The sequence below is a fragment of the Xyrauchen texanus genome, chromosome 40 (genome assembly GCF_025860055.1).
Source record: "Xyrauchen texanus isolate HMW12.3.18 chromosome 40, RBS_HiC_50CHRs, whole genome shotgun sequence".
Classification (NCBI taxonomy): Eukaryota; Metazoa; Chordata; class Actinopteri; order Cypriniformes; family Catostomidae; genus Xyrauchen; species Xyrauchen texanus.
This window is the reverse complement of record NC_068315.1, coordinates 33429472-33501560: the sequence shown is the minus strand read 5'-3', so window position 1 is coordinate 33501560 and position 72089 is coordinate 33429472. Positions and strand designations below refer to the sequence as shown.

General features: G+C 39.3%; 2 protein-coding genes across 3 annotated transcripts; one reads left to right on the top strand and one right to left on the bottom strand.

Moving 5' to 3' along the window:
* Nucleotides 1–26462: 26462 nt before the first annotated feature.
* On the top strand, nt 26463–54041 carry si:ch211-207i20.3 (uncharacterized). Of its 2 annotated transcripts, none has more exons than XM_052113087.1 (3): nt 26463–26625; nt 26705–26867; nt 53601–54041. In XM_052113087.1, the coding sequence occupies exons 1-3, from the start codon at nt 26481–26483 to the stop codon at nt 54004–54006; spliced, it is 714 nt and encodes a 237-aa protein (XP_051969047.1). In that variant the 5' UTR covers nt 26463–26480; the 3' UTR covers nt 54007–54041. The 2 variants fall into 2 exon arrangements, with proteins under 2 accessions (XP_051969047.1, XP_051969046.1); XM_052113086.1 differs by having other exon boundaries at nt 53586–54041.
* A 158-nt stretch (nt 54042–54199) lies between these two features.
* Nucleotides 54200–64327, bottom strand: dnajc9 (DnaJ (Hsp40) homolog, subfamily C, member 9). Its single transcript, XM_052113085.1, has 6 exons — nt 64201–64327; nt 63821–63996; nt 63468–63608; nt 63119–63373; nt 55991–56074; nt 54200–55111 (listed from the first exon to the last, which is right to left on the bottom strand). Exons 2-6 carry the CDS (start codon nt 63992–63994, stop codon nt 55007–55009), a joined length of 759 nt encoding a protein of 252 aa, XP_051969045.1. The 5' UTR covers nt 63995–63996; nt 64201–64327; the 3' UTR covers nt 54200–55006.
* Between the last annotated feature and the right edge of the window lie 7762 nt (nt 64328–72089).

Below are 72089 nucleotides of genomic sequence, written 5' to 3'. Positions count from 1 at the left end.
GACCAGCAGAGGGCGCTCATCCTGTACCTTCCATGCCATGTTCCTCTCCCCTCCTGCAGATGGCACTAACACCCCTAACCCAGTTCAACAATCCACTAATTAACCCTCATTCCCTTCACCTGTGCTTAGCCCTATATAAGCCTGTTTGTTTTTCACCAATGTGTTCAGTCTTGAGCCTTTGTTACCCAGTTTCTCTTGTGACCAGCCTGCAGTTAAGTCTCAAGTTGTGTTGTTGATCCATGTGTCTCTTTGTTTCTCAGTTTTGTGGAAGCTCTGCTTACCGTGTTTATTTGTATTTTTTGACCCTCGTGTCTCTTTTTGTTTCTCTGTTTTTGTGGAAGCTCTGCTTACCCTGTTTATTTACACTTTGATAAACTCTACTATTAAAAGATTATATTTTTTGGAAGAAACGCTGGCTCTTGGGTTCAACAATCAGAGAGTTAGCTCAGTGGACGAACACCAAACACTTGAGCACCACAGACCCGGGTTCGATCCCCGCCTACGGCAGCCCTGTTACAAGCTGGCCTTGAGTGAAGCAATCATGTAATTTGAAAGCGAATAGCGCGAGATCTTGCTGAAGAGTCGGCTGTCATCACTGCCACTATCACCATTGAGAAAGAGATTAGAAGCCTTTATTATGGTCACACGTTATACATTAAAAAAAATTCCACATATCCCAGCTAAGCTGGTGTCAGAGTGTAGGGTCAGCCATAATACAGCACCCCTGGATTTGTTTTGATCCATGATGGCGGCGTGGTAGCATGCAGCGGCCACTCCGGATCCAAAATGGTGCTATTTTTGTCACTTAGCCCGACTTTTACGGCACAAGGACATCGGAGCAACCATCGCCAGACACTGTTAAAATATAAGATTCATGCAACAACCAAGCTGCATGATGATCTGCAGGAGTTGCTATGCGTACTCGGCTTGCTGTGGAGACCAGGCCTCCAGTGCCCGGGGGAGGGAACGTCGTAAGCGGTGTGCGAGGAAGCAAAAGCGCGGAAAGAGGGCGGCGGTCCATGCTAGGCTAAAAATAAACCCTAGCTGGCCGGCTCTCCCATCTATCCTGCTCTCAAATATTTGCTCCCTGGACAATAAACTGGACTACATCCGACTCCAGCAGACTACGCTGCGTGAGCTTAGAGACTGCTGCGTCTTTGTTTTCATGGAGACGTGGCTCAGCGACAGCGTTCCGGACGCCGGCATTCAGCTAGATGGGCTTGCCTTGTTTCGTACCAACAAAAATGCAGCTCTGTGCGGTAAGACTCGCGGTGGTGGCTTGTGTGTTTACATCAACACAGAATGGTGCAATAACTCTGCTAGTCTCTAGATACTGCTCATCTCTGGTGGAGCTTGTGACTGTTAGATGCAGACCTTTTAATTTACCATGGGAATTCACCACTGTTATCATAACCGGAGTTTACATTCCCCCCAGCGCTAACGCTAAGGAAGCGCTCTGTGAACTGTATGTGGCTATGAGCGAACTGCAGAACACTCACCCTGGCGGACTGTTTATTGTCGCCTGAGATTTCAACCATGCGAATCTCAAGACAGTACTCCCTAAATTCCATCAGTATTTGGACTTTGCAACAAGAGGGGCGAATATGCTTGATAATGTTTACACAAACATTCAAGGCACCTACCGGGCAGAGCCCTGCCCCCACCTCGGATACTCAGACCACATCTCTGTTATGCTAATTCCAGCATACAGACTGCTCATCAGACGCACAAAACAGAAACAGGTGAAAACCTGGCCAGCAGGAGCCATCTCTGCTCTTCAGGACTGTTTTGAGTTTACTGACTGGCACATGTTCAGGGAGGATGCAACATATGGTGACGCTACCAACTTGGAGGAATACACAGCATCAGTGAGCAGCTACATCAGCAAGTGCATTGATGTCACCTCCTCCAAGACCATCACCACACGCTCCAACCAGAAGCCGTGGATGACTGCGGAGGTGGGTGTGCTGCTGAGGACTCGAGACTCCGCCTTCAGAGCAGGTGACAAGGCTGCACTAAGAGCAGCGAGGGCCAAACTGTCCCGGGCCATCAGAGAGGCAAAGCGCGCACACGCCCAGAGAATCCACAGTCACTTCCAGGACAGCAGTGACACGCGCCTCATGTGGCAGGGCATCCAGGCAATCACCAACTACAGGAGAACATCAGTTGCTTGTGACAAAGATGCCTCCCTTCCAGATGTGCTGAACAACTTCTAAGCTAGGTTTGAAGCACAGAATGATGTGGTCGCAAGGAAGACCACCCCTCCTCCCAACGATCAGGTTCTCTGTCTTACCACGGCTGATGTGAGGAAAAGTATGTAGAGTCAACCCATGAAAGGCTGCTGGACCAGACAACATTCCTGGCAGAGTGCTCAGAGGATGTGCAGACCAGCTGGCAGATGTTCTTACCGACATCTTCAACATTTCTGAGCAGCGCCGTCGTTCCAATGTGCTTCAAGGCCACCACCATTTTCCCCATGCCAAAGAAGTCTTCAGTGTCCTGCCTCAACGACTACCATCCCGTCGCACTCACACCCATCATCATGAAGTGCTTCGAGAAGCTCGTCATGAGGCACATTAAGACCCAGCTGCCCCCTCACTAGACCCACTGCAGTTCGCGTATCGTCCAAACCATTCAACAGATGATGCCATCGCCACCACCCTCCATCTGGCCCTCACCCACCTAGATAAAAGACTTTTAGACTTTAGGAGAGTACAGAGTGATCGCTGTCTGTTGAACATCGACAGCTCCTCTGTGGAGATCGTCAAGAGCACCAAATTCCTTTGTGTTCACCTGTCGGAGAACCTCACCTGGTCCCTCAACACCAGCTCTATTACCAAGAAAGCCCAGCAGCGTCTCTACTTTCTTCGAAGGCTGAGGAAAGTACATCTCCCACCCCCCATCCTCACTACATTCTATAGAGGGACTATTGAGAGCATCCTGAGCAGCTGCATCACTGCCTGGTTTGGGACTTGCACCGTTTTGGACCGCAAAGCCCTGCAGAGGATAGGCAGGACAGCTAAGAAGATCATCTGGGTCTCTCTTCCCTCCATCAAAGATATTTACAAAAAACACTGCATCCACAAAGCAACCAGCATTGTGGATAACCCCACACACCCCTCACACAAACTCTTAACCCTCCTGCCGTCTGGCAAAAGGTACCGAAGCATTCGGGCCCTCACGGCCAGACTGTGTAACAGCTTCTTCCCCCAAGCCATCAGACTCCTCAATACTCAAAGACTGGACTGACACACACACACACGTGTCCTGAGTTGCACTTTAATTATTGTCAATTTATACCTGGCTGCTACCTCAATAACTGCTATGTGCATAGAACACTCTCATAGTATGTTATGTTTACATTTGGCATTTTTAGAAACTGTCATCTTTTTGCACTACTGTGTACTGGTCGGTGCTGCACTGTCTCTCACTGTGCCTATTGTCCTGTTCATTTTTAATAATTTATTGTACTGTCCCGTACTTTTTTCACGCGTTTGCACGTGCACTTTATATAGGTATGTTATTTAGTCTGTGTAGTCTGTGTTTGTCCTATGTTGTTCAATGTAGCACCATTGTCCTGGAGAAACATTGTCTCGTTTCACTGTGTACTGTACTAACTGTATATGGTTGAATGACAATAAAAACCACTTGACTTGACTTGGAGCAGATAGGGTCAAGGGCCGGCCCAACAGTGCCATCTTGGCAGTGCTGGGGCTTGAACCCCCGACTTTCTGGTCAGTGACCCAGAGCCACCACTACCCTTAGATCCTTATTGTAATGTATCTAGTTTAATACGTGATACATAAGATGTACGTAAGAGGAGTCACGTGAAAAGGGGGACCGGATAAAAGTATGTCAAATCAGTAACCACCTGTGTGTGTCGTCTGATTTATTATTAATAAAATAAAACACAGTAATACATGGTGTCAGAAGTTGTAATTGCATCGAATGAAGAATGGCACAGCTATAACCACCCTCGAGCTTATGTCTTCAAGGAAATCTTGCCGAAAACTGGAAGATTTGGATACAAAAACTCAACCTGTTCCTGACGGCAAGCGGCATTGCGGAGAAGTCAGAAAAAGTGTACTGTGCCACATTTCTACACGTCGCGGGTGAGGAGGCAATTAAAGTTTGCATTACTTTTGAATTTCGAGACGGTGAGAGAGACAAAATCAACGTTCTCAAACAAAAGTTCAAAGACTATTATGAACCGAGAAAAAAACCTACCTTACATCCATCACATATTCTTCACAAGGGCTCAAGGACCGTCAGAGAATATTGATGCCTACATCACGGACATAAAGAACAAGGCAAAAGACTGTGAGTTCGGAGAATTGCATGATTCATTAATCAGAGACAGAATTGTTTGTGGCATAAGAGATGACACGGTAAGAGCCAGATTACTTAGAGAGGCAGACCTCACATTAGCAAAAGCTGTGGACGTTTGTCGAGCTAACAAAATCACGTTTGTTAGATAAATTTGTCATCCAATGTATTTAATTTAATTTGTTGATCTGCAATCCCCGTCTCGATATGGCTCAGCTGAGGGAAGAAAGAAATGACACAGACACTCAATGGTATTAAATCCCTCTTCAACGTTTATTTGTTCAGCATTCTGTTATGGTCCAGAAAACCACATTCCACTGGACCCTCACCAATGAAATAGTTCTTTACCTTATATGGGGGTGACATACATGTTTGAGCTACATGTGAAACGTGAGAGTAGAGACAAGAAACAAATTCCTAAGAACATCTTTAGAACAGGGAGCAGCTGCAGCTACCCCAATAAAAGAAGTTTAAAAGAGGCCTTCATTATTCCACATTACATCACCAGAGAAGTTGATGAGAAGCATTAATTATTTCACAACGTTTAACGAAGAAAAAGTGCTAAATGAAGAAGTAGACATGCACAAGATCAAAACTGTAAAAATTAAGCAAAAAATCAACAGGAGAATGCCAAAAGAGGTGCAGTATGACTCGAATGACGACACAAAATGCAGAAGATGTGGTTATAAACATGAGCAGAGAAAATGTCCTGCCTACGGACAAACGTGCAGACTGTGCAGCAGTGGTAGTTCTAGACCACAATAACTGGGGGGGCCAGGCAGGAGCCACTTGTGCTTTTAGGGGGCACACTTTTAACATGCATTTTAACCTACTTTCAGGATTATTTCAAGTAATTTTTTACTGCAATCTCTAGAAGTAAGCTAATAAAACAATTTAAAATCAAATGAATGTTTCATGTTCATTTATTTCACAAGTAATTTTGTATTGCGATATCACATTTTTAGCATCTAAGCACATCTAGCCACTTTTCAGCATCTGAAAAATATATATGACAAATCTAACACATCTAGACACTTATATGACACAAACGTATATAACAAACCAAACATATCCACAAATCAAATTAGGCAGTCATCTGGAAATGTGTTTGATAATTTGCAATTTCTGTGGTTCCTTGCAAACACATCAAAAAATTCTTCAAGATTCAATTTATTTGCACTCTTGGATTCAATACTCAAAACACCCAAGTTGCTAACTCTCTCATCTGCCATAGTAGATCTCAGATGTGTCTTGACCAGTTTTACAGTGGAGAAGCTCCTATTATTTGTGTTCTAGCCATGTCTGCCAAACAACTCAAAACCTCATTCTGAATTGCTTTTCTGGTGTATTTGGCATTATGGATAGAAATAAACCTTTTTTTCAGAGTTTTGTCATGTTTGGTAATTGTTTCCAAGATTGCTATGAAGTTCCTGTTGTCTGACCCTGCTGACTCATTGTGTCCTCTTTGAGCAATGTTCTGTGTGACAGTTAGTAGATGTACTTCGCTATTGTTTTCAAATACTCCAGATTTTCATTAGTCTGCTTGTCATGTTCTTTGTTTAAGGCATTTAGCAAAGTTCTGTTGTTTTTCACTGCTGTCTCATAGTCTTTAAATGCAACCATGGCTTGCTTGTGGTGCTCTGATCTTGAATGAATTGCAAATCCCTCTTCCTTGTAGGTTGCCTTCTTCCAGTTTTTAAAACCACTCTCAAAAACTGACAATGGGCTGTTGGGAGGGCTAAAATGTCGACAGGCGTAACAATATGCAGAGTCTAATATTCTGGAGTACTCAAGCCAGGGATGAATCTTGTACCATTCTGCTTTGAAGCTCCTCTTCCTGTCCCCCATCAGTGTCTTTGGATATGTTGTTAAGAGTGGCTGCACAGGTGAATGATCTCTACTCTTGGAGATATCTGTGTAAGATGAAAGAGTCACAGTGAATAATTATTTAGCATTCCATAGGTATAAGTCAAGCTCAAATGATTAAAACATAAATGTTTTTGGAAAAACAAAAAGAGCTAAAGCGGAGTATTCTCATCTCAATCAGCCTAAACATGTCTATAGAAAACTGGCCTATAGCGACTGACAATTTAAGCTCCTTGACAAACCTGACGGTTCAGATGAAGTGCTTGTAGATGCACAGGGCTCATCTTGCTCACACTCTGCCTCAAAGTCGCACTCGGCAGCCTCATCTCTTTTCTCTTCTTGCTCTAGATGTTCAGTGCTCTCACTCTCTATACTCTTCAGTGTCTGTCTGCTCTCTGCCTCCAGACCTGCTGACTCTCTCCACAACTAAAATACCTTGCTGATGGGATCTCTGTTCTTCTGGACTTTCTTCTTTCTCTAAGCTTTCATGTATTTCTGACTCTTTTTCACAAGCATCTTCTCTCTTCAGTCTTGACTGACCATTATATAACATATATATAATAAAAGGAAATAGTGATTCTGACTGTGATGAACTGTCAGGCTCAAAAAGGGGGCAATAGAAAAAACTTACAAATAATCAATATACAGTATAGAATAAGTCATATTGTATTTTTGAGAAAATATCGTTTATGCATGTTTAAAAAAAATAATAAAAAAAAGATTTAAGTCAGTGAAATAACCCGCACACCTGAGGAGACAAATATTTTTTTTTATTAAAAGTAGAGATTTTAAGCTTTCTTTAGACATACCTTCAGAAAGATGCTCACAGAGACTGCTGAAAGCTCACCCTTTTTTCTTTATTTTACAAAAGCAAAAGTTTTTGTTGTTATTGTGAGTGTACACAAATAAAAGTAGAACCTTTATAGTCTCTAATGATGTCTTACAATTATTCGTGTGCACAAAGTGACGGAGAATTTTAAGTTGTTTACGCTGTTATGAGGAAAAAAATCAAGCCGGCGCGTGCGTCGACCCCTGATGGTTAAATCTAAATTCTGGACATCTAACATCTCATTCATTGAGTGATTGACAAATCCTTCATAATGAATAAAAGACTTACCAGATTTTATGTTCACACTTTCGTCTGCTTCACATCACCTTCTAAAAAGACAAAAAATTAATGTAGGCTTATATTTTCAAAAGCGGAAAATCTAAGTTAATAATTAAATTGTTATAAAAGCCTGACTGAAAATTGTATTTCTTTAAGGTGTTACATCTGTTCTCTGGTAGCTGCTGACTCTTTGCTAAATTTGCATAGTCATGATTGCTTCATATGTAGTTTTAAAAAGACTAATATAAGCAACAGCGGACAATTGGTAGTTTAATATTATTTCTCACTACGTGAACATGACTGAAATTAAATATTTTTGTTACCTGTATCTTTTTTGGGAAAAGATGTACAGCCTCTCTCTGAAATTTTTATTTTTTATTTTTTTATTTTTTATTGAATTGTATAATTTACAACAATATCTGGCTTAGTCAGAATACACAAGAATATCAGTGCTAACAGGAAACGGAGCACGTAAAATTACAAACAACTTTAGGAAAAGGATAGTAAATTAAAGTAAAATAATAATAATTAAAGTAATAATAAAAAAAAAAAAAAACATAAGATAAAGAAACAGTTATACAATAATATTTAAGGGGCTTCAATTAATTTTAAGGCATCAATAAAATTTCAAGAGTTTTTTTTTGCTGTTTTCTTCTTCATAAACCACAGGGACTTGTAGTACAATGCAAATTCTTTCTTGAAGACAGTAAATAAAGGCTGTGTTTTTATACATTTACATTTGTGGATGAAAAATTTACCCGAGATAATTAAAGTGTTTAAAAGCATTTCATAGTTTTTGTCTTTCATTGTCATTCCAAATGTGATGTTATCTCTAGTGAAACTGGAGAGAGACTGTAGATAAGGCTCCAGCCAATCATACAAGTCACACCAGAATATGTTACTGTAAGGGCAGAAGAAAAACAAATGATCCGTGGTCTCTATGTTCTCATCACAGAATATACAGTTAGTTAGCTCTAAGTTAAATCTATGTGAGAGGAGGTCTCTTGAAGGATATATATCATTAAATATTTTGAAATGGAGCTCTTTAGCTTTTGGTGGTAAAGGTAACTTTAAGAAATCTGTGCGTAGTTTCTTCAGAGAAGAATGACTGAAGATAAGAGAAACAGCATTTCGGCTGTATTGCATTGGGTATAAAGTCAGAGTAAAGAGATCACGGAACAATCTGTTCTGCAAAGTCTTACTACAGAACTGGTGACCAGCAATCATCAACGAAGGGAGAAGAGGGGGGTTGAACAAATGAGGTAGTGCATTTTTTGCCATCAAAAGGAAGGCAGAAGGGATGCTTTGGATAACCATATTATAATGTTTACGATTGCACTGAAAATTAAATTTTGTACCAAAATCTTCAGAAGATAAAACATTGCCATAATTGTCCAGTAAATGTGTGACAGACCAAATGTTGTTTTCCATCCATTCACTGAAATACAGGGACTTATTTCTAAAGAGAATTAATCTGCAATTCCAGATGGGTACATTCATGGGGAGTAAAATTGTGTTTGTACAATAGTTTCCAATATAACAGAACTTGTGAATGAAATGCAGATAATTTTACAGAAAGTTTTGGAACATCAAAATCACAGCGTAAAAGAAAATCAATACCTCCATTTTTTTTAAACAGTTCCCTGGAAACACAATACCAGAAGCTACCAGTTTGCTAGAAAGCATCTTAACTATTTAGTCTTTAAGGTTCCATTTATACAATCAAAGTCTATGGCTTGTAGCCCACCATCTTCATAGTCCTTCACTATAGTGGCTTTTTTGTAATCAGATGTAATCAAAATGTAATGTATTGATGGTTTTAGCTGCTTTGTTGGAGATAGACAGAGAAAAGGCTGGGTAAATGCACCTTGAAAGGCTTTCCATTTTGGTTATATAGATGCGACCAAACAGAGAAAGATCTCTATTTAATCATCTGTCTAATCTTGATTTACATTCATCCATTTTGTTCCATACATTTAATGTTTCACTCAACTTAGTATCTTTGGTTATATGTATACCTAAATATTTGACTGCAGTTTTAATAGGGATACCATATGCTGCCTGAAGGTGGCAGTCATGTATAGATTATAACTCAAATTTTTTCAGGTTCAGTTGTAACCCAGATGCTTTTGAGAATGAGTCTATAGTTTCAGTAGCCTTTGGGACCTGCTCAACATTTTTAAGAAATAGAGTGGTGTCATCAGCCAGCTGACTTATAACTATTTGGTTATCAAAGATATTTAACTGTTCAATATCTGAATTGTTGACGAGGATTGATAACATTTCAGCTGCAATTATGAAAAGTGAGGGTGAGATGGGACAGCCTTGTTTAATACCTCTGTTGATAGTGAAGCGAGGCGTAGTGCCACCTGAGAGAGATATTGAGCTGTTGGTGTCGTTATAAAAACATTTTATAGTGTTTCAAAATTTTTCCCCAAAACCACAGAGTTCCAGAGCCTTAAAGATAAAGGGGTGTTCTAGCATGTCAAACGCCTTATAAAAATCCAAAAAGAGAATAAAGCCATCGTCCTTTATATGCTCATTGTATTCAAGTAAATCAAGGACAAGGCGAACATTATTGTGTATTGATCTACCTCTCATAAATCCTGATTGAGTGTCACTAATTATTTGAAAATATGTGTGTTAGCAATTTATAATCATTGTTTAATAGTGTTATCGGTCTCCAATTGTCCAAAATTTTGGGATCTTTGTTTGGTTTTGGAATAAGAACAATTTCACCTTGCCTCAACGTCTGTTGAAGAGATCGGTTGTTTAAAGCTTCTTTAAGTGTTTCAAATAAAAGTGCTTTGATATGCTCCCAGAAATGTTTATAAAAGTTGGCTGTCAGGCCGTCTGGGCCAGGGGAGCGGTCAGAAGTCAGACATTGCAACGCCTTTTCTAGCTCATTATACATAATTTCTGCCTCACATGTATTTTGGAAGTCCTCATTTATTTCGGGAATAAAACCTCTGATTTTATTAAAGAAGGCCTCTGTTGCATCAGCTGAGAAACTAGAAGAATATAAGTTGCTGTAAAAGGAATAAACTTCATTGGTTATAGTTTTAGGATCAGAGCATTCATTTTCATTAATGACCAGTGTTCCTATGTTATTTCTTTCCTGGCGAGTTTTTTCAAATCTACAGGAATAAGAAGAGTTTCTTTCGCCTTCCTCGATCCATTTTGCTCTGGATCTGATGAAGGCTCCATTTGCTTTTCTTGTATAAATATTATCTAATTTGGTTTGTAGTGAAAGTAGTTTCCTTTTGTCCGTATCCGTAAGCATGGGTTTATTACAGAGACTTATCTCTCTTGTCAAATTGGTCTCCTCTAAAAGGGCAGATTGTTGCAATTGTTTGCTGAAAGAGATTGAAAAGTTTCTTATTCTAAATTTTAAAAATTCCCATTTGGAGCTATAAGACAGAAGGTTGGAGTCTTGAGTAATTTCATAAATTATGTCTTTAACCCCTTGGCTATACGTTTCGGATTGTAACAGGCTGGCATTGAGTTTCCAATAACCCTTGTTTTGTTTATGAATATTACTGGGTTTCATGGTGAGACTAATAAAGCAGTGGTCAGATAGGGGAGCAGAAGATATAGAGCAGTCAGATAAGTCTTTTACACTGTCAGAGGTTAACCAAAAGTCAATCCTTGATTTGATTGAACCATCTGGCTTAAACCAAGAGAAGTTTTTTAAGTTGGGGTGTGCAAAACGCCATGGGTCAGACAGATTATGAGTGCTACAGAAACTGACTAAATGAGGGTTATAGTGATGGTTATGAAACTTGTTGGGTGAGCGGTCTAACCATTCATTAAATACCATATTGAAGTTTCCTCCTAAAATAATATTAGTTTTTGGATAAAGTAATTTCAAATTTTTAACGAGATCATCAATTTCAGAGAGTAGAATTTTGTTTTGGTTTATGTTGTTATAACCATAGACATTTCCCAGGATAATAAAAGAGTCTTTGATTGAAAGAATGCATAGGATCCAGTGACCATCTGTGCTCTTTTTGGATGTCACAATTTTCCCAGGAAAGTTCTTCAGAAGGACAGCAGTACCTGCAGAACGATTAGTTCCGTGACAAAGTCAATATCAGTCGAATGAGTCTCTTGCAGCAGGACACAGTGTTGTTTCTTGCTTTTACAGAAAAGGAAAATTGCCTTTCGTTTGATGCTGTCTCTAAGGCCCCTTGCATTGAATGAAATGAAACAAAAATTTGAATCAACAGTGAACATTAAACAGTAACTTAGCACTTAGGAAAAACAACCCGAGGTATATCAGCAGGGGAAAACTGCTATGGAATGTGACCATAAGGCAACGTCCCCTTAAGAACAGTCAACTTAGATGTCCTTCATATAAATGTAAACAAATTTCTTCACACTAGACAGTGAGATGTAGGTAAACCGATGTGAGAGTGTGGTTAAGGAACCACAATTCTTTTCCCATTTATGTATCCAGTTGGGCCCCTGAAGTAGGCCCTCTGGCCTGCTTAATCTGAGGCCACACTGCTGCTCTCACCTCCCGGTCGGCTGGTAGGATGTGCTCTGCGAAACTTACATTCAGCTCCTTGCACAATGCAGATCTCTTGGTCAGACGCCAGAGCTCATCTCGGTAGTGCCTCACGGTGAACTGCATTATCACTTGCCGATGTTTAGCTTCCTCTCTTTTGCCCAGGCGGTGCACAGAGTCGACAACACTGTCCATCTTGTCAGCCCAATATGGAGCGATTTTGAGTAGGATCTGTAACACCCTCTCTCTCGTGTTTTCATTTTCTTGCTCTTTCATCCCATGCAGTTTCAGATTCCAGCGCCGTTTGTAACGCTCTAGTTCAAGGACTCTTTCTTGTAAAGCGATGTTCTCTGTCCCGATCCTTTTCGTCTCTTTTTCCAAAGTTTGAGTTTTGGATTGGCAGTCTTTTATTTCCTTGGCATTAAACTCCACACTTTTGGCCACTTGTTCAATCATGGCACTGTTGTTTTTCATTTGCACATTGAGCTCTTGTAACATGGTGGAGAGGTTGTTAACAGCTTCGAGTATTGTAGCATTGGATACTTCTGCTTCGTTTTTAGATTTCTTAAACGAGACAGGTATTTTAGTAGGGGAGTCGGAAAGAGGACGGCTCACCTTCGTGGAGGAGGTTTCCATGTTGTTACCATCGGCATCAGCACAGTAATCATGAGGGAGAAGTGCTGTTGCTGCATTAGCTTTCTTTATCTTGTTAGATAGCGGCATTTCAGAGTGTGGAACTCGCGCTGAGTAAGTCAAATGGGTCACGTATCCACGCCGTTGTGTTGGTGTATTTTTTTATATTAAAAGAAGGACTAGTCCTAGAGTTTTGGGGACAAACAAACGGAGCTCTGGGTTACCGTGTACTCAGTTCGCCATCTTCCCGCCAATCTTTTCCTCTCTCTGAAATGCGTGGTCTCTGCATACGGTTTCCTCTCGACATAAAAGTTATGGCACAATAAATAACTTTATTTCCATTACTGCCACCCACAGGAAAAACTGCGCATTGCACCCAAAATTGATTGGTGTGATCCCATTTCAAATTTAGGGGGGATTTTCATTACTGCCACCCACAGGACAAACTGCGCATTGCACCCAAAATTGTTTGGTGCGATACCATTCCAAATTTAGGGGGGCCAGAGGTGGGCCAAGCTTGTTGACAGGGGGGCACTGGCCCTCCCTGCCCCCCTAGAACCGCCACTGCTGTGCAGTAAAAAGAACCATTTTGCAAAAATGTGCAGAAATGAGAGAAAACATGCTTGTTTTATTAAACAGGAAAGGAGGACTGATTTTCACTTCAAGCTAATTGGTTAGTGCTTTTTGCTTTGTTATCAAATCAAATCAAATCAAATCACTTTATTGTCACACTACCATGTACACAAGTGCAACAGTAGGTGAAATTCTTGTGTGCAGGTCCGAGCAACATAGCAGTCATGACAGTGACGAGACATATATCAATTACAGTAAACAACATACTTACACAACATAATTTACATATCAGATGTACACATAATTACACAACACAATAATTATATACAATGTACAGTAAACAATACACACAATATAGAATACACAATATACAGTACAATAAGTAAAGATTATACATATATATATATATATATATATATATATATATATATATATATATATATATATATATATATATATATATAAGTAGCTGTATTGAGGAGAATATGCTGACAGTCCAGTGTGAGATTATAGATTAATTAAAGTGCAGTGCAAATTATTGATCGTGAGAGATCAATTGTTCAACAGTCTGACTGCTTGGGGGAAGAAGCTGTCATGTAGTCGGCTGGTGCGGGTCCTGATGCTGCGATACCGCCTGCCTGATGGTAGCAGTGAGAACAGACCATGACTCGGGTGGCTGGAGTCTCTGATGATCCTCCAAGCTTTTTTCACATACCGCCTGGTATATATGTCCTGGAGGGAGGGAAGCTCACCTCCGATGATGTTTCTGGCAGTTCGCACCACCCTTTGCAGGGTTTTGCAGTTGTGGCCGGTGCTATTGCCATATCAGGCGGTGATGCAGCCAGTCAGGATGCTCTCTACAGTACTGGTGTAGAACCGTGTGAGGATGTGGTGGTTCATTCCAAACTTCCTCAGCTGTTTCAGGAAGAAGAGGCGCTGGTGAGCCTTCTTCACAACGGCCTCAGTGTGGATGGACCATGTGAGTTCCTCAGTAATGTGGACACCGAGGAACTTGAAACTGCTGACTCTCTCTACCGGTGCTCCATTGATGGTGATGAGGCTGTGTTCTCCGTCTTTCTTCCTGAAGTCCACTACAAGCCCCTTGGTTTTACTGACATTGAGGGAGAGGTTGTGCTCCTGACACCAGCATGTCAGAGTGTGCACCTCCTCTCTGTAGGCTCTTTCATCATTGTCAGTGATCAGACCTACCACCGTCGTATCGTCAGCAAACTTAATGATGGCATTGGAGCTATGTGTTGCCACACAGTCATGTGTGTATAGTGAATACAGGAGTGGGCTGAGAACACAGCCCTGCGGGGCTCCAGTGTTGAGGGTCAGTGATGAGGAGATGTTGCTGCCCATTCTAACCACCTGACGTCTGCGTGACAGGAAATCCAGGATCCAGCTGCACAGCGAGCTGTTTAAGCCCAGAGCCTGGAGTTTCTCATCAAGCTTGGAGGGTACTATGGTGTTGAATGCTGAGCTGTAGTCTACAAACAGCATTCTCACATATGTGTTCCTTTTTTCCAGGTGGGAGAGAGCAGTGTGTAGTGTAGATGCAATGGCATCATCAGTGGAGCGGTTGTTGTGGTAGGCAAACTGCAATGGGTCCAAAGAGGTGGGCAGAACAGAGCAGATGTAATCTCTGATTAACCTCTCAAAGCATTTGCTGATGATGGGAGTCAGAGCAACAGGATGCCAGTCATTTAAGCAAGTGATTGTGGCTTGCTTCGGTACAGGCACAATGGTTGATGTTTTGAAGCATGTGGGGACTACAGACAGGGAGAGGGACAGATTAAAAATGTCCGTAAAAACACCTGCCAGTTGATTCGCGCAGACTCTGATGATGTGGCCCGGAATGCCGTCTGGACCCGCAGCTTTACGGATGTTCACCCGTCGGAAGGATCGGGTTACATCCACAACAGAGACGGAGAGTGAACCAACCTCTGAAGCGTCAGCCGCGAGGGCGGTGTTATTGTCCTCGAAACGAGCATAAAATGTATTAAGTTCATCCAGGAGAGATGCAGCGGTGTTCACGGCGGAGTCTTTATTCCGTTTGTAGTCCGTGATGATGTTAATTCCCTGCCACATACTTCTAGAGTCAGTGGTGTTGAACTGACCTTCAAGTTTGTGCCTGTACTGGCGTTTGGCTTCACTGATGGTGTTACGGAGGGCATTACTGGCTTGTTTACGCTCCTCCGTGTTAGAAGAATTAAAAGCGGAGGTCCGTGCATTGAGTGCCGCGCGAACATTGCCGTTAACCCATGGTTTCTGGTTGGGGTATATCCGTATTGTTTTGGTCGGAACAACATCCTCTATGCACTTCCTGATGAAACACGTTACGCTGTCAGCGTAAACCTCGATGTCGTCATCAGAGGCGGACCGGAACATCTCCCTGTCCGCGTGATCAAAACAGTCTTGTAGCGCAGAGTCTGATTGGTCCGACCAGCACTGGATCGTTCTGAGGGTGGGTGCTTCCCGTTTCAGTTTCTGCCTGTAAGCGGGCAAAAGCAGAATGGAGGAGTGGTCCGATTTGCCAAATGGGGGGCGGGGGAGGGATTTGTAGCCATACCGGAAAGGAGAGTAACAATGATCTAAAACCTGGTCCCCTCGTGTTTAGGTTTATGTGTTGGTGGTATTTTGGTGTTATTGTTTTAAAATTTGCTTTGTTGAAGTCCCCGGCAACAATGAATGCAGCCTCAGGGTGCGTGGTTTCCTGCTCACTTATGCTCCCATATATTTCCCTGAGTGCCCGGTCTGTGTCGGCTTGTGGGGGGATGTACACAGCTGTGATGATGACCGCTGTGAATTCCCTCGGTAGCCAGAATGGTCGACACAGAAGCATGAGATATTCCAGATCAGGAGAGCAGAAAGACTTGATGAAATGTACGTTCCTCTGATCACACCATGATTTGTTGATCATAAAACATACACCACCACCTCTGCTTTTACCAGAGAGGTCTTTCGCTCTGTCCGCTCGGTGCACGGAGAAGCCCGTGATTTCGATGGCCGAGTCTGAAATCTCCGTAGACATCCAGGTTTCTGTAAGGCATATAACACAGCAATCTCTCGTCTCTCGTTGGAAAGAGATCCGCGCTCTCAGCTCGCAGAGCTTGTTGTCCAGAGACTGAACATTTGCCAGTAGTATACTGGGTAGTGGGGGTCGATTTAAACGACGTCTTACTCTGATGAGAACGCCGGCTCTTTTTCCCCTATTCCTTCTGCGTTTCCGCGGCCGAGCAGCCCAGACAAAGGGCTCCGCCGGCGTGTTTGTAAACAGCGGGTCGGCGTTGAGAAATTTAAAGTCCGGTTTTCAATGTGTAATTGTAGAATCAATGTCCAAAAGCGTTTGTCTGTCATAAACAATAAGGCAGACAACATCCAAGACAAAAAAACAAAGAACTGTAAACAAAACAAACAATAAACTGCAGTGTTGTATCGGAGCTCGCAACGTAGCAGCCATACTCGGCGCCATCTTGAGTCCTAGATCATTTATAGCAACATCAGGAGTTTTCTAAGTGTAAATGATGCTGCTTCAGTGTCGGATCAAGTTTTGAAAAGTAGTGCTGCATTCCATTCAAATTCAAAATCAGATTTTACAACTTCCTGCTAGGAAAAGTGCAATGGAATGCATCTTTAAGTCAGAATTACAACAGCTCATGCAGATATTCTCAACTTCGATTTCACCAAGATAAAGGGGCATAATGTCACACAAACATGTCAGCATTCACTTTATTAAGTAATATCGATAAATGAGTTTGTTTCCTTAAACATCATCTTCCGAATATCGGGGAATGTAATGCATTTATGGCCGGAGATATCAAGTAGGAATATCCCACATCCAACTTGAATGGAATGCAGCATAACCATGTACCCTGACATTTATTGCAAGCAACATTTAAATCGCAAATATTTTTAGATGTTCGGGAGACGTTAATTTCACCAAACAGTCATGCTGCAGTTAAAATTAGGCTTGCTTGTGCATTAAGTGTTGTTTCAAGTTCTGTCTTTCGTGCGTGGATGTGTTTTTAAAATGTCAGTTGGTATTATTAGTTAGCTGTGACAATGTATAGGGTGTCTTATTCATTGTGAAACTGTGTTTTATTAATGGCATGAATCACACTCAAGGCCCGCCACTGCATTTAAACAATCATCAATTGTTCTATATTGTGCTGATGTCCTATTAGTGTGGTTTCTTAGGACTACTGGCCCACTTCCTTGAACAGATTCCGTCTGTTTCACCTTTTTTGCAGCCTCTGCATATGATATTCCCTCTTGCATCCTAATGTTCTGAACATTTACAGCATAACTATGCACCATGCATCCTCCAAATCCAGCACTGTGTTCACCTCCACAATTACAGCATTTCAACTGTGTCCCTTGCTCACATTTCCCATACTCATAATTACCACTACATCTAGCACATAGTTGTTTTCCCCTACAGACTGCAGCAACATGACCATATTTTGACATTTAAAACATCTGATTGGTGGTGGTACATATGCTCTTACCATATAACTGACATGCGCAATGTACACTCTCTCTGACATTCTTTCCTCATCAAATTGAAGCATTACAGAAAGACTATCTACTTTCTCTTTATTACATACACATTTCAATCTTTTCGCTTCAATCACCTTAGCCTCATTTATGTTGCTCTTTACTGTATCTGTAGCTACATCAATTGGAATTCTAGAGATTACTCCCCTTAACCAAGCTCTCTTAATCGAAACTGTGCAACTCCCTGATTGTCCGAGCATTTATTTTATGCCTTTTGCTACTTCCTGTTGTTTTTAAAAAAAATTACAGAAAATTAGAAGATTTTCATTTTTCAGGGTCTTAGCTCTCTCTATGTCACCTAGTGTTTCTTTTATTTAATGCTTAGGTAATTTTTACTGGATTGACCGTACTATTTTCTGCAAATTTCACCAGTACCTAAAATTCCTCCTTGTTTGTCCTGTCTGGTAGCCTTTCATTTTCACTATCAGTTCCTGATTCATGTCTACAAGTTTTGTACGTACTACAAGTCATTTTACGTTCGACAATTTTACTCCAATCACCTACTCCACTATTCCCGCTGATATTTTCTTCCTCCATCTCTGGATTACTTCCGGTACTACCGTCATTTCCTTCCATCAATGCTCAGTCCAGTCAGTGTTGCCAGCGACTTCGTCGCTAGATTTAGTGACTTTTCAGACCTCTTTGGCGACTTTTATAAAAAAAATGACTAGCGACAAATCTAGCGACTTTTTGGCCAAACCTTAGCTACTTCCGTAGAAGAAAGCTGCCAATACTGCGCCGCGAGCGTGTGGTCTTGCTTTCCTGCCTGGACTCGAAGGCACACCTCTCTCTGCGTCTGCTCTGTTAAGTGAGACATTTTGTGTAAGCATCAATCTGGGGAAGACTTTCTGCTGTACCTTGAACGCCCGGATACAGGCCTATCTTACCAACCACAATGTCTTGAGTAAGAGTCAGATTGGATTCCTACCAAACCATCGCACCACCGACCACATTCACACGCTACACATGATAGTCAACTAGCACGTTCATCAAAAAAGCAAAGGCAAAATGTATGCATGCTTTGTTGATTTAAAAAAAGCATTTGATTCCATTTGGCATGATGGTCTATATTATAAAATTCTACAATCCGGCATTGGGGGTAAAATGTACGACACTATCAAATCTATGTATTCAGACAACAGGTGCGCAGTTAAAATTGGCAAAAAAGAACAGAATTCTTCACTCAAGGTGAGGAGTGAGACAGGGCTGCAGTTTGAGTCCAACTCTGTTCAACATTTACATTAATTGTCATATTCCCTGTTGTCTTTTGTTTTTGTGCTTTTATGTTGAAGTTCTTGTTTAGTTCCTGTTTCCTGTTAGGTTTTTGTAGTTCTTTGTAGTTTCATCTTATGATTGGTTTTCCCCTGATTGTTTCTCATTCCCTGATTGTTTCCCCAGGTGTTCCTTGTTTTCCCTTGTGTATTTAAACCCTTGTTTCCCCCCGTTTATTTGTCAGTTCTTGCATGTTTTGTTATGCTCTGTGCTAGGGTCCCTGTGTTTTGATTTATTCTGTGTTTTCTTGTTTATTTAATAAAGCTGCACTTAGATCCTCATTCTTTGCCTGCCTCGTCACAGAAGAACTGACCTAAGATGGATCTAGCAGACATCAGAATTCTCCTCCTCAAGCAAGGGGACTGTCCAGTTGAGGATCATGTCTGTGAGTTTCTAGAGCTGGCTAGTGCACTACCCAAACTACTCTTTGGTGGTTTTCTTCAGGGTGGGTCTCAGTAGTGCACTAGGAGCTATTGCCTCCAGCGGATCCTCACTGGACACTCACCGAGTTCGTGAAGGGGGCTCTGCGAGTTAGCGGCTCGCCTTTCACTGTGGGCATAGTGGAAGAGTGCTTTAAATCTCCTCCCACAGTGGCCGCTCCCTAGCCTTCCATGCCTCAACCCTCCACGCCTGCCCACGCTCACGCCTGCCACGGCCAACGAGCCCACGCCCACGCCTGCCATGGCCAACGAGCCAACACCCACGCCCAGTGCCAGCGTTGCCAGCCTCGTCTGTCCGGAGGAGGAGGAAGAGGAGGAGAAGAAAGGCTTCTGTTCCCCAGTCTCCACCTTCCACAGCTCCGCCTTCCACGGCTCCGCCCCCTGAGCCTTCCACGGACCTGTCTCCTGAGCCTTCCACAGCTCCGCCTTCCACGGCCCATCTCCTGAGCCTTCCACGACCCCGCCCCCGTAGTCTTCCACTGCTCTGCCTTCCACGGCTCCGCCACCTGAGCCATCCCTGTCCTGTGGCCGCCTCCCAGGCCTCCTGCCCCAGTCCCCGTCCTGTGGCCGCCTCCCAGGCCTCCTGCCCCAGTCCCCATCCTGTGGCCGCCTCCCAGGCCTCCTGCCCCAGTCCCCGTCCTGTGGCCGCCTCCTGCCCCAGTCCCTGTCCTGTGGCCGCCTCCTGCCCCAGTCCCCGTCCTGTGGCCGCCTCCCAGGCCTCCTGCCCCAGTCCCCGTCCTGTGGCTTTTGGTTTTTGGGCTTTCTGGAATGTCTGGAATCTGCTCCTTAAAGCAGAGTCTCTGTCACATTCCCTGTTGTCTTTTGTTTTTGTGCTTTTATGTTGAAGTTCTTGTTTAGTTCCTGTTTCCTGTTAGGTTTTTGTAGTTCTTTGTAGTTTCATTTTATGATTGGTTTTCCCCTGATTGTTTCCCCAGGTGTTCCTTGTTTTCCCTTGTGTATTTAAGCCCTGGTTTCCCCCAGTTTATTTGTCAGTTATTGCATGTTTTGTTATGCTCTGTGCTAGGTTCCCTGTGTTTTGATTTATTCTGTTTTTTTTTTTTGTTTTTATAAAGCCGCACTTAGATCCTTATTCTTTGCCTGCCTCGTCACATTGAGTTAGCAGTGCTACTAGAACAATCTGCAACACCCTGTCTTCTCTATGCAGATGATCTGGTGCTGCTGTCAGCTACTGCACAAGGGCTACAGCAGCACCTGGACCTGCTGGAGAGCTACTATCAGAACTGGGCCCTGACAGTCAATCTGAAAAAAACTAAAATTAGGATTTTCCAGATAAAAGCCAGATTACAGGACACCAGATACACATCCACTCTGGGAAACACTGCAATAGAACACACCCTACACTATGACTACCTTGGTCTAAAAATCAGTGCTTCAGGGGGTTTTGGTCTGGCAGTGAATGCACTGAAAGAGAAAGCCAGAAGAGCATTCTGTGCTATTAAGGGCAAATTTACCCAAGTTGACATTCCTGTAACCAATCTGGTGTAAAGTCTTTGATAGTATTATAATGCCTATTGCTCTGAATGGATGTGAGGTTTGGGGTCCACTCTGTCTGGCAGATTACTTGAGATGGGACAAACACCCCATTGAATCTCTGCATGCAGAATTCTGTAGAAACATTCTAAGAGAGAATACCCACTAATGCATGCCGGGCCGAACTAGGCAGATACTTATTATACATATTGAAAAACGATCCCTCAAATTTTGGACACACCTAAATTCAAGTTCTCCTAACACACTGCAACATGAAGCCCTTAAAACCCAAGAGCTGAAGCCTAAAACCAGTCCCCTTTGTCAGCTGGCTCTGAAACTCACAAACCCACTAACAACAAACACCAGTTTCAAGCCAGCACTGCTGAACTAAACCAAATCAGTATAAACAAAATCATAAAAGAAAGCAAAATTTCATATTTGGACCATTGGAAAAATGAAAGTAAAAACCAAAGCAAATTGGAATGTTATCAGGCCCTAAACAGAACATATAATCTGGCAGAATATCTCCACACTGTTAGAGATCCAAAACAGAGACGGATCCTCACCAAATACAGACTCAGTGATCACAGTCTGGCCATAATAAAAGGCCGACACAGACAAAGGAAGAATGAGTCTGTGCTCACTGTGACACGGGTGAGGTCGAGACAGAGACACACTTTCTCCTTCACTGTGAGAAATTTACAGAGGTGAGAAAGAAATACTTCCACAAACTCTCAAACCTCATGCCACAGTTTGGCAGAAACAGATCAGATGCTGGTGTTACTGGGGGAGGACCATCATGCATCAGTTGCAGCAAAATTCATTTTTGAGATTCACACCCTCAGAAACCAATCACTGCCTTAATGTACTTCAGCCTCCCTTTTATTTTCATATGTTCATAATGTACTGTTAAATGCTTATTTTATTTTATTTTGTATAGTGTATATTGTTATTATAGTTTTTATTTTATTTGTTTCATTACCTGGCACCTTATTTTAATTCTATCTTTATTGTTATTTTTTTTACTATTTTATTATTATTATTATTTGTAGTAGTAGTAGTCCTTTATTGTCACATAGTAAACCAGTGAAATTGGCCATCGACCTGTCCATACAAACATACATATGACAAGGGGGTATACAGGACAGGAAGACAGGGAATTTAGAAAGAAATACAGCATGACATGAGGAGAGGAGAGGAGAAAAAAGGCAGCCCCCAGACTATGCTCCTTAAGAAGTACAGTGTGGGAACAAAAACAAAACACCTCAGCAACATTAGCACATAATCAGTACACTCTACAACATGAACAAGGCTTGCAACAGGGGAGGGGATTGGGGGGTGGAGGTGGCCCAGCACAGGCAAGCAGCCATCCGGACCTGCAGCCATGTTCGGCGCTGGTCACAGACCTGCCTGTCAGACTGGGGGTACAAAGCGGCGAAGGCGAGGGATAGGGTATCGGGCGGATGATTGCATATCTGTATATATGTGTAAGAGTTCATGTGTGTATAGGCCTGGAGAGTCGCTATGCCAGCATCTAATCTAGGTGCCTCAGTCCGCAGGGTTGTCATAGCGATACACAGCAAGTTGCCATGGAGACAACCTTGATCAGGTCCCAGACATAGTCAACAATCACCAGGTGTCTGGGGAGTCGGGGAAGGAACGCGAGAGTGGCTCACTGCAGTGCTCTTCCGGGGGAGTTGTTTTTTCAACAGCGGCTTTGGCCAAGGCCAGTGCTGGTTGAGGGCGCCCGAAACAGATAAGATTGGGATTGTTTGGTCTTAAGGAGAGTAGCCGCATTCTAATTTACGCGGCTATTCTCCTGGTCCATTTTGGTCTCTGAAACGATCCATTTGCCTTTGCAAAGCTGTGAGCTTCTCCATGATGTTATCCGTATTTTGGTTCATAGACCCAGTCTGAGTGCAGACAGCTCTGCCCACTGTTTCAATCATGACGGGCAGCCTTGTGGGGCTTTGGACAGCTGTCACCGTCTTCTTAACTCCTCGATAAACCAGGGAAATGCCTAATCCAATCAGCAGAAGACCTGTTATCATGGTACCGAGTAGGTAGATATCTTCAACGTCCTCCACGGAAAGAGCCGCCAGACACACGACCCGCCACCTCTCCCACGCGTCCATCGTGTAGCCAGCTGCGAATGTTCCGTCAGGGCAGACAGGTTCCCCCAAACCCAAGCTTCTCGTCGAGAAGATGGTGTCAATTGCGTTGAGAGACCAGTTGATCAAATCCATGATGTCTTAGTTCGAAGAGCAGTGCTGAGAGAGTCTCTCAAGTACAAGACAGTAGACTAGATATGACGAGAGGAGCAAAGCAGGGAAGATAAGGGTAGGGAGAGGGTGAGAAAATGTGACCGCCTTCGTTGAGAGCCAAAGAGAAGATGCATTCACTTAATCACAGGAGATTTTTAGACATTTGTTCAATCCTGTTTTTGAACTCTCTGAATTCAGACACTTACTTAGACAACTCTGTACTTTATTCAAACACGTAACAAATTTTACATTTGCATATAGGGAAATAAACATTTTACACATGTCTCAAAGTTCAGTTTATCTTTAAAGTTCAGTGTTTACATACTGCCATTACGTCGAATTGCCTGTGACTGTCCGCCATCTTTCTAAGTGGTGCCATGAGCGTGCGCTCACTGCACGTCCTTACGAACTTACGTGTAGCTCCTCCTCGCTGGACGTCTAGCAAGGGGCAAGGGGGAGCTAAACGTAAGCTCCACCCATTTGCTCTACAGTGAGCAGCCTCTCGAATTAACAGGGAATTCAATTCGATTCAAAGGGGCTTTATTGGCATGAATGTAAACAATACAGAATTGCCAAAGCAGAGGTTGCGTAAAAACAGAACTACATCTTAATCTATAATTAAATTTAGTTTAACAAATATAAAAAATAAATAATAAAAATAAATACAAAAACAAGTTCAGAACTGCTGAAGACCACAGTGTTTAAATAACTGAAGAGCACTTACACATAAATGAATATACCCACATAAACTGAGGGTCACTGTGGTAAAACACATAACACATATTCACCCACTGTCTCTCAGGCTGTGACACGTTAAAACGTATCTTACAGCCAGTGCTGCTGTGTGTCCCTCTCCAAGTATTATATTAATTTGTTCTTGTTCTGTCATGGTTATAAATGTATCTATGCTGTTTGTTAATTTATCTATATACATGTCCCTTGTATCTTATGGGCAGTGAAGGAGAAGTGCACCTCTGTCTCAACCTCACCTGTGGTACAGTCAGCACACACCCTTTCTTCTCTGGGTAGCCATGTTTTTCTGTGTCTGCCTCTCTTGATGGTGAGACTGTGCTCACTGAGCCTGTACTTGCTCAGGATCTGTCTCTGCTTTGTATCTCTGAAAGTCAGGAGATACTCTTCCAATTCATACTTTGATTTTAGAGTCTGATAGAATTGTAATTTGCTTTGTGTTTTAGTTTCTTGATCCCAATTTATTCTGATGTTTGGTTGTAAAGCAGTGCTGGTCTGAGGCTGGTTAATGTTAGTAGTGTTAACCGGGTTAGTGAGTCTCAGAGTCAGCTGACTGAGGGGACTTTTTTCAGGAATTACAGTATGTATGGTAAGCACAGAGAAGCAAACACATGTATAGGGCGGACACTATGCAAAATGCAAATGAGACGTGGTGACGTCATGCATATGTTAATTGGCTTATGACGTCATCTAGCTACATTTAGCGACTTTTCGAGCAGGCTTTAGCTACTTTCCGTTGAAACTAGTTGGCAACACTAAGTCCAGTCACAGCTCAGCCCTCCGTCCAGTTTCATTCATTATGCCTGTGCAACAGTGTGATTAAATGATGGAAAATGCAATAAACTGTTTGTGCTCAAAACCAATGAGTTTAAAGGGTATCTAAACCCTAAACCAACTTTTTTTAGTTAATGATCTGTAAGAATGGGGCTTTATTAGTACTGGTCATTGATTCAAGTAATTTTTTTGACATTTGTGTATAAAGTGTTTTAATTCTACAATATATGGTGTAAAAACATCTGAGTGCTGCCCTCTTCATGTTGAACGGTGGCTACTGCAGTTGAATTTTCCTATTGGCTGTTTGCGGTACTTCGTGATGTAAGCGGTGACAGCTGACGTAAGCAGGTTCCAGCTCACCACGCCCTTGGTACGAGCTACCACGCCCATGGCAGTATAAAAACCATCTCGTTTCGTCAAAACCACTGTAGCGAGTCAGGAGTTGGAATTGCGAGTATTGAAAACGATCAGGATAGAGTATTTTAGCATATATTTAGCATAGCATTTATATAGTTATTTAGATTATTTCGTGTAGCCTAGGTAGTTAATTAGCATATTTGTTAGTGTAGTATTGTTAGAAGCATAGTTAGTTAGTAGAAGTAGTATTGCGTCAGTTAGAATAGCTTCAAGTTAGCGTAGATTATCTGTATTTAGTACAGTGGTCAGGATGGTACATAGGTGTAATGTTGCTGGTTGCAACAGCACTGCTGGACTGTATTGCTTTCCATATAGACTTGGAAATTAGGCGCCAGGGGTTGCACGTCCTTGTTCTGGAAGACCGCGAGTTCCCGCCTAGAGCTGTAGGAGTGTGCAAACTGCATTTTACGCGGGATTGCTTCTCCAACGCAATGGAGGTGGAAATGGGCTTCTCCAAACAGCTCGCGCTGAAAAGCGACGCAGTGCCAAACGCTGCTCCTCCTGCATGGACTCTACCACCTCAGCGGCGTCTTGAGGTGAATGATCATATATATATTTGAATCACAATTTATGGTTAGGCTAAAGTTAATCCTCTGGGGCCGACAAACGCGCGTTCGCGATGCGGGAGTGTTAAACGTATTGCACCCTTATACATTGTATTACGGTATTGACTACCTGTATAGTTTTATTTGGAGGTATATGGTTTTGTACATGATGACGTTACGCTTTACGTCACATTCTTCTAAGTTGAGAGAACAGCTAACTGATGTTATGTTCAAGTGAAGCTTGCTAAATAAAAATCTTGCTAAAAGAATAAACATCACTGAACAGCGTTTCGTTTGTTTTTCCTGCACGCGAGTGAAGGTGAATGCGCACTCGGATGCTCAACAGGGAGTTAAAACCGCAGTTTGAGCCAGCGGCTCGAATTGATATGGCTCCGGCCCTGTGTCCACTGACAATTCACCCTCCTCCACTTAAGGTGAAGGTGGGGGAGAAAGGTCCTCGACTTCAAAAGACCGCTCCGTGGCAAAGCTACTTGCGTCACTCCAGTCACTCCATTTTAGAGTCTGACAGCAGCTGTCAATTAATCTGTCACTACGGGTCTCAGGTGCACGCGTCCGTCCCCTCTATCCCCGCTGGGGTCTGCCCACTTTTCGAGCATTTTTCAAATATTGCTAGTGGGTGGAGTCAGACTCTGAGCAGGGGTTTAGTTACCCTTTAAGAAAATAGTAATTAATGATAATAATATGCCGACATTGATTGCCAGCTTGTAATGTAAAGCAGCACAATCTAGTATTTTTGTATCGCTAATGTTGCTGAAGTGGCTTATACCGGAAGTGGTATACGTTCACGTTTGATCATGTTGGCGCCCTAGTTTCATTGAAAAATAAGGCGGATAGACAAGCCGAATCGAGGATCAAGAAATTACAAGCGCCCGGACTCCAGCACAATAGGTTGCGCTGTCGCACGAACTTTTGTTTGCTGGAAGAAGAAGAATGGTAGTCAACATGGACGCAGAGCTGTTGTTGTTTTTAGTCTCGGAAAACAAGGAATTATATGATAAAAACCACTATGATTACAAAAATACGAAGCGAAAAGAAATGCTCTGGCAAGGGATTGCAGACAAAATGGGAGTCGATGGTGAGTTTTACTGATGTTTTATGTTCTGTTCGCGAGCTTAACCATCTCCATTAACGTTTGTGTTTTTATGTTTGTGTAGTGGAGGAGGTTAAAGCAAAGTGGAAAAATCTCAGAGACACATACACAAGGAAGAAGCGAATGGAGCAGGATATGATGCGAAGTGGCCGGGCTGTTAAGAAAAAGAAGCAGTGGAAATATATGGGTGTGATGGACTTTCTCGATCCATCTACAGAACACAAAAGGTATTAAATATGTTTGATATACGTGTATGATGCATATCTTACACATCAGTTATCAAAGTGCTTGCAAGGCATTAAAATATCTCCTATTGACTTCACTTGTCAATGGAATGTTCGCTATCCAAAATGTAACTGACAGCGGTCATAGAGATATTTTATGCACAGAATTGTGATTGGACATTTGCTTTTGCCCATCATTTGCAGCTTTGCAGTAAAAGCCCAATGCTTGACTAGTCCTAATTCTGTTTTGACTAGTCAAAATTTCAAATCCAGATACATACAATGCAATCCTGACTAGTAATAATACACACAGAAAGTCATATATTTCCATTGGCTTACAATATTAAAATATTTTCTGATATCTAGAAATTAGTTTTTATTAGTATAAATTGTAATAAAAGAGATCTACAGTTGATTTTGTACTCTGGTAGAAATCTAATTCAGGATATCTTTAATTGTATTATTCCTAGGAAACATGTAATTCGAGAAATGTCTAATTTAATTCTCACTAGGAAAAAATTGTAATTCGAGACCTCTGTTTTTTTTTTTTGTTAGTCATAATTCAAATTTAAGGTATCTGTAATTCCTTATCATTAAAGATATCCAAAATAGATTTTATAGAAGATATTATTCAAAATACCATTGTAGATATCCTGAATTTCATTTATGACTAGCCAAACTTAATAGGAGTTAGAATTATTACTAGTCAAATCTTATTTAAAGATAACTTTAATGTATTTATTGATATCCCAATTTGATTACTGATCAGGAAGATCTTTCTTTGGAGATGTCTGCAATTCGCATTTGGACTGGGAAGAATTTCAATAGAAAATAAGTGCATTATTGAATGGTTTACTGCTTCAGAATCAAAGCACTCGCAGTTTAACCCTTTAAAATCTTTAATAGAGATATCCTTCTAAGATATATTCTTACTAGTGAAAATTCCTATACAGCAGTGGCATTTTCTCAGAGGAGGCAAGGAAGTGCCTATCGCAAGCCGTATTATAATTTAAAGCTTTTGTCTGACTATAAGGCTTGGGGTCAATGCCTTTTTTTCACTCATCAATAATCAGAAAGTTTCCACAATAATTATCAAATAAATATCTGCATTTTTTCAGATATGAACAGGGCTGCTTGTTGAACAATAGTCTTTGTTTCCAAACATATTTCTCAACACAACTTTGGGAAAGTGTATGTGGCAGAGTAAATTAAAGAGGGACACATCCGGACACATCTAGCGGATGACATGGTGCATTCTAAATTAGAAACATAAATTTTCTATGACGGTACAAACACACCGCTACCCTGAAGTGCAAATTAAAAAGAATGAAGAAATAAATGTTCAATCTATTCATTTGAAAATAAAAACACAAATAAAGCAATTTATAAATGGGCAAATAGACACATTTAAATTTAATTCATGTTTAAAAATGTAATTATATTTAACAATTAAATTGTGCATTAATAAATTGTGTATTTAGTTCATGCTTAAAGTGCAATTGAATGAAACAATAAAATGGCACATTAATAAGTCATTTTTAAATGCACCTTTTAAAAAAGTGTTTGCGTTTTAAACAAAGCATTTGGCAATTGCTTTCCTTCATCCATTTGCTAGTGGCTTTTCTTTTTCCATTTGCCGATTGCTTTTGTTTGTCCATTTGGCAATCTAATTAAAAATGCCATTGTACAGTTTGCTCGTAGGAGCAACCAATGAACTTTAGACTCAGTTTTAAGACACACCATCTCCCACGTGCTACTGAAAGGAGATGTAAGATCGCCTGTCTTTGGACGGTTATTGACAACTGTATGAGCAATTTACATGCTCTATGAAGGCCACGCAAATGAAACAGACGCAAAGAATTTAATGGTCGCTTATCATTGCTGCTGTTAAATGCAGAGTGTGGCCCTCCTCGAGTGTGCACAATGAAGCCAAGGGAGCCGTTAACCACAATGAAGTCAACAAAACAAGCCCCCCGATCCGTGACACTGACTAAACATGTGGCTGACATTTGCTTCCCTCTCCACCTTAATTTGAGGTTCTGAGCTGCTGAAGAAAGCTGCTGGACCTCCAGGCAGCAGCTGCCACCAGATCAAATGCTTCTGTGCACTGCCTGACCTTCCAGTTATTCACCTGTTTCATATGTCTTTACTGTATGGCTGCTCTCTCTGTCATATTTGTGAACAAACCCCATATACTGTACCTTCAGTGTGCTGCACTGTGGGATCATCCACAACTACTGGGATTCAAAACTTTACGAAACCATTTCTGTTTATATAGCTTGATAAAGTGATACTGCTGTTTGCTTGCACAACAAACTAATTCAAGCTGTAAAAGAGGAGAGCAGGGGTAAAATATTGGTAAATTTTTGCAAATGCTTTCCATAAAATGTTTAGCCTGAAGCTTTGACATTTTTGACATGTTAGTTGGTATTGTCTATGTCAATTAAATAATAATAAAAACAAAAATTATAATCCAGTCTGATGCATTTAACCTGTAAACAATTAAATTAATTAATGAATGTTAACTCCATTACACACAGACTTCATTTGTAAAAATATGGTATGTGATAAATGTAGCAATAATTCATAAAGCAATTTAATGCCAGTGTACAATGTGTTTAATGTGTGTATAGCTACTGTCAGTCAATAAACATCTTTATGAAGATGTGCACAACACAAGGTTAAGCAGATTTTATTTTACGCATTCATTATAAACATTCATGTATACAGAAGGTTGATGAGAAAAATACAGTATTTTTTTATTATCATTCAAAAGAGACCGTTTTAAATTCTTGTAGGCCCAACAGTAGGCCCTGTCCCAAATGGCACCCTAAGTGCCTAGATATACTTCTTACAAAATCGAAGAATGAATAGGTGTGATGTCATTTAGAACAAAATCTAGCCAAAAAGAAGTTGTTTTTGCATTCGTTTCGGTGGTTCATAACTTTGGGCGAACTTTTCAGAAAAATTCGGCTGCAACTAACAATATTTTTATAACCGTCTAATCGAACGATTATTCGACTATTCAGGCGATTATTGCAACGATTAATCATTAGCCCTTAACCGACTATTCAGCTTGTGCCTGACTTAAAAGGTTGTATAATATAACCTGCTTACTAACAATAAAGAGGATAAACTCATCTTTTAAAAATACCTCTAAATGACAGTCATTGTATTAAAGGGGAAAAACTACTTGGATTTTTATATAGTTAAAAATTTCACTGCAAAAATCATTTTGTTATCAAGTGTTTTTGTCTTGTTTTCCATTTAACATTGTCTAAAAATCCTTAAAAAAAGCTGCATTTACTTGAGAAGCAACATATAATATACATGTATGAATCTTGAATAAAAGTGTATTTTAACTCTTGTCCATACTTCTGCGAGAACAGTAAAAACAAAATATACTTATATTCAAGATATTTGCTCTACAAGCAAGTCTAAATATCTTACATGTTGCTTCTCAGGTAAATGTATCTTTTTTTAAGGATTTTTCAATATCTTTAAATATTAAAATGAATTATTATATTCAAAATTCTCAGATACAATTTTTTTCTTCTGCAATATAGCTGCTAAAGTAAATGTACATAAAGATTTTTCAATATTTATATTAGAAAACAAACCAAAAAAGACAAATAAAAAAAATTTTTTTTTGCATTGTATAATGGGCTAAGGCTACATCCTCATCTTTTTGTTCAATTGATTTCGATCCATCTTTAACTCACAAAAAACAAACTCTTTCTTTATAGAGCTGGGTATCGCCGATTTTCTTCAGCATAAGATACACACCGTGACACGCATATTATAATTCACTATGTTGCGAGCAATTGCTATAAACAAAATCTACCTGTAGCAAGGGTGCGCCAGTGATGAGCGTCTCTGCACGAGACAGTGTATCAGCTGGGAGATGTTTGAAACTTTCTTGCAATGTTTTTCATGCGACTCATATAAGCGGCTCTGACCGCACAGACAAATGCCAGTTTCAGTGTTTGTGCTCATTTATACAGCCGCTTCCTTATTATTTTAACTTTAATAAAGGATGCATTAAACACAGTATATAACGGTGCAGTGTTTCCTTTTTAGCCATTCTGAATCTTTTTAGCCATTTGCTCAAACAAAACACCAGGTACGGCTCCGCTTTATTACACGATGACACTGCTTCTTTTTTACTTATTTTGCACTTTTGCATTCTAATACTCTGCGATCTACATCACCTTAATCTGTTTGGAGTGCATATGGACTGTGAGCTGTTCTTTCTTCCTCTCCTCAATCAAGTGCGAGTTGCATCCTGCTCTCCTGCGTCATCATTAGAGTTTCAAAAGATCTCATGTTGTGTTAAATGAAATCAGACCACTATTCGACAACAGACATTTTTGTAGACAATTTTTTTTTTTTAATTGTCGATAATGTCGACTAATCGTTTCAGCCCTAGCTGCAAAGCACCTTCTTACTCTCAATTGTCCACGTGATTGGTAGGTGTGACCTAGAGCTCCACCTACCTTGAGGACAAATGCTCATTCTATCTGTTGTTCAGTCGGTCAAAATCAGTCAACGGGAACACATCGACATCAGCGTGTAGAGTTATTAGCGAGCTGGTGCAAATTTACCTACATCTGTATGATCATTCGCTTAAGAGACATTTTCCAAGACCATGTTATGTGATTTTTGTGTTTTGTTTTGTTTATTTAGTCTACTAAAGGAATCAAATCTTCTCAAGTGCCCATTGACTCTTGTGCAGTCAGCAGCAAAAGCCATTCACACATCTGTCTGAAGTATGATATGCCTCTATCATCATTCTTTTGTCATTATTCTGCACATTAACACTTTTATACACTCATATTTGCAGTTGTATCAGTGCCATCAGAAATCACAATAACAGAGTTTAACTGGCTCATATTATGGCCGTATGTAGCGATTGTGTCATGAATTCATAATGTAAATGAGATCAATTAAACATATTCTTCTGCATATATATATTACTTTAAATCATCATCAAGTGGTTACAAAATCTTCTTTACTAACCTCATTTGAATTCTACTCAAAGGATTAAGTCATTGATAACACATTTTAATGTCATATTAGTTAGGTTTTACTGAGCATCCTCATATTTAAATGTACTTGTAGCGCCTCCCACAGTGGTGTGTGCGGGTTTCTGAATGTTTGGAAACAGTATACTGTTGCTCTGCAATTTTGAACTTCTTTTTACTCCTAAACGAAGAAAGAATAAGAAATTCTCTGGAAGTAAATATGCCTTAAGCCCTTGCGAGTCCAGACTTTGGTGACATAAGCAAGTGCAGTCCGATGGGGTGCTAGTCAGTAAGTCAATGAGGGTGCATGTGTTAAATCATTTATTTCACCCCGGCCCGCCCTCCTCCGCTCTACAATATACATGCAGTATTACAAATTATTTGAAAAGTCATAATATTGATAGATATGGTAAAGCAATACACTTTAAACTCACTCTTGAATATTTATTTGTATTAAAAAATTCAAAGCAACACTCTGACATATAAATAAAGCATTAGACATTTTAATCCAGAAATGTTATTAAATCAAAGCGCACATACTATATAACAACAACAAAACCCTATCTTTTTAAATGTTTAGAGAACAAATAAACACGATTCAGACACATGGATGGTTGCAGTCAGGTGCTTAAAACATTCAAATATATAGAAAGTACATGCATCTCACACACCACCACAGATCGCAAAAATCATTATATAATACACACAGCCACACTTCTGCAGGTGTATATATATATATATATATATATATATATATATATCTCACTATTAGACCGACTGCTATTTAAAAAATATAATAAATCTTACAACCTATAGCTTTGTACAGGAACGTACACTCTTAATGTTTTAGAGACTCACAATAATTCTAAAATCTTCTTTAAAACAACGATAACAAAGGTTTAGTGTGAGGTTACTTTTATGAATGTAAAACTTCCTCATGAAAAAGTATTTAATAAAAAGCGTAATTCAATATCTCTGGAAAACTGTTTTGAACCAGTCATACAGATCAGTCTAAAAAGTGATATACACAAGAAAAGCAAGTGATCTGTCACTGACATTTACAGAACGACAAACGGAATATGGCGGATGATGCAATGTCACAAATATGGCGGATGATGCAATGTCAATTGCGGATTAATTTATTGATATTAAAATCAATAATTAATCCGCAATTGACATTGCATCATCCGCCATATTTGTTTTCTCCAGCTCGGTTACTCCATTCTGCTGTGATTGGTTGAGAAGATCAGCAGCAGGGACTGTTGGGTAGTAGTCTACTGTGGAGCCTGCACTGATGCAAGCTCAGCCAAAGGGCGCAATAAAGGATTAGGTCACCCGAAAATAAAAAAATTCTCTCATCATTTACTCACCCTCATGCCTCATCAGATGTTTATGACTGCAGAACACAACGTTTTTTAGAAGAATATTTCAGCTCTGTAGGTCCATAGGCAAGTGTAGGGCAAGTGAATGGGTGCCAAAATTGTGCTGCTTCAAAATTCACATAAATGCAGCATAAAGGTAATCCATACTACTCCAGTGGTTAAATCCATATCTTCTGATGCAATATGATGGGTGAGAAACAGTGCAATATTAAAGTCCTTTTTTTTACTATCACTCTCTTGTGAGCACCCTTCTGAGTGCTAAAATGTCAAATGGGACACCCTGTGGTCTCGTGGACTTCGCTGGAATGCGCAAATGAAGTTCACGAGACCGCAAGTCCACATCAAGTGTGCCATTTAGGACAGGGCCAGTAATTTAAGGTCTACCATTTGTTCCACAAATGTGCGCTAACTTGCCTTCTATGTATCCTCATCTGGTCTGCCTTTACCCGATCATACACAGGCTATTATTTTAATAAAAATGTGACATATTTAAAAGGTGGGCATAAAGTGTCTTAAAAGGAATGTTATATAACTGACAGTGGACATGGTGTCCCCGCTTGACAGGAGCAGCTGAGGGAAGGTCAGGCAGTGCAGAGAAGCGTTTGATCTGGCGGCCGCTGCAGCCTGGAGGTCTGGCGGCATTCTCCAGCAACTCAGTACTTCAATCAGTGGTGGAGAGAGGCCATCAATGACTGGCCATCTTACATCACCTACGAGTGGCATGTGGGAGATGGAGTGTGTCTTAAAAATGTGCCCAAAGTAGTAGTAGTAGTAGTAGTAGTCCTTTATTGTCACATAGTAAACCAGTGAAATTGGCCATCGACCTGTCCATACAAACATACATATGACAAGGGGATAGACAGGACAGGAAGACAGGGAATTAGAAGAAATACAGCATGACATGAGGAGAGGAGAGGAGAAAAAAAAGGCAGCCCCCAGACTATGCTCCTTAAGAAGTACAGTGTGGGAACAGGGAAAAAAACACCTCAGCAACATTAGCACATAATCAGTACACTCTACAACATGAACAAGACTTGCAACAGGGGAGGGATTGGGGGTGGAGGTGGCCCAGCACAGGCAAGCAGCCATCCGGACCTGCAGCCATGTTCGGCGCTGGTCACAGACCCGCCTGTCAGACTGGGGGTACAAAGCTGCTAAGGCTGAGGGATAGGGTATCGGGCGGATGATTGCATATCTGTATATATGTGTAAGAGTTCATGTGTGTGTAGGCCTGGAGAGTCGCTATGCCAGCATCTAATCTAGGTGCCTCAGTCCGCAGGGTTGTCATAGCGATACACAGCAAGTTGCCATGGAGACAACCTTGATCAGGTCCCAGACATAGTCAACAATCACCAGGTGTCTGGGGAGTCGGGAAGGAACGCGAGAGTGGCTCACTGCAGTGCTCTTCCGGGGAGTTGTTGTTCCAACAGCTGCCTTGGCCAAGGCCAGTGCTGGTTGAGGGTGGCCGAAACAGATAAGATTGGGATTGTTTGGTCTTAAGGAGAGTAGCCGCATTCTAATTTACACGGCTATTCTCCTGGTCCATTTTGGTCTCTGAAACGATCCATTTGCCTTTGCAAAGCTGTGAGCTTCTCCATGATGTTATCCGTGATTTTGGTTCATAGACCCAGTCTGAGTGCAGACAGCTCTGCCCACTGTTTCAATCATGACGGGCAGCCTTGTGAGGCTTTGGACAGCTGTCACCGCCTTCTTAACTCCTCGATAAACCAGGGCAATGCCTAATCCAATCAGCAGAAGACCTGTTATCATGGTACCGAATAGGTAGATATCTTCAACGCCCTCCACGGAAAGAGCCGCCAGACACACGACCCGCCACCTCTCCCACGCGCCCATCGGTAGCCAGCTGCGAACGCTCCGGCCAGGGCAGACAGGTTCCCCGAACCCAAGCTTCTCGCCGAGAAGATGGTGTCAATTGGCGTTGAGAGACCAGTTGATCAAATCCATGATGACTTAGTTTGAAGAGCAGTGCTGAGAGAGTCTCTCAAGTACAAGACAGTAGACTAGATATGACGAGAGGAGCAAAGCAGGGAAGATAAGGGTAGGGAGAGGGTGAGAAAATGCGACCGCCTTCGTTGAGAGCCAAGAGAGAAGTTAATCCGCAATAATAAAATCAATAATTAATCCGCAATTGACATTGCATCATCCGCCATATTTGTTTTCTCCAGCTCGGTTACTCCATTCTGCTTTGATTGGTTGAGAAGATCAGCAGCAGGGACTGTTGGGTAGTAGTCTACTGTGGAGCCTGCACTGATGCAAGCTCAGCCAAAGGGCGCAATAAAGGATTAGGTCACCCGAAAATAAAAAAATTCTCTCATCATTTACTCACCCTCATGCCTCATCAGATGTTTATGACTGCAGAACACAACGTTTTTAGAAGAATATTTCAGCTCTGTAGGTCCATAGGCAAGTGTAGGGCAAGTGAATGGGTGCCAAAATTGTGCTGCTTCAAAATTCACATAAATGCAGCATAAAGGTAATCCATACTACTCCAGTGGTTAAATCCATATCTTCTGATGCAATATGATGGGTGAGAAACAGTGCAATATTAAAGTCCTTTTTTTACTATCACTCTCTTGTGAGCACCCTTCTGAGTGCTAAAATGTCAAATGGGACACCCTGTGGTCTCGTGGACTTCAGCTGGAATGCGTAAATGAAGTTCACGAGACCGCAAGTCCACATCAAGTGTGCCATTTAGGACAGGGCCAGTAATTTAAGGTCTACCATTTGTTCCACAAATGTGCGCTAACTTGCCTTCTATGTATCCTCATCTGGTCTGCCTTTACCCGATCATACACAGGCTATTATTTTAATAAAAATGTGACATATTTAAAAGGTGGGCATAAAGTGTCTTAAAAGGAATGTTATATAACTGACAGTGGACATGGTGTCCCCGCTTGACAGGAGCAGCTGAGGGAAGGTCAGGCAGTGCAGAGAAGCGTTTGATCTGGCGGCCGCTGCAGCCTGGAGGTCTGGCGGCATTCTCCAGCAACTCAGTACTTCAATCAGTGGTGGAGAGAGGCCATCAATGACTGGCCATCTTACATCACCTACGAGTGGCATGTGGGAGATGGAGTGTGTCTTAAAAATGTGCCCAAAGTTAATTTGTTGCTTCCACGAGTCAACTGTACAAAAGGCATTTTTAAACTCAATTGTCAAATGGAGAAAGAAAAGGAATTGGCAAATCGAAAAGAAAAGCCAAAGTAAAACAAAAAAGAAAAGTAACTGGCTAATGCTTTTTAAAACTCAGTTTAATAGGTACGTTTAAAAATTACTCTATTTTTGTTACATTTAATTGCATTTTAACATAATTTAAATACATTATTTGTTAATGCACAATGTTATTGTTAAATAAAGCTCTGGAAAAAAATTAAGAGACCACTGCAAAATTATCAGTTTCTCTGGATTTAGGTTTGAGTAAAATTTACATTCTTTTTTTATTCTATAAAGTATGAAATGTTGTCAGGAGAGGTGTAAATCGGACGCTTCATCATGATATGATCTATCGATTGTCTTGGCCTCCAATCCGATAATTGCAGATACTTCAAAGTCTGCCACGATTTGAATCGATTCAGGGCCCTGCGATCGATATTCCAATATTATGTGCCTATTTTACACAATAAAAATGTTTTTGCCCTCAAATGCAACCTAAATATAATTTGAATATATTTTATTGAGCTCTCTGAAAAGTGCAAATTTAGTATCGACATCCACAACAAAATAAGGTACTTCAGATGTTGAAAATAATTATACAGATAATAATATAAAAAAATAACAACACATAAGTGATCATCAATCGTTTGATTACAGCTTATTTTTAAGTTTAATCCAATTCAAAGTACTTATGCCTATATACATGACTTGTTTCCAACTATCCGTGCTATCCGCGTATTTCTTGGCTACAACTTCCACAGTTGTGATGCAAAAGTATTTTACAGTTAACTGGGATAAATGTTTGTAAGGGTGTTGATGTGTAGATGTGGGAAGTCGTATAACTGATGCTGGAGCTGAGCAAAGAGATTTCTGAGCTGAGCAACGAGAGAAAAGATTTCTCTTTTCCTCGTTAGTGCTGTTCAGAATTTCGACGTTGAGGCTCTGCATTTGTAACTGGAGCTCGTGTTTCGTGGGAAGCCGGTTGACGCATGCACACGCCGCACGGATAGCAGAGCACAATTTGGCTTCAAAGACCACGCGCACATCCGTGTCCCACATGAAAAGCATATTTAGCTTTCATAATTATACTTAAATATACCTAAATCCAGAGAAAAGGATCATTCTGCAGTGGTCTCTTAATAAGTTCTCAGGGTACAGTGTATGCTCTGTATGGAACACATACAGTTAGAAGTTATTAAAAAAAACATTTAACCACTCCACAGATTTCAAATTAGCTAACTGTAGTTTTGTCATTTAGGACATCTACTTTTTGCATGACACATGTAATTTTTCCAACAATTGTTTACAAACAGATTGTTTCACTTTTAATTGGGTATATCACGATTCCAGTGGGTCAAAAGTTTACATACATTAAGTTAACTGTGCCTTTAAGCAGCTTGGAAAATTCCAGAAAGTTAGGTCAAGCCTTTAGACAGTTAGCTAATTAGCTTCTGATAGGTGGTGTACTGAATTGGAGGTGTACCTGTGGATGGACCTACCTTCAAACTCAGTGCCTCTTTGCTTGACATTATGGGGAAAATAAAAGAAATCAGCAAAGACCTCAGAAAAAAAGAAGTGGACCTTCACAAGTCTGGTTCATCCTTTGGAGCAATTTTCAAAATGCCTGAAGGTACCATGTTCATCTTTACAAACAATAGTACGCAAGTGTAAACACCATGGGACCACGCAGCCATCTTACTGATCAGATAGGAGATGCATTCTGTCTCCTAGATATGAATGTAGTTTGATGCAAAAAGTGCAAATCAATCCTAGAACAACAGCAAAGGACCTTATGAAGATGCTGGAGGAAACAGGTAGACACGTATCTATATCCACAGTAAAACGAGTCCTATATCGACATAACCTGAAAGACTGCAAAGAAGCAGCCACTTCTCCAAAACCGCCATAAAAAAAGACAGACTACAGTTTGCAAGTGCACATGGGGACAAAGATCTTACTTTTTGGAGAAATGTCCCCTGGTGTAATGAAACAAAATGGAACTGTTTGACCATAATGACCATCGTTATTTTTGGAGGAAAAAGGGTGAGGCTTGCAAGCCCGAAGATCATCACCCCAGTCATGAAGCATGAGGGTGGCGCTTTGCTGCACTTCACAAAATAGATGGCATCATGAGGAAGGAAAATTATGTGGATATTCTGAAGCAACATTTCAAGACATCAGCTAGGAAGTTAAAGCTTGCAAATAGCATTCAGAGATTATATTCTTCTCACAATTGTAGAGAGCGCTTATCGGAGTTAACTTGAACCAGTCTGGCCATTCTCTGTTGACCTCTCTCATCAATAAGGCATTTCCATCCGTAGAACTGCACATCAATGGATGTTTGTTTTTTGTTTTTGTCACCATTCTGAGTAAATTCTAGGGACTGTTGTGTGTGAAAATCCCAGGAGATCAGCAGTTACAGAAATACTCAAACCAGCCCATCTGGCACCAACTGTCATCCAAGCGATTTTCTAATCAGCCAATTGTGTGGCAGCAGTGCAGTGCATAATATCATGCAGATACTGTCAGGAGCTTCAGTTAATGTTCACATCAACCATCAGAATGGGGGAAAAAAATGTGATCTCAGTGATTTGGACCATGGCATGATTGTTGGTGCCAGATGGGCTGGGGAGTATTTTTGTAACTGTTGATCTCATGGAATTTTCACATACAACAGATTTTAGAATCTAGAATGGTGCCAAAAACATCCAGTGAGAGGCAGGCCCGGACTGGCTAATCGGGCCGGTCTGTTCTGTTTAAATATGGATTTCATATTTCCCTAGGCTGCCTGCACTCACAGCAGCCCACTCTTTTTTTTTTTATTTTACCTCAGCCCCACTCTTTTTATTTATTTTTTCGCAGCCCACTTGCAGAGTGCAGCCTGCAGGTTAATGACGTAATTATCTTTTGACTCCCCTGACAGCGGCACCTTGATAAATAAAATAAAAAAAAAAAAAACATCACTTGTAAACTTCAGTCAGTGATGGTTGTGGTTGATGGAGGATGTAGGCTAAAATGGACAATAGAAAGCGCAAAGGTGGCGCTGAAAAGGCAAGATTAAAAAAAAGAAACCTCTTCAAACTGACGCGGCCAAATGTACAAAACTGAGCAGCTTTTTCACCAGCGCACCAAATGAAGACGATGAGAGGGCCGGTAAGCTAATATTAAGCTAGTTAGGAGCAGTGCAAGATGCTAGCGGCCATACAAAACAATGTTGTCTGTCAATGAATGTTGCAAACCACCGTTCATGTTTATGTATCAAACTTTTTCTTGTAGTTCTTCAGCAGCAGCAGCCTCTTGCTCATTGAGTGAATATAAGAATTAGAAGAATTAATGTTAATGAAGAGTATGGTGTAGAGCTGAAACGATTTGTCGATGTTATTGGCGACAACATCATTAATAAAAAATTGTCGACAATAATTTTCGTTGTCAAATTTGTCGTTTGATCTCATTTAACGTCACATGAGATCACAATAAACTGTAATGATGACGCACGAGAGCAGCACTGCAGTTCGCACCTGAGTCTGACTGAGGAAGAATTACACAGATCACCTTCCAGATGCACTCTAAACTTTCCAACCAGCTTTAGGTGATGTAGATCCCAAAGTATTGGGGAATTATACAAAAATATTCAATACGTAAATACAGAAGCACTCTCCTTGAGGAATAAGTGGAGCCGGAGGTCTTTAAAGGAAACACCCTGGAGTTACATCTTAAATGCAGATAAATGTAATGTGTTCTAGCTTTATTAAAGTTCAAATAATACGGAAGCAGGTATTGTAGTTAACTACAAACTCCGAAACTGGCATTCCTCTTCTATGAGCTGCACGAATGTCCCGATCTAAGGGGGAGAGATTGAAACTGCACCCGGCTGAGAGACACACTGTCACGGGGACGCTCGTCCCTCGAGCACGCACTTACTAAAGCTAGATTATAACGTGATGGCTCACGACTTATTGAATTGTCACTGTGCATTTCTTATCGTGAAGAAAATTGGCAATACGCAGCTTTATTATTAAGAGAGAGTTTGTTTTTTTGTGGGTTAAAGATGGATTGAAGTGAACAGAAAGGCGAGAGAGGAAGTCTTCACCCCATTATACACTGCAGCAAAATATGTTGTTATGAACTCCTTGTTGTTTTGTTTTGGCTTGTTTTCTAATAAAAATATCTAAAACAATGTACATTTACTTTAGGAACTATACTGCAGAAGAAAAAAATTGTTAATATAATATAAAAAATACAAATATATAAAAATCCTTTAAAAAAAGATTAATTCATCTGAGAAGCAGCATATACAGTGAGGGGAAAAAAGTATTTGATCCCCTGCTGATATTGCACGTTTGCCCACTGACAAACAAATGATCAGTCTATAATTTTAATGGTAGGTTAATTTGAACAGTGAGAGACCGAATGACAACAAAAATCCAGAAAACATGTCAAAAATTGTATAAATTGAATTGCATTTTAATGAGTTAAATAAGTCTCACTTATATGTTGCTACTCAAGTAAATGTATCTTGTTTTAAGGATTTCTAGACAATTTTAAATGGAAAACGAGACAAAAACACTTATATACACTGAAATAGGTATTTTGCAGTGAATTTCTTTACTGAATTAAACTAATAAAAAGTATTTTTTCCCTTTAATTCAGTGAATGTCATTTAGAGGTATTTTTAAAAGATAATTTTGTCCTCTTTATTGTTAGTAAGCATGTTTAATAAAACCTTTTAAGTCAGGGCACAAGCTGGATAATCGGTTAAGAGCCATTGATTAGATATTTCAATAATCGCCTAATAATCGTTCTTATAATCGTTAGATTAATCGATTATCAAAATAATCGTTAGTTGCAGCCCTAGTGTGGTGTACACCTGCTCAAAGAAAAATGCCCTGAGATAATTAATGATACCAGATGATCACTACATTAATGAAACTGACTTGACTTGATCAGAAAGCTTTGTAAAAAGGGGAGATTTATGGTGCGAAATATGACAATGTCAAATTTGATTTAGTGTCAGAAGCAGAGCCAGGACCCAGTTGTAGGCCTATGCAAGAGATTGATGCTCTCACTGTGGAAGACACAGGTAAGCTGTGTGAATAAGCAAACATGATCACATTAGTTACACTAGGCCTATAACAACTTTCTATGCCGAAATGTTACTAGTGACCCATTATGTTTGTAATCAAAAGAATAATACAATGGCTGTAGAGAACAGTGCACTACTGCAGACTTATATGCTGAGGTTTTAATTACATTATTTTAATAGTCTTGTACTAAAGTGGGCCGGTCTAAGGCATGAAACTCCAGGGCCGATGAGTCACACTCCGGCCCTGGTGAGAGGGAGTTCTGTGGATGGAAACGTCTTGTTGATGAGAGAGATCAACAGAGAATGGCCAGACTGGTTTGAACCGACAAAGTCTACGTGTAACTCCGATAACGCTCAGTACAATTGTGGTGAGAAGAATATCATCTCTGAATGCTATTCTGAGATGCGGGTTTGCGCTGTTTTGGTGGCACTAGGGGAACCTACACAATATTTCGGAAGTGGTTTTAAAGTTGTGGCTGGTCTGTGTGTGTAGTTATATTTATTTATTTATTTAAACCAATTAAGAACAAGAAATAAGAATAAAAAGTAATAAAATAAAAGTAAATGATTCAAAAGTTATATAAAAAAAGAAAAATACAGAAATATAATGATGCAGTAAGTGCAGCACAGTGTTCAGCATTAACTTATTAGAACAATAGCTTTATTAGCTTTCTCTTTAATGAACACTATTTAAAAATAGAACTGGAAGGATTTTTCTGCTACTGTGTATGTATGTGTGTATATACAGGTGAAACTGTATATACACACATACATTAATATTCTAATTTTCTGAGATTCTGAATTTGGGGTTTTCATAAGCTGTAAGCCATAATCATCAAAATTATATCAAAGAAAGGCTTGAAATATCTTACTTTGCTTGTAATGAGTCTATATAATATATTAGTTTCACCTTTTAAGTTGAATTACTGAAATTAATGAACTTTTGCACGATATTCTAATTTTTCGAGTTTCACCTGTGTGTGTGTGTGTGTGTGTGTGTGTGTATATATATATATATATATATATATATATATATATATATATATATATATATATATATATATATATATATTTTATTATTATTAATATTTTTTATTTTTTGTTAAGCACTTTGAATTGCCATTGTGTATGAAATTGGAAAGCACACAAATTAGACTTCTAATTAGACATTTACCAGGTAATGTCAGGTAATGTTAAAAGAATAGTTCACCCAAAAATGAAAATTCTCTCATCATTTACGCACTCTTTGCCATCCCAGATGTTTAAGCCTTTCTTTCTTCTAATGAAATCAAATGAAGATTTTTAGAAGAATTTCTCAGCTATTTGCGTCCAGTCAATGCAATTGAATGGGTGCCAAAAAATTAACACAAGTCAGCATTAAAGTAATTCATAAGACTCCAGTGGTTAAATCCATATCTTCAGAAGCGACATGATAGGTGTGGGTGAGAAACAACTACATTTTTAAGTCCTTTTTTACTATAATTTCTCCTCAATGCCCACTTAAACTTTCACATTGTGTTTTTGGTGATTCACGTTCTTCATGCATATTGCCCCCTACTGGGCAAGGAGAAGAATTTCTAGCAAAGTAGTATTATATAATATTTTAAATATTGCTCTCTCACTCACACCTATAATATCACTTTTGAAGATATGGATTAAATCACTGGAGTCATATGGGTTACTTTTATGATGCTTTTTTCTGTTTTATGGAGTGTCAGAGCTGAAATAGTCTTCTAAAAATCCTAATTTGTGTTCTGCCTAAAAAAGAAAGGCATGCACATCTGGGATAACATGAGGATTAGTAAATGATGAGAGAATAAACATTTTTGGGTGAACTATCCCTTTAATATATTGATACCTCAAAAATGTATCGATAAAATAAAAAGCCAATCGAAAATAATCAATTGCATCTATCCTTCTATAGATTAAGCAATCTATAGAAGGATACACCCAAAATATAAATTTGGGCAAATAACTGCATAATAGAGAGGTTTACTGCTACAGAATCAAGGTACCCACAATTCATAACCCTTTAAAATGTTTAAACACAGTAAAAATACAGCCAATTAAGAAGATAGTAGCCTCTTTAATGAATTGAACAAATCTATTATATCGATTAATTAGCATAACTGAACATGTTATTAAGCAGCTGTGAATGAGTCAAAACACATTTTTTTTACAGTAATTAATGGTACTAAAAATTAAATACATTTATTTAATTCGTACATTATGTAGCAAATGCAGTTGAAAATACAGGTTTATCCATTGCATTAAGTTTATAGCCCATTTAATGGGAGTGTGTAATATCAAGAGTTATGTACTGCTGTATTGTAGTGATGAGACACAGTATAATAAAATTCCTTTTTAATAATTATGTGTCCACTGTAGACATGCAATGTAGACATGTTCAATTTACCATTGAGCAAATGTCTTTTTTTTTTTTATTCTGAACCTATTCTGAATCAGCATTTATTTTCCCAATTTCACATTTTGGATGTTTCATTCTAAATTCAAAAGACCAGTTTGTGGTTGTCTGTCTTTATTAAACATTTACATTCAGATTGGTCCATGCTGCAATATATAGCTAATATAACACGTACTTTGCTACACATGGTAAACTAGAGACTTTTTAATGGATATAAATACAACTAGATTGTATAATCCAATACATTCCCTGTCCAAATAGCAATAGCAGCAACAACAGAATAGGCTACTTTTACAGCTTTTAGGTTTGCACTACAGTTTAGCAACAGGAAGTAAAGGGGCAATGCTTAGTTAACAGTCATTGTATGTCACAACTCAGCTGATTGATTAGGGGCAAGGGCAATTTATATATATATATATATATATATATACACACACTCACCTAAAGGATTATTAGGAACACCATACTAATACTGTGTTTGACCCCCTTTCGCCTTCAGAACTGCCTTAATTCTACGTGGCATTGATTCAACAAGGTGCTGAAAGCATTCTTTAGAAATGTTGGCCCATATTGATAGGATAGCATCTTGCAGTTGATGTAGATTTGTGGGATGCACATCCAGGGCACGAAGCTCCTGTTCCACCACATCCCAAAGATGCTCTATTGGGTTGAGATCTGGTGACTGTGGGGGCTATTTTAGTACAGTGAACTCATTGTCATGTTCAAGAAACTAATTTGAAATGATTCGAGCTTTGTGACATGGTGCATTATCCTGCTGGAAGTAGCCATCAGAGGATGGGTACATGGTGGCCATAAAGGGATGGACATGGTCAGAAACAATGCTCAGGTAGGCCGTGGCATTTAAACGATGCCCAATTGGCACTAAGGGGCCTAAAGTGTGCCAAGAAAACATCACCAGCCTGCACAGTGGTAACAAGGCATGATGGATCCATGTTCTCATTCTGTTTACGCCAAATTCTGACTCTACTATCTGAATGTCTCAACAGAAATCGAGACTCATCAGACCAGGCAACATTTTTCCAGTCTTCAACTGTCCAATTTTGGTGAGCTCTTGCAAATTGTAGCCTCTTTTTCCTATTTGTAGTGGAGATGAGTGGTACCCGGTGGGGTCTTCTGCTGTTGTAGCCCATCCGCCTCAAGGTTGTGCGTGTTGTGGCTTCACAAATGCTTTGCTGCATACCTCGGTTGTAACGAGTGGTTATTTCAGGCAAAGTTGCTCTTCTATCAGCTTGAATCAGTCGGCCCATTCTCCTCTGACCTCTAGCATCAACAAGGCATTTTCAGCCCACAGGACTGCCGCATACTGGATGTTTTTCCCTTTTCACACCATTCTTTGTAAACCCTAGAAATGGTTGTGTGTGAAAATCCCAGTAACTGAGCAGATTGTGAAATACTCAGACCGGCCCGTCTGGCACCAACAACCATGCCATGCTCAAAATTGCTTAAATCGCCTTTCTTTCCCATTCTGACATTCAGTTTGGAGTTCAGGAGATTGTCTTGACCAGGACCACACCCCTAAATGCATTGAAGCAACTGCCATGTGATTGGTTGATTAGATCATTGCATTAATGAGAAATTGAACAGGTGTTCCTAATAATCCTTTAGGTGAGTATATATATATATATATATATATATATATATATATATATATATATATATATATATATATATATATAATTATTTTTATTTTTTTACAATGTATACACTACTGGTCAAAAGTTTTGAAACACTTGACTGAAATGTTTCTCATGATCTTAAAAATCTTTTGATCTGTAAAAATTTAATTGTTCTACCATATTAATTTATTTCATTGTAAAACTAAAATTAATAAAAATAAAGTTTTTGAAATGGATGACTTGGACCAAAAAATAAAGAAAAGAAGCCAATAAGTGCCCAACATAGATGGGAACTCCTTCCATACTGTTTTAAAAGTATCTCAGGGTGATACCTCGAAGTTGGTTGAGAAAATGTCAAGAGTAAATGTCTGCAAATTCTAGGCAAAATAGTGACTACTTTGAAGATGCTAAAAAATAACACAGTTTTAGTTAACAGGATTTTGTTTGGTCACAACATAATTCCCATAGTTCTATTTATGCGATTCCATTGTTTTGATGACTTTACTATTATTCTAAAATGTAAAAAAAAAATATATATATATTGTTTCAAAACGTTTGACCGGTAGTGTATGTGTGACACGTCAAGTGACAGTGACATTATGAATTGCAGATATCTCAAATTAGCGTTGTGAGTCATCAAAATGCAATTGTAGCTATCTAAAATATAATAATAGATGTTAGAGAAAAGCTTTAAATGCTCATATGGCTTGCAATATTTATTTGGTATTTAAGATATCTGGAAATGGATTTCACATATCAATAAATTTATATAGTTTTATATAAATCTTAAAAGGCTTTTTACTAGTTACAATCACATTATATATTTCTAAAATTAACATTGCAAGAAATTGTTGATTCAAAAAATAAAAAATATCCATATTTATAACTTTACAACGGCCGTCTGTGTGTTCACGAGAGAGTCACGGTGTATGACTTAGGTGTAGTGTAAGCTCCGGTGAGAAGTGACGAACGTGGCAGCGCAGAGGATGGAGGAAGCCAGTGAACGCACAGACGGCTGTTACCAGAAGCCAGTGATTATAGTTTATAAAAGTTATAAATATGGATACTTTTCTTACAATAACATATCGCTTAGCTTCAGAAGGCCTTTATTAATATTGTCATATATCCAATTCAAGATATGTATAATGGTATTTTGACTAGTAATATTTTAGTTTCAGATTTCAAACATGCATTTTGGATATCTTTAATGATAAGGAATTAAAGATATCTGAAATTTGAATTATGACTAGTCAAAAAACAGTTTCATAGGAAGAATACAATTAAGATATCTTTTAGATAAATGCAGATATTTTTAATTACAATTTCTACTAGTAAAAACAATTTTTTTTTATATCAGAAAATATTTTTCAATGTAAGCCAATGGAAATGTATAACCAGTCAAAATATCATTGCAGATATCTTCAGTGTCAATTATGACTATTCCAAATCGTATAATGATATCTGGAACTGGAATTTTGACTAGTCAAAAATACAGAATTATGACGAGTCAAGCATTGGGCTTAATATGCAAATTTGCTTGCCAAAATAGGGGTATTTGGAATTTTGACTAGGGCATTAATTATAGATATCTGTATGCGTTTTGAACATGAGTGAATGACAGATCATATTGAAACTATACTAGAGAAAATGCATTTAAAGATATTATAAGTAATGTATTTTAGGGGCCTGGGTAGCTCCGTGAGTATTGACGCTGACTACCAACCCTGGAGTTTCGAGTCCGAATCCAGGGAGTGCTGAGTGACTCCAGACAGGTCTCCTAAGAAACCAAATTGGCCGAGGGAGGGTAGAGTCACATGGGTTAATCTCCTAGTGGTTGCTATAATGTGTGGTTCTCGCTCTCGGTGGGGCGTGTGGTGAGTTGTGCTTGGATGCCACAGAGAATAGCATGGGCCTCCACCCGCGTTACATCTCCACAGTAACACGCTCAACAAGCCACGTGACAAGATGCGCAGATTGACAGTCTCAGACGCAGAGACAACTAAGATTTGTCCTCCGCCACCCAGATTGAGGTGAGTCACTACGCCACCACGAGGACTTAGAGCGCATTGGGAATTCAAAATTGGGGAGAAAAATTATGTAAAAAAATGTTTCATAAAATATTGTCTTTTACTAGAATTTTTTTTTTTGAGATTAAGAATGGGTATTTCCATGTGTAATTTTATTATTATTTTTTACTAGTGCTAATCTGCAAACCTAATTTCTGATATAAGAGATTAACATTTTTGCAAGTTGCTGATTTTAAGAATTAGCATTTTAACTATTTTAAATGTAATTATAGATATCTAGAATTCATATCCAGCACAGTTAAATATAGAAAGGAGGTTATGAGTGTAGATTAGATTAACAAATCTAATTATTTTCTCAACTAAACCCGCATTTAAAGGGATAGTTCACCCAAAAAGTCTCATCATTTACTCGCCCTCATACCATCCAAGATGTGTATGACTTCTGCAAAACACAAAGATTTTTAAAATAATATTTATGCTCTGTTGGTCCTCACAATGCAAGTGAATGGTGACTAGATTATTGAAGTAGGGTTGCGCGGTATACCGGTACTAACAAAATATCGCAATACCAAAAAATTAAAAACGGTACCATATCATCTTGTTAATAATTTTGGAACCATACTAGTGTTTCCCAACCCTTTTTTTGCCATGGCACACTTTCTACAACTAAAAAAAATTATACGGCACACCACTATCCCACATAAGCTAACCATCGTCAATATTTTTCCTTTTCAAGAACTTGTCCATGTTTTCTTTCCGTCTTAGTAGCGCGTTTATTTGTAATGTTTGAAATTCGGCTCTGCAAAAAAAACAAGTCATGCAGTGCTTGCGTTAGACTTTCACATCGTCCGTTATTTTGACGGACAGGGTTGTGAAATTTCCGTTATAATCTATTATTACCCTTCATTTTAATTTTCATATTTGAATGATAGTAAGACATTTAATAACTTTTATTTTCATTCACATTTTCATTTTTAATCATGAATTTACAGGACGAGCTATAGCAGATTATGCTTTTATTTATTTATGAAGAGAACAGATGAACAACATACACCACACAAAGCAGATTAATGTTTTTTCCCCCGCAGTGACCGCGGACACCATTAAAAAACGACATATGAACAACGTAATATTATAAAATACAAATGCGATTAAAATATGAACAAAACAGAACTCAATTTGACAACTCAAACCTTCCTCCTGGTCCGCATCAAACTGTGTTCGCCTGTGCGTAATCAAACGTGTCAAAGGAGATGGAGGCTGAGGCAATTGTCATTAGATTTTGCATCTTCGCCTTGGACAGATGACTTCTCATGGCAGTTTTAATTTGTTTCTGGAGGCTGAACTCAGCGTCAAGCGCCGCATTGCCCTCCACATGACAAAGAGTTGCAGAAAGCGTCACAGAGGGGCGATTTTATGAATTTGCCACGTAAAAAAGCAGAAGGTGTGCACAATAAACTTTGAAAACGTGTTTTGGAAGAGAGAAAAAAATCTGGCTTGGATAGCAGAAAGTAATAGAAGGACTCGTTTATGTTTAGGTGTAAGCGTTTTCTTGGTGAATTTAAATGAATTCAATAACTGGGGTCTCTGATATTTGTAAATGATAAGGTAATATTTAATTAAAAGAAATTATGAGACATTCAATGTCTCTTCACAAATTTGGACAGTTTTTAAATATTTCTTGTTGCTTAGTACTCCCAAAGACATAATTGGTGAAGCAAAAACGTGTGTGTGAAAAACACTTTGGTGTAAAGTTACTTCATATACTTCCAATATATTCTGCAAGTCTTGTGAAAGAACCTTAACACGTGTATATATATATACAGGTGCTGGTCATATAATTAGAATATCATCAAAAAGTGAAACTTGGATAATGTATACATTCATTCCACACAGACTGATATATTTCAAGTGTTCATTCCTTTTAATTGATGATTATAACTGACAACTAATGAAAAACCCCAAAATCAGTATCTCAGAAAATTTGAATATTGTGAAAAGGTTCAATATTGAAGACACCGGGTGCCACACTCTAATCAGCCAATTAACTCAAAACACCTGCAAAGGCCTTTAAATGGTCTCTCAGTCTAGTTCTGTAGGCTACACAATCATGGGGAAGACTGCTGACTTGACAGCTGTCCAAAAGACGACCATTGACACCTTGCACAAGGAGGGCAAGACACAAAAGTTCATTGCTAAAGAGGCTGGCTGTTCACAGAGCTCTGTGTCCAAGCACATTAATAGAGAGGCGAAGGGAAGGAAAAGATGTGGTAGAAAAAAAGTGTACAAGCAATAGGGATAACCGCACCCTGGAGAGGATTGTGAAACAAAACCCATTCAAAAATGTGGGGGAGATTCACAAAGAGTGGACTGCAGCTGGAGTCAGTGCTTCAAGAACCACCACGCACAGACGTGGGTTTCAGCTGTCGCATTCCTTGTGTCAAGCCACTCTTGAACAAGACACAGCGTCAGAACACAAAAAGGACTGGACTGCTGCTGAGTGGTCCAAAGTTATGTTCTCTGATGAAATTAAATTTTGCATTTCCTTTGTAAATAAAGGTCCCAGAGTCTGGAGGAAGAGAGGAGAGGCACAGAATCCACGTTGCTTGAAGTCCAGTGTAAAGTTTCCACAGTCAGTGATGGTTTTGGGTGCCATGTCATCTGCTGGTGTTGGTCCACTGTGTTTTCTGAGGTCCAAGGTCAACGCAGCCGTCTACCAGGAAGTTTTAGAGCACTTCATGCTTCCTGCTGCTGACCAACTTTATGGAGATGCAGATTTCATTTTCCAACAGGACTTGGCACCCGCACACAGTGCCAAAGCTACCAGTACCTGGTTTAAGGACCATGGTATCCCTGTTCTTAATTGGCCAGCAAACTCGCTTGACCTTAACCCTATAGAAAATCTATGGGGTATTGTGAAGAGGAAGATGCGATACGCCACGCCAGACCCAACAATGCAGAAGAGCTGAAGGCCACTATCAGAGCAACCTGGGCTCTCATAACACCGGAGCAGTTCCACAGACTGATCGACTCCATGCCACGCCGCATTGCTGCAGTAATTCAGGCAAAAGGAGCCCCAAAAGTATTGAGTGCTGTACATGCTCATACTTTTCATGTTCATACTTTTCAGTTGGCCAACATTTCTAAAAATCCTTTTTTTGTATTGGTCTTAAGTAATATTCAAATTTTCAGAGATACTGCATTTGGGATTTTCATTAGTTGTCAGTTTTAATCATCACAATTAAATGAAATAAACATTTGAAATATATCAGTCTGTGTGTAATGAATGAATATAATATCCAAGTTTCACTTTTTGAATGGAATTACTGAAATAAATCAACTTTTTGATGATATTCTAATTATATGACCAGCACCTGTATATCACTCACATTTGCACATTAATCATTGCTCTTCACAATCACAAAAGTGAGCGATTATGGTTTCAAAACGGCAAATTTCTCCGTAAAGGGAGGAGTTTGGATCCCTGAAATAATTATAATTTTTTTCATGCATTTATTTATTTTGTGGAATTTGAAAATTTTCCACGGCACACCTGACAATCTTTCACAGCACTCTAGTGTGCTGGCACAGTGGTTGGGAAACACTGCCATTCTACAGTGTGCTGCTATCAGCAAAATTTTAGTCTACGCACGCAACACGTGCTTCACGCACTCACACAAACACATACACAACCGGATCACATGTGATGCACATAATGGATTGCTCAGTTGGTAGAGGGGGTCGGCCATTAATCGCAGGGTTGGTGGTTCGAATTCTGGTCTGTTTAACTGAATGCATGAAATTGAGGACATTATGAAAGAAAAATATTGATATTGTATAGAAAAATTTAATATTCTAAAAATAGCAATAATAATACTAGTAACAATAATTTAATAATAAATCATTTTATTATCATTATAATAGTAATAATTATTTATTTTGTTATTGTTTATTTTTCTACCTTAAATCTGATCATGGAGCCCAAACCGCAAGGCGTAGAGACATGAAACTTGGTCAGAAGGTAGTACTCACCATCGCTACTTGGGCACAAAGTCTCACCCCAATCAGCCAGATGGTGGTGCTGTAGTGAGCAAAATAAAAACTTCTAGAAAAATGGACATAGCTTTTTAACCATCTTTATCAATGGAATCTGTGGCTCAAGACGAACAAAATGTATGTCTCCAATTTCATTTCCGCCATGAAATTTTTTTCACCATCTTGGATTTTTAGCAAAACCTACTTTTGTGAACTAATCCTAGGCCATTCGTCTGACGCCAAACGGTTCTATGGAGTGTCAGTATCAATAATTATTTAAAAAAGTTTGAACTTTTGATTCACGTTTGCTACGATATGCGAAAACACAGGAAGTATGCGTGGCCACTTTTGCATAATAAAAAACAAATTCAATTGGGTAGCTCGAATCCAGGGCATGCTGGGTTACTCCAGCCAGGTTTTCTAAGCTACCAAATTGACCCGTTTGCTAGGGAGGGTAGAGTCACATAGGGTAACCTCCTCGTGGTCGCTATAATGTGGTTCTCGCTCTGTGGTCTGCGTGGTGAGTTGTGCGTGGATGCCGCGGAGAATAGCGTGAAGCCACCACATGCGGTAACGTGCTCAACAAGCCACGTGATAAAATGTGTGGATTGACGACTCGGACATGGAGGCAACTGGGATTCATCCTTCGCTGGGGGGAAAAGAAACATAAAATATGAAATCCATTCAAATAAAAATTGGAAGACTTTATGCGGTTCTTTTAATCACCCTTTTCTGTGTGATTTCTTCAGTAATCTGAGGTTGTTCTTTGCTGAATTATCGATTTAGCATCGATCCAGAGGTACCTTGACTGGTACACCAAATCCAAAATTTTGGTATCAGAGCAACCCTACTTTGAAGGTCCAAAAGGGACATGAAATCTGTTAAAAAGTAATCCATACGACTCCAGTGTTTAAATTCATATCTTCAGAAGCAATATGATAGGTGTGGGTGAGTAACAGTATTAAATATCAATATTTAAGTCCTCTTTTACTGAAAATCTACACTTTCTCTTCCACATTCTTGTTTTGAAGTGACTTTCACATTCAGCCACCTACTGGTTTGGGCTGGTCAAAGGTTGATATTGATAGTAAAAAAGTTATCAAACTCAACTTTTGGGTGGAGGGGGGCCCTTGGAGATAATTTGCCCCTGGGCCTTTGCAAATCATAATCAGTCCCTACCTTAGTCAGGCGCGAAGTCATCCCTGCAGTGCTGTTCTCGTGCGTCATCATTAGAGTTGAATGTGATCTCATGTTACGTTAAATGAGATCAAACCACTTTTCGACAATGACATTTTTTTTGTCGACTAATCGTATTAGCCCTACTTTTCAGTACTTGTCAATACCGATGCCTGTTTTTTTGTAATTGTATTAAAATACAATAATGTTAGAGTAATGTAGAAAATGTCACAGAAACAAATATTAAAATAATCCCTATACATTAAACAAAACCGAGACAACTGACCTGCTGACTTAATTGGTTTCAGAAACTGTAACTCAAAATTAAATCCAATATGTAAAGGCTGTCTATCAATGTTCTTTTGCAAATTTAAGGGAAAGATTCTAATTCATGAAAAGTACTTCTGCATGTAAACATGTATGGCCCTAAATTTAATTTCAATAGAATAACAAGTCATTTTAAACATAAAATTACATTGCTTTTATCATATGGAGTGCTTATAGACGGATTCTCAAAATAAAACATTGAAGTTATTTTGTCAAATAGAATGCTGCACAACAGAGTATCACAGATGTGAATTATTGCTTGAATATAATACAATTGTTATTGTACTGTATCGGTATATTGGGACATCCCAAGAAATCTGTATTGTAACGAAGCATATGGAGCTAAACCTACTATATTTAACGTAATTTGTTGAATATTGCTGTTTGTTTATGGAGTGTCATCATGACTAATCATGGCTGTGGCTGGTGAACAGTGTTATTTTGAACAGCGCTCCCAGCAAAATTGAGGATGATGAGCCAGATGAAGACAGTGGGGCTGAACCGGCCACCACCAGCACAGGTACCTCCACAACGAGTCCAGGATTGGTCCAAACAGGTGCAGTGAAGCGAAAACGATCGGAGACTCTAGAGCTGCTGGAAAGGTATCTGGCAGCGAAAGATGTCAGAGACAAAGACAGAGAGAAAGAACACCACCAAGATGAGGTTGATTTATTTCTTCGCAGCTTAGCACCTGCCTTAAGACGATTGCCTGCTTCAAAACAATCCTTAGTGAAGCTTCAGATCCAAAAATTACTTCATGATGCGGAGTTCGGACAGCCCAGCTTTCCGCAGATATCCTCAGTGTCACCGAGTAATCAGTTGTTACTACAGTGTAGTGTTGTAAAACCCAGTTGAAATGCATTTTTTTTTTATTGAAAATAAATGTGACTTTAAAATAATTGACTTTGTGCTGGTTTGACTCCATTATCAAAAATTTTAAACTACATTGTATATACAGTGGCAAGAAAACATATGTGAACCCTTTGGATTTAGCTGGTTTTCTGCATTAATTGGTCATAAAAATAGACACACAATAGCAATTATAATCATTTATGTCTTTATTGAACACATCCATGTACAGTGCTGTGGAAAATGTATGTGAACCCTTGGAGCTATACATTAAATGTATATTAATGGAGATATCCATATACATTTATTTTGTGAGAGCAGTCAACATCAAAACTGGCCAAACGAGACCGCAGTTTTAAAAAGGAAACTGCCATAGCAGACAAAATAGAAAAAATGCTGACAAGTTGGGAATAAATGTGTAACTTCAATTATATGTACTGACTTTTGATTTTCAATGTCATAGATCTTAATCCTATTTAGATCATCTTCACAAATAATTTTATTGTAGTGATTTAAATTATTATTAGGCCTAGAATACAAAATTATTATGACCTCCTCTTCAAATGGGTGCTCTCATACCAGTATCCAGTGGCTGGGAGAGAATTCCAGTATTACATCTGCTAACGAAGGTATGACCTAACCCTGTTTATTTTAAAGACTATGGACCAGTTGCTATAACAGATGTTTTTCCAGGAATAGAAAAATCCAGGATCGGGTCAAATCATCAACAATTGAACTTCGTAACACACATGAGAAAGCCTGTGAATTGATTTTATTATATTCAAATGATCATGTTACCTTATCAATAATATATTAAATACAAATAAACATGAAAAATATGTTCAAAACAGTGGCAAACTTGCAATAATATTTCAATCAATCATTAATTATTTAAATCCACAACCATGAATTTCTTGTTATTTGTCAAACATGCATCATCAAATGGGTTTTTATGGCTAACAAAGGGCCATTTTAAGTTTCCTTTGATTATTATCAGTTCCATTGTTCACTTTTTCTTGCCCCTTTTTCCCGCTGCTGGCTTCTTGCAGTATTTGGCCTCTAGATCTGAGATGAGGGAGTTAAATCCATGTTCTTTAGACTTTTGTCTTTGCTAAGCGTAGTAAACGGAGGGGGAGGGGGGGACAGAAAGGGCATTTGTCATTTGATACTTTTTGAAGGTTATGAATTCAGCTAAAATCAGTGAAAAAATTCCCTTGGTATTATCATTAGATAATTAAATATTTCATAGAGTGATGTGTTTTGGGCTAACAACATTTTCCTAATATGACTACTGTCCCTTTTCTATGAGAAAATGTAAGCTATTAAATGCACTAGTTCTATGCAAGCATGCAGATAATAGTTACAAAATGATTTATTACCTTGTTCACAGGTGAAAAATGGCATATATTATGAAATATTGCTGTAGCGCTTAAGATTCAGCAGATTTAATAAACACTGTCATCGTGTTGATTTAAAGAGGTCATGACATTTTTTTTACTAATTTGACATGTTCCTTGAGGCTTACTTATAATATTAGTACACACATTTTGCACAAAAAATATATTTGTAAAATATGATACTTTTCTTTGGTGGTGCTGCTCCTTTAAGGCTTGACAGTAAAAGCCCATCGTAATGATTGGACTGACCCGCCATCTCATTGCTCACCACTACTGGCCGGGGCCATGGAAGTGATAAGGTGAAGTAGCAATTGATGTGTTGTTGTGGAGGCTGTGAGATGCGAATGACTTCCACATTGTAAAGAACAAGTCATTTTGGCATCTTGGTTTCAACAAATGCTCTTTTTGCAGTGAGGAGAAAGTTTTGAGTTCTGTAGCTTACAGTATGTTTTTATAGTATAACAACCTCTTATATGTCAAAATACCAATGAATGTTTAATTTCTCATGTCATGACCCATTTAATTCACTCTGTTTACAATCTTACACATCACAGAACATTTCCAGCCACTCTTAGGCCTTGATGTGTTTTTACCTTTATCATAGCCACCAGACTGTCCTCGCTGTTCATGCCGATCTCTTTCTGCATTTCCTCTGCCTCTTTATGTTCTTTTTCAGCCTAGACAAGACAGAATAATGAGGATCATTTCTAAATCTAATGAACCCCCCATTAAACAATGCTTTACTTCTAATTCATTATTTACTGTATTTCTTCAACTTCGGGCAGTTTCATGTTCCAGGGATAGATTTTTAATAACAGATTAACTTTTTTCTTTTCTTGTTTTATGAACGCCTCATTAAATTGACTTGCATATCCTTTACCAGGCCTTCACTTATTTTTGGTACTTTTGTGGCTTTTTGTGTACATTTTACCATTTTCACCTTGTCCTACACCTTAAACTATGAAAATCCATGATAAAAACACAAATTACTACATGTCCAAAACTATGATAATCTTAACCAAGTCAACCATTAAACCATTTTGATATTTATTTTGTGAAAAAGGTTAATCCCACTCTTGTTGGTCATTGCCACCCACCAAACAATTTCACCCCTAATAAAAGTTTTCCAAAGTTAGTGGACTTGTTTACAAAGTTGACAAAAAGTGTCAAAGAAGAGCATGCTTGAGATAATTTGAGACAAGTGATGTTTGAAGAAAACCAAGAAAACTCAAGGTAGGCTAAAGGTGAGCAAAATATTTTTATTGAATTGATTCCAATCAAGCTGTAATTTTGCCAAATGATGCAAACATTGTGAAAATATTATTTAATAAGGACTGGGTAAAAATATTGATTTGAACAAACTCTATATCAATTCTTAAATCCCAAGATGGAAATGTTACTCTGTGACATTCCTCTAAATTGCCAGAATCACTTGCATAAATGAAAAAAGAAAAATGTGATTAGCCACCAATGTTGGCTAAGTTGTTCTAAAAAAGTAATTACATCTTCTACAGTGTAATTAGATTACTGTACTAATTACTCTGTCTGCAAAGTAATTGCATTCACACAGCAACGATGCACCAAAGAAACACTGTCTTACACACCTTCTATCGTTAAAGCTACACCATGTACAATTGTTTTTGTTCAAAATAAACTATTTCATTAATTATCAAGTACACCAACAATCTGTCTTCCAAACCATGAATTTGCCATACCCCAATTCAATCCGATAAGCCTATAATAATAATTTATATTTTAGAGTTGTCAGGACCGATTTGGCAGGAAATTGCATACTTCCGTCAGTCAAAGAAAAAAAGTTGAAAGCTTGTAGCCACAACAAAGGAGCGACACTGACCATGGATCATTCTAAAAGCAACCCTCTGGGGAAATCGCCTGTTTTCAAAACAAAGAAACCGCGAACCAGAACAGTTTGCAAGCATAAAGGGAAAGGAATAGAGCCTGTAATAATAAAACAAAACCAACATTGGCTTGGCTTTTTCAGATGTAAAAATGTAAAAAAGGAGGATGCTATTTCACGTGTGCATTTAAAGTATAACTTTTCAATGTATATAAACAAAGAGCATATAAATGTAACACCTGCCCACCTGTTTTAGAACTCTAGCCATGGGACCATTTTGAGACAATTTGCATTGAATCTATATGTTCTCCCTTCACAGGCTACAGTGGACGTTGAAGTGACCGCTGTGGTCACGGTAGCTTTGCTCTCAGCATCCCTAACGTTAGCCGTCTCCAGTAAACCTTGTGAAGAGACTTCATTAGTTGAATCTTGCGAATCCCCCTTGCCAAATTCCTCTTTCTCCTCATCTCTTTTTCACTTAAAATAAAATGCGATGTCACCTATACCACTACTTTTTTCCATTGTTCACCTTTCTCTCTCTGACTGGACCGCGTCATCACAGAAAACTCTGCTTGTGTAATGTGGGTTTTGTCATTTTTAATGGGGGGTTACGTTTGTAATCTTTAAAAATCGCACACTGTGCTCGTAAATAATTTTTCCAGTTCGCACATATCCATTTTTAGGGCCAAATGCGAGTGAAATACTCGCACTGTAGAGCCCTGTACCTGAGTCAGATGAACATTCAGGTGTGGACTGCAGCTGCCTCTAGCCTGAGGATGTTTTACTAATGCTTCATACTCTTTTTCAGCTGACGATGTCTGTAGTGTTTTAAAAAAAAAAAAATGTCTGATATAAGAGCAGGCAGAAGCTAATCCACGCATACATGAAAGTTGTGGGCAGGAGTGGGAGAAGGTATATTTTTTGTGGGAGCGGGACTGAAAAATCTCTTCCGCGCAGGTCTCTAGTGGCAACAACTCCGAGATCTTGAGTGCTCAAATGAACTAGGCGTATTAATAAAAATTTATTAAAAACATATTAACACTTATAATACATAATTTTGGGTTAAGCCATATGCTCGAAGCAACATTTAAATAACTGTCCGAATTAAACACTCTTTTGTCCATGCAGCGTGGAAAAGCGAGATAACGGGGTGTAACTTTAACTTCACCAGTTAGTTTGATAGAAAGACTTTGCAATGGTGAAATAGGGGCAAGAACTTCCTGTTCAATACAAAACCAGGGAGGGGCTCTCTCTGGTGGAAGCGGCCAATTAGCCAAATGTCTGAGATCGAATGCATAATAATAAAACTAAATCTCGAGTAGGCATAGCCCACTTTTGTCAATTTGTAATTTACCATTACAAATGAAAGACTTCGCTATGCTTTCAAATTGCTTGAAATAAGAGAGGGGGACATCTTTAGGGAGATATTGTAACAGGTAGTTCAATTTTGGAATACAATTCATTTTAATAACATTAACCTTGGATTGATCCAAAATGGCTGTGCGGTAGCACGCAGTGGTCACTTCGGATACAAAATGGTGCTATTTTTGTCACTTAGCCTGACTTTTACGGCACATGGACATCGGAGCAACCGGTGTTCGTGTCTACCATTGCCAGACACTGTTAAAATATAAGATTCATGCAACAACCAAGCTTCATGATGATCTGCAGGAGTTGCTACGCAAACTCTGCTTGCTGCGGAGACCAGGCCTCCAGTCCTCGGCATCGCCTGATGTCGGTGCCCGGGGGAGGGGACGTCGCAAGCGGTGTGCGAGGAAGCGAAAGCGTGCCAAGAGGGCAGGGGGTCCATGCTAGGCTAAAAACAAACCCTAGCCGGCCGGCTCTCCGGTCTATCCTGCTCTCAAATGTTAGCTCCCTGGACAATAAACTGGACAACATCTGACTCCAGCAGACTACGCAGCGTGAGCTGCGTCTTTGTTTTCAAGGAGACGTGGCTCAGCGACAAGAGTTACGGATGCCACCACTCCGCTAGATGGGATAGCCTCGTTTCGTGCCAACAGTAACGCAGCTCTGTGCGGTAAGACTCGTGGTGGTGGCTTGTGTGTTTACATCAACACGGAATGGTGCAATAACTCTATGCTAGTCTCTAATTACTGCTCATCGCTGGTGGAGCTTGTGACTGTTAGATGCAGACCTTTTTATTTACCACAGGAATTCACCACTGTTATCATAACCAGAGTTTACATTCCCCCCAGCGCTAACGCCAAGGAAGCGCTCTGTGAACTGTATGTGGCTATGAGCGAACTACAGAGCGCTCACCCTGACGGACTGTTTATTGTCGCCGGAGATTTCAACCATGTGAATCTTAAGACAGTGCTCCCTAAATTCCATCAGTATGTGGACTTTGCAACGAGAGGGGCGAACACGCTTGATCTTGTCTACACAAACATCTCAGGCGCGTACCGGGTGGAGCCCCGCCCCCACCTCGGCTACTCAGACCAATTCTAATTACAGCATACAGACCGCTCGTCAAACGCACAAAACCACTCCAGAAGCAGGTGAAATGTAGTGTATCATCCAAACCGTTCGACAGACGCCACCACCCTCCATCTGGCCCTCACCCACCTAGATAAAAAGGACTCATACGTTCGAATGCTGTTCATAGACTTCAGCTTAGCAGTCAACACAATAATTCCTCAGCACCTGATTGGAAAGCTGAACCTGCTGGGCCTGGACACCTCCCTCTGCAACTTGATCCTTGACTTCCTGACTGGGAGACCTCAGTCAGTCCGGATCGGGAACAGCATCTCCACCACCACCACACTGAGCACTGGGGCCCCCCAGGGCTGTGTGCTCAGTCCACTGCTGTTCACTCTACTGACTCACGACTGTGCAGCAATGCACAGCTTGAACCACATCATTAAGTTTGCCGATGACACAACGTGGTGGGTCTCATCAGCAAGAACGATGAGTCAGCATACAGAGAGGAGGTGCAGCGGCTAATGGACTGGTGTAGAGCCAACAACCTGTCTCTGAATGTGGACAAAACAAAAGAGATGGTTGTTGACTTTAGGAGAGCACAGAGTGACCGCTCTCCGCTGAACATCGACGGCTCCTCTGTACATAGACCAATTCACTCTGTATCCTGAGAATTTAGAAAAGGAATTAATTAATCTGTGGAGGCAAGGCATAGATCTAGTAGGGTCGGAGACAAATAATAAAATATCATCTGCATAAAGCAAAATCTTATGGGCCACAGGAGTTACTCGCTTTTAAATAAAAACAAAAAAAATGACATATGTTAGCAGCAGGTGGTGGCAAACAGATAATTTTTGTGTGTAATATGAGCCAGTTGGTGACCTAAAGTGAATCTGTTATTTATTGTTTACATAGAACATATACATAACCATCCGTCTATTCTTGTTTATCCAATGACTTGTTAGAAACAGCACAAGCCTTGATACTATTTCTGAAGTTCTTGTTATACCAACAACGGCAGATTCTGATCGGTTGCGTAATAAAGTAGTTCCATGCGTTTTTATGACCGTACTCAGTTTTTCCAAATTATTTTCAAATGTACTTGTTCATTGAACTGTTGTATATAAGCAATATTACACTCGCAATCGTGCTATATGGCCCTACATCAGCACTGCTCTAATTACCTATGGTACTCCGCCGAATCACAGCAGTGCTGACGTAGTAACGGTCAAAAGTTTTGAAACACTCGACTGAAATGTTTCTCATGATCTTATAAATCTTTTGATCTGAAGGCATATGCTTAAATGTTTGAAATTAGTTTTGTAAACTAAAATATAATTGTGCCCACATTAATTTATTTCATTATAAAACAAAAATTTTATTACAAAAAAAAAGTTTTTGAAATTGATTATTTGGACCAAATAATGAAAAGCAGCCAATAAGTGCACAACATAGATGGGAACTCCTTCAATACAGTTTAAAAAGGTATCCCAGGGTGATACCTCAAGAAGTTGGTTGAGAAAATGTCAAGAGTACGTTTCAGAGTACGTGACATTTTCTCCGCTGCATTTGTGTGTGTGAGACGCAAGTTAGCGAGTCTGAGCAAGCGCATGTGAGATTCTCGGTCCGGTTGCATTTTTTTCTCAATACCGTAGATAAGCAAATGTACATGGTATGATAACCGTCAATTTTCAAACCACTGCAACACTAATTCAGACCCTTCGCTATGACACTTGAAATTTAGCTCAGTTCTCTGGATCATAGAGCTGATTCTAAACTTTGATTGGAGTCCACCTGTGGCAAATTCAATTGATTAGACATGATTTGGAAAGGCACTCACCTATCTATATAAGGTCTCCTATGTATACTGAGCATTCTACTAAGACTGTGAGAAACGAAATTCTCTGGTCTGATGAAACGAATATTAAACTGTTTGGCCTTGATTCCAAGCGTCATATCTGGAGGAAACAGCCACTGCTCATCATCTGTGCAATACCATCCCAAAGGTGAAGCATGGTGGTGGTAGCATCATGCTGTGGGGTTGTTTTTCACTGGCAGGGACTGGTCAGGGTTGAATGAAAGCTAAATGCAGCAAAATACAGATATCCTTAAGGAAAACCTGGTCCAGAGCATTCAGGACTTCAGACTGGGCCTAAGGTTCACCTTCCAACAGGACAATGACCCAAGCACACAGCCAAGACAACGCAAGATTGGCTTAAGGACAACTCTGTGAATGTCCTTGAGTGGCCCAGCCACAGCCCAGACTTGAACACAATCGAACATCTCTGTAAAGCCCTGAAAATGGCTGTCCACCAATGATCCCCATCCAACTGGACAGAGCTTGAGATGATCTGCAGAGAAGAATGGCAGAAAATCCCCAAATCTAGGAGGTGTGCAAAGAATGTAGCATCACACCCAAAAAGATTTGAGGTTGTAATCGCTGCCAAAGGTGCTTCAACGAAGTACTGAGTTAAGGGTCTGAATACTTATGTCAATTAAATCTCTTTTTATATATATATATATATATATATATATATATATATATATATATATATATGTATATCATATATAATATAGTTATCAAAATCTTTTTTGAGTGTAGACTGATGTGAAAAAATAATAATTTAAAGCATTTTAGCATAAGGCTGCAACATAACAAAATGTGAGAAAAAAGAAATGAAGGGGTCTGAATACTTTATGAATGCACTGTATCTTGACATCAGCAGTCGCCATGGCGATCATAATTCAAGCTCAATTACACTTCCAAGCGCAATGTCTATGCATCAAGTACTAGGAAGAGCAATCGAGCTTGAAATCATGAACGTCATTGAGACCACCGATGTCAATATTTATAGTGAAAAGAGGAGTTACATTTTGGTCTGTTCTCACATAGATTAAACCACTGGAGTATTATGGATTACTTGTATCCTTTTTGGAGCTTGAAAATTTGGTTACTATTCACTTGCTTTGTATGGACAAACAGACACCATATATCCATTCAAATATCTTAATTTCTGTTCCAAGGAAGAAAGTCATGCGAGTTTGAGACAACATACCGGTGAGTAAATGATGAAAGAGTTATCTTTTTTGGGTGAACTATTCCTTTAAGAACGTTCAGTAAAAAAAATAAAAATAATTATAAATCATTCTAGAAATCGAATCATGACCAAACTTCAGCTTTCATAATGCATCGTAAATTTTTTTTTAAACCAGTGCAAATTTTTACACCCCTTATCTCCTGTGGTGCATGGACATATAGTGTTGGACATTGTAATAGATAAGTAAAAGAAATCATAGTGTAACAAATTTTAGGGGGAGACTTTACTTTCTAGTCCACAGTTCTAGAAGTCGACGAATTTGAAGAAACACTTATTTCTCTACAAATATTTAACAAGTCTTTCAAAACAATAAGGTAAAATGGCACCTTTCTTTTGCGGTTGTTCTTCTTCTTGACACTCTCACAGATGAAAGCATTAAAGGCCGGCACATCTTTAGCATCAATGGCTTTCTGCAGTATGTCATGGACACGTGGTTCATCTTCATAAGTGCAGCACAGAGCAGACTCCATGACCAGATCCATGTCTCCTTCATGTAGTAGGTACAGTCTTTTCAAGTCCTCCACCTCTTCATCAGAGCCTTTATACTGTTTCTCAAAGTCCAATATTTCTTGTATTGTAATCTGTAGCAGAAATATATAATCACAATAGCGTGATATTGCAGAAACCGTTAACCTGAGGATTAACCAACATACAAGCACATGATGCAAAAAATACCTTGGGAAACAGTCTTCTCCAATGCTCCTCCCAATTGCGATCTTGATCGAGGGTGTTTGACTCCTCATCCACTATTCCTTGCGCATCATAAACCGCCCTTTGTTCCTTGTCGGCCAACACAGCATATGCCTTTCCCATCACCTGCATAACAAATGAACAATTTAAAAAGTTTATTCATGACAAGCTAAAACATTTTTTTTCCTACTTACAAATTACCATATAACAGCAAATATCTAGCAATCATGAACAACAGGAGATGTTCCAGGAAATTCATTGGTCCAAAGAGGTGGACTCGTATATAACAAGAAATATAACAGGGCAGAAGTGCTGCAATAGACAAATAAAGTTGTTACCTGGAATTTGGTGGTGGCTAACTCATCATCTGGAGCTCTATCAGGATGTACCAGCAGAGAGACTTTATAATAGCCACGTCTGATCTCTGCATCTGATGCTTCTTTACAGACACCCAGGACTTCATACAGATTAGAGGTCTTAAAGAGCTCTTCACACTGCTCCAGCAATAACATGACTGTTTGAGAAAAATACTTCACTGGTACATAAATTACAACAAAAGAACTATAAACATCCTCTCGTCAATACTGACAAACTTTATTCAACGCGATTCAATACTTATACTATATTCTATGTGTAGAAATATTTATACAAAACACATGTAAAATATTCCAAAGAAAATGCATGAGTATTTAATTTGATGATTTATTAACAAACTCACCTGAGAGTTTTAGTAACAATTATAAATGACAACACACAAGGACTGAAACGGAACCACCTGCCTTATGCACAGACAACAGCAAACACTTTTTACAGCAGGTCGCGCCAAAAACTTTGGCGCGTTGTAAATACGTCACAAAATACGTCACTTCGTAGGACGCTCCCACGCGCATAATGTTAAGGCCGGAGGGAAATTATATAGTTTTTTTATTATTATTATTGAAAAACAAACAATATAAATACAATACAATATTTCAAATGCTAAGGGAAGGTATAAACAATATTATAAGAATACTATAAAAAGTGTAAATTCTTGTAAATTCGAATAGCTTTTTGTTTCTTCGAGGGCAATATAGACTCAATATAATAATCAACAATTCATTCATTTTTAAATACTATAAAACATGTTTTTTCCTTAAACTTTACATTTATGAATGTGCAATGTCGCCATTAAAATAAAAAAAATATTATAAAATAAATTGTTTATCTTTGGAGTTTACAATAATAGGCCTACTAATAGAACATCTTTCCACACTATTCTGTACAATTTACATCAACATTTCCAACAATGGAATCCAGTTTTTAAGCAAGCTTCTGCTTGCAACTTTCATCTATATATTTTTAAACTTGGATAATAATGTTTAGCAGGGTATATCCTGTGAAGGAGTTTAATGTACTTCTTTAACCTTGTTTGTTAAGAGATAGCGATTGGGCAGAAGCCAGACTTTTTCCAGTCAACATCACTAACAAACTGACTCCAATATGCAATTACATTTGGTCTCAAAACAACATCTTTCTGGAAAATGGCTCTTATTGATCTGTTATAATTATTACAATGACAGGAGAAACATATTTGATCTACAAGGGAGTGATTTGGTGAGAGGGGTGTTATGCTGCTATTAATCTAATCTTTTTTGCTGTTTAAACAACATACATATTTTAGAAGAAATTGCACCAAAGACTGTTGCGAATTCCCTTGGTGGTATGGGAATATTACATTTTGCCATGAATTTCTTATAAGTAAAAAGAAGGCCATCTGAGTTAAATAATTGGTCCACCAAAACAATTTTCAAAGAAAATAGTCTTTTGTTTAAATAGAATGTCCTTATTATTCCAAATAAATTATTGGCGAGGTGAAAAGTTGTGTTTGTAAATTAAACTCCATGCTAGAAAAGCTTGACGATGAAATTAAGAAAGTTTCACAGGAATTTTGTTAATATCAAAATTGCAAACAAGGAAGAAATTTATGCCACCCAGGCTAGATAAAATATGGAGGGGAATAATATTCCAAATAGATTCTGGATTCTTAAATTGTCTAATCCTTAATGTATTGTTTAATGTACCGAAGTTCAGGAAATTGAGACCACCATTTTCACATGAGTTCATTAAGATCGTTTTTCTTATATAATGTATTCTATTTTTTCAAACAAAATCAAAGAGCATTTTATCAATCGGCTTCAATATTGGGAAATTATAGACGCTGCACTGGCCGCTGGATAGTACGACAACGTTGCCACCATACTGGACCAGGTAACTTTAATTTTTTTCCCCCTCAACTTTATTAAACCTTTTCAAATAACAAACAGGCATCAACAATAATTCCAAGCATCATATCATAAACACAAGAAAATAAATAAACAAAAATGAAAATAATACCAAAACATTGAAAGCAAATTATAAGATAGATTAAATTACATTTCACACACATATGTTGCCAGTAATTTGGAGAGTTTTAAGGCACACCTCTTTTTAATTGTTTTAAGGATTGAAATTAAAAAAAAAATTCAAATGATGCGCTATTTTATTAGATTTTTTTCAGTATTTCAAAGTGAATGAGCTGTGTTCTGACCTGGAGCACAAGAAAAGCTAAAATGATGGGGGACGTAGACAGAAAAAGCCATTTCCACAATGTATAAAATGTTCTGCATATTACATATACATAAAATTATATAACGTTATAGGGACGTCTCCACAAGTAGCCAAGGAAAATAAAGTTTTTATAATTCCTTATGACAATTAATTATTTTCCAAGTCTAACTATCAAGATTCTAAGTAACTGGAGAGAAATATATTTTTTTGTACTCCACGTAGATCATAAACCCTTGAAATGGGTTGAGAAATGTAAGCGTTATTGTGTTTTTTCTCCAGATAAACCGCAGGTCCCCCATTTACTTGTACTTGTTTACAGTTTTTAAAGTACTTCTACTTAGGCAGTGCATATAGTACTCATTAATATTTTTATTTTATATTGTAATATTAAATGTTCTGAACCAATAACAATTACCATTGTCACAACACAACAGGCCAGGGTCCTCTACAAGACCTTCAGTCCAAACTGAGTACCAATTAAGCTCTCGGGTTTTTCGAAAAACATATCAATATATAATTTCAATTCAAGTTTGAACCTCAAAAAAACTCTCAAGTAATGGATTGAAATTTAAAAAGCATTTTTCTGATTCATTTCTCATTATAAAAATTCCTAAATAGGATACTTGATCTTTAATTTTAATATTACATACACTCACCTAAAGGATTATTAGGAACACCATACTAATATTGTGTTTGACCCCCTTTCGCCTTCAGAACTGCCTTAATTCTACGTGGCATTGATTCAACAATGTGCTGAAAGCATTCTTTAGAAATGTTGGCCCATATTGATAGGATAGCATCTTGCAGTTGAACGAGATTTGTGGGATGCACATCCAGGGCACGAAGCTCCCGTTCCACCACATCCCAAAGATGCTCTATTGGGTTGAGATCTGGTGACTGTGGGGGCCATTTTAGTACAGTGAACTCATTGACATGTTCAAGAAACCAATTTGAAATGATTCGAGCTTTGTGACATGGTGCATTATCCTGCTGGAAGTAGCCATCAGAGGATGGACATGGTCAGAAACAATGCTCAGGTAGGCCGTGGCATTTAAACTATGCCCAATTGGCACTAAGGGGCCTAAAGTGTTCCAAGAAAACATCCCCCACACCATTACACCACCACCACCAGCCTGCACAGTGGTAACAAGGCATGATGGATCCATGTTCTCATTCTGTTTACGCCAAATTCTGACTCTACCATCTGAATGTCTCAACAGAAATCGAGACTCATCAGACCAGGCAACATTTTTCCAGTCTTCAACTGTCCAATTTTGGTGAGCTCTTGCAAATTGTAGCCTCTTTTTCCTATTTGTAGTGGAGATGAGTGGTACCCAGTGGGGTCTTCTGCTGTTGTAGCCCATCCGCCTCAAGGTTGTGCATGTTGTGGCTTCACAAATGCTTTGCTGCATACCTCGGTTGTAACGAGTGGTTATTTCAGGCAAAGTTGCTCTTCTATCAGCTTGAATCAGTCGGCCCATTCTCCTCTGACCTCTAGCATCAACAAGGCATTTTCAGCCCACAGGACTGCCGCATACTGGATGTTTTTCCTTTTCACACCATTCTTTGTAAACCCTAGAAATGGTTGTGCGTGAAAATCCCAGTAACTGAGCAGATTGTGAAATACTCAGACCGGCCCGTCTGGCACCAACAACCATGCCACGCTCAAAATTGCTTAAATCCCCTTTCTTTCCCATTCTGACATTCAGTTTGGAGTTCAGGAGATTGTCTTGACCAGGACCACACCCCTAAATGCATTGAAGCAACTGCCATGTTGATTAGATAATTGCATTAATGAGAAATTGAACAGGTGTTCCTAATAATCCTTTAGGTGAGTGTATGTCTGTAAGGTTACAATCTTTAATGGACATTAATTCACATTTTGATAGCTTCAAGAATAGGTTTGATGCTTTGGAAAATTGCTGGATATACTATAGTACTAAAGGAACTTGGTTTAGCATCTTGCAGAATAAGAGTGGTATCATCAGCCAACTGACTGATGAGTATCTGGTTGTCAGCAATTTAGATACCATGCAGATCACTATTGGAAATATAAGATGCAAATATCTGAGACACAAGTAAAAACAAATAAGGGGATATTGGACAACCTTGTCTTATTCCAAGTGACAAGTAAAATCTAGGAGAAGTGTCATATTTTAATTTAATTGAGCTACAGTTGTAATAGAGAGTTGTAATAAAGACAATTTGTGTTCCCACAAATCAAAGGCTTTTTAAAAATCCAGGAAAAGAATAAAACTAATATGTTCAACCAGATCACTGTAATCAAATAAATTTAGAAGTAATCTGATGTTATTTATTATGTGTCGATTCCTCATAAATCTAGATTGAGTCTCATCTATAAGGCTTTCCAAACATACTTTAAGTCTTTTCGCAAATACTAGGGCAAAGATTTTATAATCATTATTAAGGAGTTTGATGGGTCTCCAATTGTCCAAATTGACACCCTGTGTCAATGTAGGAGGCAGCGCTTCTTTGTCAATACTCTCTTTAAAAACGTCAAAAATGGAGTAAGTTCATCAACAAATAATTTATACAGCTCAGCTGTAAGCCCATCACCTCCCGGAGATTTATTGTTTTTCAAGCTCTTAATTGTGCTTTGTACTTCATCAGGCGTAACAACCCTGTCACAAAAATTCCTATCACTTTCAGAAATCACTTTAACATAATTAACTGAATTGAGAAATTAGGTTGTCGTCTGCTCTGAACATTTGGAACAATAAAGATTTTTATAAAACCTGGCACTGAAATTTGCTATTTCCTTCAGATCTTTAACAACTTTGCCATCAACACATAGTTGCTCAATTGTTGAGGGAGCAAAATTCAGCTTTTCAAGATTAAAGAAATATGCAGAATTAAGTTTTCCTCCAAGCCATTTTTCCTGGCTATTATACAAGCACCCCTAGCCCTCATCAAATACATTTAATCCAATTTAGTCTGCAAAACTTCAACTTTCACAATCATCTTCCAAGGGTCTTGGCCAAGTTTTCTCAAGCTCTTTTTAATTTTGAATTGTGGCTTATTCCCAATAATTAGCAATTAATTCTTTAATTTTCTAAGAGTGAACTCTTAAGTTTCCACAAAGATTTACTATGGCCTGGTGGATAATCTACTATTAAAGGGGTATTAATATATATAGTTTTATGATCTGTCAGAAGAGTACACTGGATGCCGACAGATATGTTATAATTGGACATACATTTCGATATGAGCCAATAATCAATACAAGATTGCCTTGATCCACTCTTGTTGGCCCCAGGTAAACTCCAAATTGTTAGGGAATCTTTCTATCCAAATGTCCACCAAATAAAATTTCTCTATTAATCCTAATAGTGCTTGAGTAGAACAAGCTGTCCTCTTGGGTGGATATATTTATATTTATATTTACGCATTTGGCAGATGCTTTTATCCAAAGCGACTTACAGTGCACTTATTACAGGTACAATCCCCCCGGAGCAACCTGGAGTTAAGTGCCTTGCTCGAGGACACAATGGTGGTGGCTTTGGGGATCGAACCAGCAACCTTCTGATTAACAGTACTACGCCACCACCACTCCATATTTGATTGGATATTTGCCCAAAGAATTGTTTATAGATAAATTAAAATCTCCTCCTAGAATAAAAAGTGCATTAGGGAATGTATTTGACCAATATGTGAGTTTCTCATTTAATCTGTCAAAAAAATGTCATTAGAAGTATTGTACCCATATATGTTGCCCAGAATTATTGTTTCATCATTCCAGAAGGAACCAAAAAAGAATCATTAAATTTAAACCGTTTGATAACATAATAGCCTTCAAAAAATAACAAAAAAAAAAAACTAGGAAGGCTATATATTAATAACAATATGAAGTAACTTTTAAGTTTAATACCTTCAAACATTAGATAATATAGTTATACTTATAATATACTTAGGACAAAAATAAACCTACCTTCTAGAAAGGTTAACTTTAAATAATCTTCCTCCTTTAAAATAGGCATAACCCTGTGTCTGTTGCATGATAAGTAGGACACGGAAGGCGATTTGCTAGGGTGAAAGCCCACCCCACCTGGAGGGACAGGACCACCCACTTGATGGCCAGACACTCCTTTTCCATGGTGCAGTACTTTGTTTCCCTCAGGGAGAGCTTACGGCTGATGTACAGCACCTGGCGCTCCTCCCCCTCCACCACCTGTGAGAGTAAGGTCCCCAGCCCTCTGTCTGAAGCATCCATCTGTAATTGAAAAGGGAGAGAGAAATTAGGTGTATGCAAATGTGGCCTCCCATAAAGTGCATCTTTAACCTGCGTGAATACCCACTGGCACTGCTCCGTCCACTGGACCGTGTCTGGAGCCCCCTTTTTAGTGAGATCAGTCAGCAGGCTGGTGACGTCCGAATAATTAGGTAGAAACCTTCTGTAATAGCCAGTGTTGTGGCAAAAAATTATCAACCAACCATTATCACTGCGTAAGAGACACTCTGACTCAAACAGTCTTTTAAAATGATTTATTCTTGCAAGAAGGACCCGGTCATTACACAGGAGTTGATCTGTGCCGTGAGTGGGACCTCCGAAAGGGAGGGCTGACTTGTATTTTATACTCTTTTATCCCAAGGTTTTCCGACAGAAGCAGATCCTCCCCCTCTGCATCCCTCAGACACAGAGGCATTCCCCTGTAATGACTATTACTGATCAATGAGTATCAAAATTTCTACAACACCAGCCAGCCCCAAGAACTGTCTCACCCCCTTTTTGGTCTTGGGTCTCGGGCAGGTCGCAATCGCCATAGTCTTGTCAATTTGTGGACGCACCTGCCCATGACCCAAGTGGAACCCCAGCTACCGTAACTCCACCCGCCCAATTGTGCACTTCTTGGAGTTTGCTGTGAGCCCCGCCTGCTGCAGCAATCTCAGGACCGCCCTCACATGCTGCATGTGCTGCTGCCAATCATTGCTATAAATGATATATCATCTAATCTAACACAGGGAACCCCTCCCGAAAACTCACACCGCTGTAAGCTGTATGCGGTCTGAGTTTTCGGTCCATGAGATGCTGAAACGTAGCCGGGGCCCCAAACAAACCAAACAGATGTGTCACAAATTGGTGCAATCCAAACAGCGTGGAAAAGTCTGTTTTATTGCTGGAAATTGGTCAGCAAATATCTCATTGTAAAAATCCATTGTCATATAAAATTGACCAGTACCTAACCGATCGAGCAATTCATCAACGCATGGCATCAAGTACGCATCAAATTTAGACACCGCATTGACTTTTCTATAATCCACACAGAACCGTAAAGACCCGTTGCTCTTGTGAACCAGAACAACGGGACTAGACCAATCACTGTGGGATTCCTCTATTACCCCATATCAAGCAACGCATCCAATTCTTCCCTTACAATTTTCTTTTTGTGCTCGGGCAAGCGATAGGGACGGCTATGTACCACCACTCCCGGTTCGGTCTCGATGTGGTGCTGGATGAGGTTTTGGACATGTCTGCTAATTCTTGTTGCAACTTGGCAACCCCTGCAAGCTGGTATGGTGAAAGGTGGTCTCCGCAACTGACCAGGGTGATGTTTAACTCCGTGCCTAGCTCTGCCCTCTCTGGAACTACCATAGACAACATCACAGGGAACCCCTCCCTTCATAACTTCAGGAGGTTGAGGTGATATATTTGACGTGCGCCCCCTCTATCGGTTCGCTTCGCCTCATAATCAAGATCCCCCACTCGTCGTGTGACCTCAAATGGTCCTTGCCACTTGGCGAGTAATTTAGAACTCGATGTGGGGAGTAATACGAGCCATTTATCCCAATTTCTAGCATCCTCGTGCACGAACTTACGAATCATATTTTTGAGGGTTTTATTAAATCGCTCCACCAGATCAACTGTCACTCTATACAACCACTCGTTTATAATTGTGAAATAAGGATATGAAAGTGCGAGATTCGGCCAGAGTTGTTGACCATCAAATACTCTCACTTGGTTGAAGGCATGCTTGAGGGCTTCATCTTGCGAATGCTCCAAAG

Bases quoted from the DNA above. Each gene is read 5' to 3' on its own strand.
- si:ch211-207i20.3 (XM_052113086.1), top strand. From the start codon at position 26,481: ATGGTAGTCAACATGGACGCAGAGCTGTTGTTGTTTTTAGTCTCGGAA. The intron at 26,626-26,704 runs GTGAGTTTTACT...ATGTTTGTGTAG, and splicing joins AGACAAAATGGGAGTCGATG to TGGAGGAGGTTAAAGCAAAG. The intron at 26,868-53,585 runs GTATTAAATATG...GCTGGTGAACAG, and splicing joins CCATCTACAGAACACAAAAG to TGTTATTTTGAACAGCGCTC.
- dnajc9 (XM_052113085.1), bottom strand. From the start codon at position 63,994: ATGTTATTGCTGGAGCAGTGTGAAGAGCTCTTTAAGACCTCTAATCTG. The intron at 63,374-63,467 runs GTATTTTTTGCA...TTTCTGCTACAG, and splicing joins GGAGAAGACTGTTTCCCAAG to ATTACAATACAAGAAATATT. The intron at 55,112-55,990 runs GTAAAAACACAT...TACTACGCTTAG, and splicing joins GTCTGGTGGCTATGATAAAG to CAAAGACAAAAGTCTAAAGA.